General features: G+C 40.7%; 1 protein-coding gene across 5 annotated transcripts; it reads right to left on the minus strand.

The window, feature by feature from the left end:
* Nucleotides 1-12,515: 12,515 nt before the first annotated feature.
* Nucleotides 12,516-42,248, minus strand: KCNJ16 (potassium inwardly rectifying channel subfamily J member 16). 5 transcript variants are annotated; one of them, XM_015880087.2, is made up of 8 exons: nt 42,123-42,248; nt 41,972-42,041; nt 38,255-38,339; nt 36,846-36,892; nt 30,961-31,057; nt 27,874-28,071; nt 20,794-20,944; nt 12,516-15,515 (listed from the first exon to the last, which is right to left on the minus strand). In XM_015880087.2, the coding sequence occupies exon 8, from the start codon at nt 15,437-15,439 to the stop codon at nt 14,150-14,152; it is 1,290 nt and encodes a 429-aa protein (XP_015735573.1). In that variant the 5' UTR covers nt 15,440-15,515; nt 20,794-20,944; nt 27,874-28,071; nt 30,961-31,057; nt 36,846-36,892; nt 38,255-38,339; nt 41,972-42,041; nt 42,123-42,248; the 3' UTR covers nt 12,516-14,149. The 5 variants fall into 5 exon arrangements, with proteins under 5 accessions (XP_015735573.1, XP_015735572.1, XP_015735575.1 ...); XM_015880086.2 differs by lacking the exons at nt 20,794-20,944; nt 27,874-28,071; XM_015880089.2 differs by lacking the exons at nt 20,794-20,944; nt 27,874-28,071; nt 30,961-31,057.
* Nucleotides 42,249-72,089: the final 29,841 nt, after the last annotated feature.

The raw sequence follows: 72,089 nt of genomic DNA on the forward strand, positions 1-72,089 counted from the left end.
TCTGGTCTTCTCTTGGGCTCCTGTCCGATGTCTTGCATAGTAAGGAACAATAGAGAGGAAAAGCAGTTTGGTTTCCTTTGGTAGTTGTGTTCTATCTTTATGAAATGCTGAAATGTGTGGTATCTAATCACAGAGACCCAGCCCTCACACACACTGGGAGCAAGTCAAGCACACCCCACTCCATCACTGCTCCTTAAACTGAAATCTGACGTCCCTCTCAAAAGCAAAGCTCTGATCCCTGATTTAAGACCTCCTAGAGCAAGCAGAGTGTTGGTGTAGGCTGCATCTCTTTGTTCCATACGTCACCTGTAGAAGGCCATCCTGTCTGGCCATGGGTGAAATGTACAGAAACCAAAATGGCATTTAATAGCTTGTCCTCCCTATGGTGGACGTGGCCTAAGGCATCTGACAAAGAAAACAGGGATGAAATGTTTGGCCGGGAGCCTTGCAGGAACAAAAACAGCCTTGTAAGCATGCTCTAGAGTTTGCCAAACTCCGGCTCTGATGGACAGTGCAGGGGTGTGAGTTTCCGAGGCAGGTGTCCACTGCACAGTGCTAACAGCTGAGCTGCAACACGGAGCCCTGCGTGGTGGGCTGGAAAAGTCGGAGTGAAGGTGACTGCTGAATGCAGAGCACATGAGGCTGTAGGAGTTGGTGTGGGCACTGTGAGCTGCACCCTGCACTACAACAGCAGCATCTGCGGGGACAGAGGGGTCCTCCTTTCCTTCCTGTGTCCCCAACAGGCTCCAAAGATGATTCCATGTTTCTACAGCAATGCTCGCAGTCACTATTAGGTTGATTTAAGCTTTTTAAGTGTGCAACTCTGACATGAGCAAGTCTTGAAATACTCCAGTGAAAATGCTGTACCCAAATGCTTTCTTGTTGTCATTTACAGTATGTGTTGAGTTCCCCATATTCTGAATGAGGAAGCATTGGTGCAGCAACAAACACAGTGGCCAAATGCAGCTGCCTTTAGCAGCCCGCAGCGTGGTGTGTGCAGGATTCATGGCTTTATGTGGTGTGGGAGTGAAGGAAAGGCAAGTGATTGTGTACATTGAGCAACCCGACGTGTTGGGCAGTCATTGTTCCTGAGTTGTTCTTGGGTGATTCTGTCTGTGTTTAATTGGAAGAAAAGCTCTCTAACTCGGGCAAGTTCCTTGTGATTGAGGGATAATAATTGCAAGAGGGAAAGACAGCAATTATTTTATTCATTCAGTAAGACCAAAGTCACCCATCTGCAGGATTTGAAGTCCATAGGGACAAATGCTACAAAGATTCATGGCAAAAAATCCCTTGTGTTTCGAAATGCAGCTAAAATAGCAACGATCCGACCCACCTTGATGCAGTATGTGCTTATCTAAATGGAGTGGGAAGAAAAGTGCTGTGATACACTGCAGTTCAGAAGCGCCCTGCTGAAAATACATGCATTGTGCTGGATGGTGGGTTGGACACATCTCTGCACAATGCCCACAAGATGTTACCCATCAAAGCCTGACCTTGCAGACTCTTACTCAACCCTTACTCACCAAACTGACTGATAAAGACCGCTAATTTATGGGACCCAAGAGCCCAGATCCGCTGAGATGAGTAAGACTTATTCACAGCAGCACAGCCCTGCAGACCAACCCATCCAGCATTTCACACTGAGGAAGGCATGAATGCACACATCAGGGCTGTTTTATAGCTTCCTTAAACTCCGATCTGCTCTGTCCACAAAGCTCTCCTTTGGATGAAATATCGATTTGAATCTATTAAACAGATTACAGGAACTGTAACAAAGCCACCTCTCACCCGCCTGAACTTCAGCAGCAGCACTTCCAAAGCCCTCAGATGGGGAAGTCGAAGTTACAAGAAAAGTTTCTAAAAAACCCTTTCCTGTTGCAATGAGCCAGGACAAAGAGGGTGAGAAACAGCTGAAAACTTAACCCTCAAGAGTGAGTGAGGCTTTGTCTGCCTTCCCTCCATGTTTTCTCATTTGAGGCAGTCTGGCTGCAGGATATTTCACTGCCTCCTTTCTGCTGTACTCAAGTGCTACGTGAGACGGCCTGAGGAGCTTTCAGGGCAAGATCTTCTATCTGCAGAATGAAAAACACTATCAGGGGATAAGAAAGGCACTGGGAAAGTAAAATATTTATGTTTCATATGGGTGTAGGAGGTGTAAGGATAGGAGCATCCCAGGGCAGGATGCTTCTTCTGATCCATCTTGCAGCTCAGCCACAGCAGTGGAAGGGGAAGCTTTTCTCCTCGCATTTTCTGAGCATCTCCTCAGTCTTGCAGAGATCTGCAGATGCCCCGTGGAAGCAAATTAGAGTTGTATTGCAGGCACAGTTCCTGCCAATTGAGACCCAGAGGCTCTAACCCCTGTCTTGCTGCATGTTATTAAATTGGTTTTTCTTCTTGGCGGTGAAAAGGCCTAATTATCAGATTGCATTAGTCTTCATCTCTTAAAGTGGCCAAATCTGCTTTGGTTCTCAAGGATTTTATTGCCAGCTGAAAATAGCTTGATTGTATTGTACTTGCAAAGAAAACACAGTCTGGTCAAATCAAAGCCGTCAGTTTCCACTGGATGAGAAGAAATGCTGTAAATAAAGCGTTGGGCTTTTTGTTGGTCTCACCATTTCCATGCATGTAAACTGGCACACGTTAGCCTTTCTTCTCTAACCATGAAGTCAACTGGAAAAAATTCATCAGGAAAAGGTGGTTTTCCCATTCACAGTAAACCTCTGGGGTTTAGACATAAACTGGATCTTTATAGGTCTAATGCTGTGATCTCCAGGGAAAGATGAAGGCACTTTTGCAGTAGAAGGAATCAGTAAATCCAATGTAAATTCCAAATAGAAATAGTTACATATTTGATAAGACTTGAGAGAGCGAATAAATACATTTTGTACTTTGCAAGCAAAGAGGATATACAGATGTGCAGCCAGTGACATAGTTATAATGGATGATACTGTGTTTGTTCATACAAGGAGTGAAATATGACGTAGGAAGTTGAGTTGTTTTATATCTCTGAGAAGAGTAGAATTCACACAGTGTTCACATTTTTCCTCTTTCTTTCCCAGACACTGAGCATCCAAAATCTTTGCTTAAGATTTCAGTCTGCCTTCTTCAGCTTGATTCTAAAATCAAACCTCCAGCTAGTGACTGTAGTTTGAAATATTGTGTATAGGCTTTCAGTCATTGCTACTGCAGATGGGGGATGTGGGAAGCAAGGTGAAGAAATGTTGAAATAATGAATTACAAAGAGTAATCCATAGCTAAAGGTAACTGTATACAGCCAGAAATCCAAATGCAACCCATGAAGTTCTGCCAAGGAAAACTTAACTTCCAGCACCATATTCCATGTGGTTCAATTCTCACTGAATTAAGATGCCTAATTTAAAGAACCTTTAACTTCCAGCTAAAGTTTTAGACCCCAAAAGATTCTGTTAAACATAACAAGAGAATGGAGAAGGGAGCTCTTCCAAACTCTTACCTCTACAGTGTCAAAATCCTATAATCAAATAGGAAATGTCAGTCTGTTATTTAATGTATGCCTTGCACAATCTTCATTTTCTGGAAGTTTTACTTTAGCAAGACAGGTGTATAAGCTTTTAGTTACCAGTTTTCATAATTTAGGATTATGGATTCTCTTTGGGTAATGCAGTGAGCTCGAGGGACAACTAGAGTTATTTGTGATGTGGCGATGCTCTTTAATTCAAATCACTCAGCCCTCAATCACCTGTGGCAATTTGTCCTCCAAGGCAACATATGTCCTCAAAGAGCAACATATGTTCAGTGTAATGAGAAGGGTGTTAGTGTAAGTGACAAAACTGCCCAATCATTTGCATATTAATAAGGATAAAAATTTCCTATGAACCTCAAAGTTGCAAAATGCTTTGCTATGGTTCTCGTTATTTGGATGTCTCAAGGGAAAGGGAGTTAATGGTTAATAAAGCAGCCAAAGTGGTGAGAACATGCCCACGGAGCTGCCACAGGGAACGTGACAATTCCTGGAAGGAAAAGGGTTAAGAGCCAGCAACTTACACATACAAAACGATGTGACCATACTTTCATTCTCTGACTTACAGCTTCAGTTGTTTAATGTTACCAGTGTGCCAAAATCAGGATAGGCTCAGGCTCAGCTGAACGGAATAGGACAGGAATATCTTTGCATTTCTCTGGGTCGCATGTTTGTAGTTATGCAAATACTGTGAATAAGCAGCAGGGCTGTTATGGGAGCAGGTCTTCACTGGGTTTACAACTCTCACCTCCCATAGGCTCTCAGTAGCCAATACACCTGATTGCTCAAAAGCCCACATAGTGTTCAGTCAAATTTCCAACCTAACTTCGGGGCTGTGCCCCAGAAAGGAAGGAGCAATGTCACCAGCCCTTATTTCCCCTAATTCCGCCAGTGCTACAAGGGATGAAGCTGAGATCTGCTTTGGCCTTGTTACATTGTGTGCCACCATAGGTAGAAATGTGATAATAAAGAATAAAAGTGAGATGTGGTAGAAAAGAGCTAGAAATCTTTAACATACAGCATTCCTTCACCTGTCCTACCAACCCATTTATATTCACCTGTGTGATTCACTTTCCAGGTGATGCTTTCCTGAGGGGAAGTTGATGTGAATACATGGGTACACAATGCTTCCTACTTCCAGGAGCAGTAGGATATACTCAGAAGTGACTGAAGTTCTCTGCCTTGCAATGTGCATGTTGTATTTTATGCTGCTGGTCGTTCATTATCTACCACTGTGCTTTACTGCCTATCAGTGTGTTCACTCAAGTGAAAACTGCATTGATAAACTCAGAAGCATATGGTTTGTGTTAACAGTGCTCTGTGCATAAGTGACTGCTCTCCTTACTCTCTCAGATTTTCTGCTTTAGTGTAGTAGCTGAGATGCAAATGTCCTCAGTGTTTTCTGTCTGTACCAGAAGCTTTAAACTCGCCTGCAATGTGTGGCCACAATGTAAATGACAATATCAGAGTTTATTTTCTCTCCCGGAGAGCAAATAAACTTTGCTGAAAACAGAGGATTAGATCATTGGCCATTGTGGAAGGAAAAATGGCAGCATACAGTAGCAAACAAACTCGAATTTCCTGAGGAGCCGACGCTGTGCCAATTTACATCCAATGTGAAACTCCATCTTGATGACCCGTTTTGGTGCTGCTTGGACCGGGGTGCTGCAGCCTCCAAGCAAATCCAGCACAGAACCCAGAGGGATTTGGAAGCGATGCCACCCTGAGCTGGCACATCTCCCTGCCCCGTGCTAAGCCAGGAGCACTGTGAGGATCAGGCACAACATGGCAGCCCAACCCTGCTCGTAACTCCCGCATGGCTGGGAAGGAGGTTGAGAAACGTCATTAGCTGGCACCTTCCTAAACTTCCCTCATAACTAAAATTGAACAGATGAGTAAAACCCTACCAAGCTCAAACGGTTGGCTAAGCTTCCTGATATTGTTTCTTGACTGATTATTTGGACCGGTCCTTCAAGGCCCACCCACTAAAACACCTCTGTCATTTGAGAAACCTGTCATCAGAGAGGAAATAATCTTCAGCAAGAAAATATCACCGTTTTCTTTCTTTTTCTTTCCTATAATCTTGTGCTGCTCATTTGCTTCTCTGATGTCATTTTGTGCCTCCAGGCTGATTTCTGCCTCTCGTCTTTGCAGATGCAGAGGGGAAGAAGGATTCCTCACCCACCCCTGGGTATCCTGCATTAAAACTGCACGTCTTGAGCCTTTGGGCCCTGATTAAATCACATAGAGAAAGGGAAAGGGCGGCCACAGAAAGAGGCTTTTCCCTGTTTGGATGTTGTGCCCGTGGAGGCATGAGCCATGCATTTCTTTGTAATCTCTCTAATACTTCAAAAGTTGGCTTTGATCCTCTAATATTATTTGAGCTAATGCCCAAACCCTATTAAGCAACCTTGTGACAGAGACTGGAGGGAAAAGGATTGCGCCGTTTCTCATCAAGTATTAAAAAATCAGTATGGAAGTTCATGAAATGTCAGAGTTGCTGCAGCCCACGGTTACATCATGGCCTGTGCAGGTCCTGAGATCATGGTTGTTTCCAGCAGCTGTGCTCGCTGTGTCCATGCAGTGGGTGCTGCAGGAGTGGGGTGCTTTGGCAGGGCAGGGCTGCTTGCAGGGCCCTCCCTGCCTGCAGGCTGACACAGCTCAGTGCCTTCTGCACTTTGTTGTTGGCATGAAGTGATCTGCAGAAATATGCTGTCAGGCCGTGGCTCACAAGGAAGGTGATCTGATTATGGGAAGGTCACGTTGCTGAGTCCTGAGACCAGAAACCCACCTTCACTTAGAGCAGTGCATAGATACGTGTTTTGCTTTAATCTCAGCTCAGCTTCGGAGCCGAATGCTTACCAAGGCCACTGGTGATGGCTCAGGCAGAGGAGATGTTCTGCATACAGGTTTTGACCTCACTGTGGCCTTCCAGTATTTGATAGGAGTGTATAAACAGGAGGGAGAATGACTGTAGTGATAGGACAAGGGGGAATGGTTTTAAACTGAGACAGGGGAGGTTTAGGTTGGATATTAGGAGGAAGTTTTTCACCCAGAGGGTGGTGATGCACTGGAACAGGTTGCCCAAGGAGGCTGTGGATGCCCCATCCCTGCAGCCATTCAAGGCCAGGCTGGATGTGGCTCTGGGCAGCCTGTTCTGGTGGGTGGCGACTCTGCACACAGCAGGGGGTTGGAACTGGATGAGCATTGTGGTCCTTTTGAACCCAGGCCGTGCTATGACAGTGACAATGGGAAAGAGTGAGGGAGACAGCAAGAGAGAGCTGAAGAGAATGAGCAGAGCCTTGCTGTGTTGCTTGCTGTGCTTCTGCAAGGTGCTTGTGCTTCCTGACAGTAAAGGTGACACAAAAGCCATCGTATAATAGAGCAATAGAATGGGGCTTAGTGGGCCAGTTTTGTTCAGTCCTTCCTAACGGGCTGACTCCAGTGCTTAGGATGGAGTGCCAGCAGTGCCCATCATTTCTGGGCGCTCTGCTAAAAAATCTCCTGCACATTTTCAGAAGTTGGAAACCACCAACCAGCTCAACTTTCCTTAATCACCATTCCCAGTTCTGGTCACCAGGTAAAGCCAGGATGGAAGCACAATAAATGCAAACCCTTTGACTTGAAAGCAAAAGTGAGCGCTGCAGAGAGCTGTTTGCTTTTCATTATTCACACTCTTCAGGCTCTGGCAAATTGCTTTTCCTCTGACCATACTTCACTCTAATTTTTTCAAGCTGAACTGCTTTGGATAGAATAAATATCTGCTCTGAATCCTCATTAGAAATTTCAATTGACTTTGAATCTTTTTGGAAGGACCAGAGAGAAATAGAAGACTTTCAAGCATCTTTGTGCCTTTGGTGTTTGGAAGTGGCTTCTCTCACAGGAGAGAAAAGAGAAGAAGCAGATCTGTTTGAGTAATTTAATCTGTATAAGGTAATTTACTACAAGGCAACACTTCACTGCTCAGTGCTTTTTATTTTCCAGCACACAGCTATCCCTGACCTTGCTCTTTTCTAACCCCATTGTGTGTCAGCCCTGTAAGAAGAAGCCTCCCCAAGGAGAAAATCTACAAGTCAAAATCATGACTTCCCATGTTCAAAAAGGATCCAGAAGACTCAGTCAGCAACACGTATCTCCTCCCTTCATATGATTAGGCTGTTCTAGCATTTTCATCATCTCTGGTAAAATTAAGCACCATAGTAATTACCCTGCGCCAAGCATCAGCTGATGAAAGTGCCCATATTTCAGAGGGATAAAACTTGAGATGGAATGGGCAGGCACTGCTCCACTTATTAAGGCTGATGTAAGGAAAGTGATGGGAGTTATTTCATCCACATGTGTAGACATATGCACTCGTATGTGACAGATTTTCCCTGCTCGAGCTTTGCATTCAGCTTCCTGCAGGTTACCAATACCAGTACAAGGAAGAGGAACAGGGTCCAGTGAGCCATGGGTTGTGTGCCCTCCAAGCAGAGGGAGTGCAGGGAGTGACACTGTGCTGTGCCCTCTTACATGCCACAAATGACAAGGGAAAGGTGGACTTTTTGCCGATGGAAAAATGAGATCACTGAGGAGAAAAGGGTTTCATCAGTACACACAGCATGTAATGAAACATCTGCAATAAAATACCAGAGGACTCCTGCCAGGCTTACATCCCACCACAGATCCCTCTTGGAAGCTGTCCTATTGAATTTGGTGGGGTCACCTTTACTCAACATGAGTAAGGCCACTGACCCGGGTGGACAAGGAAGCCTCCCCTTTATTACACTCACTAGGGGCTGTACTGATTTCCACTCGAAGACCTGAAATGAGCCCTGCCCATTTATGCTCAAGTTACTTTTCACACCCATCTCGGGACACGCTTATCTCAATGAAACATTTATCAGTCGAGATTTGAATACTTACAACACACCCAAAAAGGCAACCACACCCAGGCAGCGTTCAGCAGACACACAGGGCATGCATTTCAAGCCACAACACACAGCAGTGGCACTGGGGAGGCTCTGGGACCCATCTCCTCTCTATGCTGCTTTGCACAATGGTCACATAGAGGCTGCCAGCTCATTTTGGCACCTGAGTTAAGCACGAATCGTACCGAATGAACATCGGAGCAAAAATAGTTCCTGCCCTGTCAGGCAAGTCTGAGAGACACCCTGTGATCAAAGATGGGGAAGCACGAAGAGCAGACACAATGCCCAGTAGTCGCAGCAGAGCAGCTGCCTGACACTTGTGGAGCTTCCTCCACGCACTGCTGCGAAGGAGAGAGCCTGAAGAAAGGATGTGAAGGAGGATGATGATATAGATGGTTCAGCAGATGTTTCATTGGAGCTACTCCCATGCGTGAGAGAACGCACGAAGCTGTTCAATGGAAAATGTGCGTTCAGAAGTGGACATGGCACTGAATATGAGATAATTATTAAGGCATTTCTATTTTGGAGCCCTTCTGTGTGTAGTTTTACATAATAAATGTTAGCGTTGCCTTTCTACACGCACACACGATCCTCGGCCCAAACAAACAAGCAGCTTTTTGCTTCTTGTCACTGATACCTCTCGAAGTTAAGTATCTTTGGCCACAAATAGATCATTGCCCTATTTGAAAAGTTCCTAGTGGAGTGTAGCCAGTTTTGACTGGCTATATATACCTAAGCTGGCAAAACGAGCAACCTCTCCGCTTTTGCTTCTATATATAAAGAGGAATGATATAGAATAAATCAGCTGGACGGAGCAGATGGCATATCAATTTTTAAACCACAATTCTTTGCTTTCTGAGTCTGTTTTAGTGCCTGAGTGGGGCAGTTACGGGAAGCCCCAAACTCAGGTTGGGATGGGATGGTCAGGCAGTACTTGGAACATTAAGGTTGCCAACAGGTTTCCATGTGTCATTTAGGAATGGCTGAGGAATCAATTGGTGTGAACAGCACGCCGTGCCTCCTGAATTATTCATCCTTTATGAATCCTTTATTTATTTTTATTATTTATTGGGGGTGGGGGGGAATGGAAGAAGGGGCGGTGCTGCAGTTCAGCAGGCGGCCACCAGGTGGCGCTCAAGTGCCCCGGCGCGGCCGCTGTCTGCGGGATCGGTGCGGGGTGGGCGCTGCTGCGGGGGGTCGAGGCAAGGGGGCTTCCGACAGTCCCCGTTTAACTCCGCATTGTGAAGCGTGAAAGGCTGATTGACGGCAAAAAAACCTCCAAAACCTCCTGGCTTTTTTAGGGAGTTTGGAATGAACGGAGCCGTCGCAGGTCTTTCCTGATGTTGGTCTAATTCCCCCCCCCCTCAACCATTCAGAGTGGAAAGATTTAAATTCCAGAAGTGCTGTGACTTTAGGGCCCGTGAAAAGCATTGATCCACGCTTTGCAGCCCAGACTAAAGCTATAAATGCTCATTGTTTCATTCGTGTTTCATTTCTGTCTTGCTTCCTGCTGTCTGAGTGGAAGTGAATTTACTGCCAGCTGCCCCCCTGGGCCCACCACAGAGACTCCAATTCTCTGTTTGCAGGTTCCCAGCTGGAAACCAGTGAAGATTTAAGAGCTAAAAAGGGCTTACAACCAAACGTTGCTTCCCACACAAGCACTTCTGATAGGCTGAGTTGTACCTCTTATCTCCTGAACTGAGTGTAACCGTACCAACGTAATGCTTATGCTAGACAGGCAGCTGAAGTCAGACCTCCTATGCTGTGTTTTAGAAACAAGGAATAAATGAAGGGATGTGTATTATGTCCCACATCTGAAAACCAGCTTCACATGAAATATGCGCTAAATGATGCATAATGATACATGATAACGGGGAAGGAAATGCCAGCTGCCTTAATGAATGGGTGGTAGGCAAATCTGGAAAAATAAATTATATAATAATCTCGTATTATATTCCCTTTGTCATAAACTAATTCTGACCCAGAACAATACTGCTGCTCTCCAAGAGAAAATAGCTGTAATCACAATACAGGAGTCCAGTGCGCATTGGTCTGTATTTTCTCTTTGTTGTTCACATTTTGCTTCATCTGGTAAATGCTGTGGACAAGGCAAGAACAGAGTGAGCTTCTTCCAGCTAAGGCAGGAGGAACAGCCAACTGCTGCCTCTGGGTGGCTGGGGAGAAGTAGAGCTTCAACCCAACGCTTTGGCTTTCTCTTGAAGACCCATAGAGCACAACTGTGGGAGAGCAGGAGGGTGTTCTTGCTTCACTTCAGCTCCTGACCCGTAATGCAGCCAGGCACTTACTTTAGGACTTTGCTGGGTTGTTTTGCCCGTTTCAGTGGGAGTGAGTTGAGGATTAGGGCTGTTTTTCTGCTGTGACAATGTGTGTATTGCTTTGGCTGGATTTCTGAGAGGGTTGCTTGATGATGGGGATGAATAAGAGTAAGACAGAGTAACCTTAGAGTATATCCTTGTCTGGAATAAGCAGATGAATGTGGAAAATTCTCCCTTCTACTCACCCAAACTGACAGTACAGACTGTGTCTGTCCTAGATCCTCCCCCTAGGCAAGGAGATCTGGCCCTTCCTGAACGTACTTAAAGGATTCTCCGCACTTTGAGCTCCTATATCTCGTTCCCATTTTACCCACCTGGCACTTTCAAACATCCTTCATCAGGTCATGATGCTGCTTTGCAAGCTCTGCATGCAAATACCATGCACAGTTTTAAGTGTGGATGTCTGTGTGACGAGCTTTGGAAATTCACATGGAACAGAATTTATGGGTGGCTCCTTCCATCAAATAAGCTGAAGAAGCTGCAGTAAAATGTGTTTGTATCTTTGTGGCTTTGCTTGTGATTTGGCATCTTTTAAAGTCAAAAGCCAGCTCTGCACCTTATAACCTTTTCTATGACTTCCGAGGATGTAAGATGTGGGAGCTTAGAACAGTGACCTGACGGAGGGAAAGTAACATGTTGCTCTCACAAGGTGTGTGTGGCAGAGTCACGTTCTTTATTTCTGCTTCTTTATTCATAAAAAAAAATGCAGTGTGTGCGTTACTATACATTATAATACATCATTTTTTATACTCTGATAAATGAAATTAAAATATCAAGCAGAGAAACCCAGAAAAAGCCAGACGGGTTGAGAGCAGTGGTTCAAAGAGTATCCTGTCTCCAGCACTGGCTGGTATCAGATGCTGCAGATAAAAGTAGAAGAAACTGTATAGTAGCCTGTTACGAATTAAAATGCCCAGGAGAAAAGTTTCTTCCTGACCCTCATCAGTTAGTGGTTGACTTATATGCCAAAGCATACATTACTATACATACTCACGTATTTCTATCTATCTATACCAAGAAACATGTGACCAAATGCCAAATCAGACTCCTGGTACTTTCACTTACAGGAAAGTCATTCCGAGGAAAGAATTTTCTTCACCGCAAGAGGCTCACACAGTACATTGCTGGGAGAGGGAAAGCTGCAGTTCACAGCTTGGCGAGGGAAACTGCCTTTACAAACAGCACCTGAAATGTGTCCCGTTTGAAGATAACGGGGCAATTGTGATTATATATCTCAAACCTCTGAGTAGCTTTACTTGCATCCACCTGCAGCCCCAACCTGTCCTGCCTTCTTTGCGGCAGTGCTCCCTAACTCTGCCTTCAATCTGTTTGACTTTAGTTTAAGCCCACATCTTCCTGTCCTGACCACCAGATTCAGAGTATCCCTCTCTTTTGATGCTTCTGCATATGAAATGGGCCAATTAATGAGATTAGGAGTAGCCACCTCCACTCAGGTTGGTTAATATGCTTGGTTTTACCTGAAAGGGATCACATAGCATCCAGAACTTGTACAAGTGTGAGCAGAAAGAAATGCAAGAGACATTAAAATAATGCAGTAAGTTACAGAGGGGAGGAGGGGGGAGGAGAGAGGAGAGAGGAGAGGAGAGGAGAGGAGAGTGAAGGAGAGGAGAGGAGAGGAGAGGAGGAGAGGAGAGAGAGGAGAGAGAGGGGGAGAGGAGAGGAGAGGAGAGGAGAGGAGAGGAGAGGAGAGGAGAGGGAAAGGGAAGAAAGTAAAAGACAAGGAAAAAAAAAAACCAATCAGTCTGCTGGTTTTCTTTTCATTAAATGTGATTAGCTCATAAAAACTTTGAATTAGTCAGCACGTTGGGAATGACTCATCAGACCTAATTTTAGCAGCTTAAAGTTAGCCAGCATTTCCAAAACAGTCGTCTCATCTCCTTCAAAAGCAAACAGGGATGGATGAGCACTTCCAGGATAACACCATCCTATTGCCTTCAGCTCCCCTGCCACTCAGGTGGGGATGGGATGGACTCCTGTGTGAAGACAGAACAAAGCTACAGCAACTACAGAGAGCCTTGGTCAGTAGGCAGTAATTCACCTCTTGGTGGCTGAGGTCAGGTGAGACAAATTCCATTTTAGGCAACCATAAACTCAGACACAATTCAGAGACAATACCTTTTACATCAGCAGGATAATGAAACATAACACAAATTAGATGTGATCCTCATCAGGGGGGAAAAAAAAGCATGATGAGATATTGCATGTTGGATAACAGAGGTGTGCAGGGGGTGTGACTTCCATGTCACGGACAGCTTCAAAACACTGACATTTTCTTGCTTTTTCATTTGCAAATGGAGCTGACAGATGAGTGTGTTGAATTTCTCTGCAAAGGATCATTTTTACGGCCATTTCAGATGAATAAACATATTTCATTTTGACAAAATCATGCCGTTTGGTCTCTAGATTGAACACTTTCTTTTTAAAGCAGTGTAACACAATAAAAGCAAAAGCAAGACTGGCATTCTGAACTGAAAAGATGATATTTTGACTTTAAAAATTGCAAAGCTCCCTCTAAAAGCAGGCTGATCTGTCCTGAGGCTTAACACGATTGTGCTGATTGTTATCTCAGACTCAAGGTTCTATTTTGATTGCTGAAGAGTGCAAAGGAGCCCATTTGACCAGCACTCATTGCTGACATAGACAAGACTGCATGCAGCACCATAGCATGCAGCTGACATAGCACATAGATTGAATTGTGAGGCTGTGGCATTACTGGGAGCAGCTCATGATAAAGAAATGCTCTGCAGGATCTTGTTGGGTATCTCACAGAACTGAGGGTATAAGCAGGTTCTCAAAGCTACCCAGTAACACTGGACTCCATTACCACCAGTTTGCTTCCTCTTACATGGAACAGCCCTGCACGTTCCTCAGTGCAACCCCAGGAAAGGGGCTTCACTTGAACCACCAGAGAGGGGCAATTGACACACAAGAGCAATTATTTTCTGTGATGGTAGGCGAATTTCAGAGCCTTGCAGAGGGACAGGGAACTGAGCTCCCAAGTAAATTAGGCAGCTTTGAAATATCTGACCTAGAGGGCACACTTCATTGTTCTTGTTCTCTGCCTAGATCATTATCTCTCTCTGGGTGTCTTCAACATTAGTCCCTGCAGGGTAATAAAGTTTAGAATAAGTTTGCTCAAGCACAGTAGCTGTCTAGTCAACCCAAATATAAGCTGCTTTCTTGTGCCAGCACTAATCTGTTACTGATATACCCACACTAACCATTATGAAGCTCCTTTTAGCAGCTCAGTATTGTAATGTAGGCATGCTGACAGTATGAGGCTTGTAATGTAAATACTTGTGCACATGAGTTCATTGTTTATACTCTAAAAGCTATGCTAGGAGAAGTTGTTGGAACTGATTTTAGTTGCAGTGGAAAAGCTAGATTTGTGACTCCAGTGATAGTCTGCTTAAGGTCACAGCTGCTTTCTGATAAGAAGCTTCTCCTGAAGGCTGGCTGACAGTTGCCACTGGGTCATCTGGATCTTCACAACTAGTGATGAGGGCAACTGCACTAAACGATTTCTGGTTTTCACTAAATGATTTGATTTCTGTCCCTGATTTCTCTGCTTCTTTTTCCAGTGTCTTCTCCGTTCGATTCCATTCTTGCTCCTTCCGATCCAACTGCATAGCACTGCAGTGAGGAGCATAAACCTCTGTAGTTTCTTCAAACTGCAAGCAATCCACTTTATAGTACTTTTTCTTTACATGTAAGACATCATTAAACCTGTAGCCCCAGAGAATTTCTCTGGGCACGTATGAGCTTCTTGACTGATGTGAAGTTCCTGTTGAATCCCCCGTATAGACAAATGTGACCAAGATCTCAAAGTTGTCCTTGGCCAAAGCTTTCCGGTCCAGATCATACAAAGGACTCTCACTATTAATTTCATGCACTACTGTCACTGGTGTAACAAGTATGATCTGGTCATTCAGCAGCTTCAAGTCCTTATATTCCATTGTCATCCTTCCTTCCTTGTCTTCCTTGTAGCGCAGGAGCTGAGCTCTTACTGAGCCCTCAACCATATGGTTTGGTCGGAAATCGCCAATGCGCCACATCAGGCAAAATTTATCATCCCTAAGGCCTACCACAGCATAGTAGCTGAAACGAATGGTTTGAGCTCTTTTTCGAGCTGTGGCCATTTTAGCCAAGGCTGCTCCGATGATGAAAGTGTCGATAATGCAGCTTAGTACTGACTGCAGGATAACCATCAGGATTGCCACAGAGCACTCCTCTGTAACACAGCGATAACCATAACCAATGGTTGTCTGGGTTTCAAGGGAGAATAGGAATGCCCCTGTGAAGCTATGGACATTTGCAACACAGGGGGTTGTTTCTTCGTCATTCACTAAATCTCCATGTTGCATTGCTATCAGCCAGAAGACCAGGCCAAAGAACAGCCATGACAGAACATAAGACAGGGAAAAGATGACAAACATGTGACGCCACTTGATGTCCACAAGGGTGGTAAATATGTCCACCACGTAGCTCTCCCATTCCCCAAAGATGTGTTTGAAGTACACATTGCAGCTGCCGTCCTTGTGGAGAAACCGCTTCTGCTGTCTTTTCATCCCCATTTCTGGGCTTTTTTTACAAGAGCTTTTGTAACTGATCTTATTTCCCTGTATATTTACAGGCCTATAGCATCCACTCTGTTCAGTCATCTTTCTCATATCTGCCTTGTGGCATCAGCTTACGCAACGCACTTGTGGTCCCAGGGGCTATTTGTGTCCTCTGTTCATTGGAAATCTATGAAATAAAAGAAAAAGTTTATTTTTGTTTTTAATTACATATGCCAGAACTCTGTAAAACAAAAACTAAATACACTCTCTGGCCATCATGAGCAATTTTCTCAAGAGTACAGACTCTGATTATGCCATACAGCTCAAAAACTCAGGAATTCAGATAGAAAATCAACCAGCTAGAAATGTCCACATCACTCTTTAGGTTTGTTATCCAGATGAAAGCAGAATTGTGGTGAAGTAGCATTCAAATCAGGATGGGCTTTCACGGACACTCACAAGGATGGCATGAGCTCTCTGACAGTTAGCCAAGCGTTTGGGGTAGGCAGTTGTTCCTTTTTGTTCTGTGTTTGTTTTCCCACTCTAGAAGAAATGCCTAGGTAAACATTCTCATTCAGCCGTAAGAACACACTGTCATGGACTGACAAGTTCAGTTTTAACCAGAAAATGTTTCAACCACACGATCATTCGTCAATATTGATATTTCAAGATTTCTCAGAAACAAAATATGGGTAAAGTGATTTCATTTTACTGAGCTAAAGAGGTACATTTGCAGCTCAAATAAAAAAGAAACCTCTCTGAGGTCCTGCAAACCCTTGCAAATAATTCCTTAAAACAACAATAACAACTAAAATCCAGTTGCCAAGAAGTGTTTAGATTTTTATTAACAATTTGGAACAAACATGCGCTAATAAAATGTGTGGATGACACAACTTTAGGAAGCAATGTGAATTAGGAGATTCCTCTGTCAGATCTGAGAGAAAATTGATGTCTTGGCAGATTGCAACTGTATGAATTGCAGCAGTATGAAGTGCTAGGCTGTGCATCCAGTGACTAATAACTGTGTTAGAAACTGAGACCTCATAGTTGAAATCCATTAAGAAGCAAGGACTTAGCTGAAGTGGTCAGATACAGGATGCTTATGAATTACTTGTAGGATGGAGCATTGAAAAAGGTAAATGCCTTTTCCTACAGATCTCCGAATCATTGTACTCTATCCCAACCCCTAACACATATAACACTGAAAAATCCAAAGCATATACAGCTTCAGCCATTCAATGGTTTTGCCAAATGTCATGCTTTCAAACAGTATTTTTGAAGAAAAAAGCCATTTTTTTGAGGAAAAACTCTCATCTTCCAAAATTGTAAGCTTTCAATGGAAAAATGGCAAAGACTTTTCCCATTTTTAAGCTGGTTTCATGTGAGTAGAGTTCAGATGTAGGCAATACAACGAAGCCAGAGTATTCATGGAAAATGAATTTACAAAAAATGTTTCCCAGTCGTGGTCTTTTTTTTTCTTCTCAGCTCTTCATTCACTTTGCAAGAGTAGAAATGACTGCACACAGTTTAAGGCAGAAGAGAGTCAGGCCCATAGAGTGTAATATATATTGGATGGACTAGATTAACAGACTGAGAATGCTTCTCCCATCCAAGGAACAATGACAAGCATGCATAGACGCTATTCCAAAAACACTTAAAAGCCAAACATAGTTTCCATTTCTTTTTTCTTTTCTTTTCTTTTTTTTTCTTTTCTGTAAAGAAATGAATGTGACATATGGTGTCGTAGCCTCAGAATGTGGCCTGCATTAAAAAACACAACATTAATGTTTCCAAAAATACTTCTTGGAATACAGTCTTTGGAAACATTCATATGCCTTGCTTTACTCATAGCTTTAAACAAACACTTTAGCTTAGTCCATTGACGACTCCTGACCTAACATTTCATAAGTCACAATTAACAACAAACAAATGCTAGAAACTGTGGTGCAGTTTGTTTAAGAACCTCATGATGTGAGGTGTGAAAATGAAGCACATTGTAATCAGGAGTCAATATGACATTATACACAACACATACTGAGGGTTACGCTGTTTTTCTTATTGACCGCTTCAGACGAGCGTGCCTTTAAATTACTCACAAACATCTTGCAACTCTAAACAGAGTTCTGAGTTCATGAAAAAAAAAAGACTACTGAGTTGATTCCACTTGCTGCTGTTGCCTTCAGCAAATAATCAGATTTCAAAAATGGTGTTTTGCTGGCAACATCTTTAAGTGTTGCTGGTGCTGGCAACAGTGATAGACTGTCAGACATGCAACTGAGTGGAAAAGTCCACCCTAATTTTACAGTAGTCCATGACGCACTGGAGAGAACTTTGTGATTCTTTGTGCATTTAGACCTTTCATCCGACTTAGGGTCTCTCTTTAAGTACAGGTGGTGGTTTTATATATATATATATATATATATATATGTGTGTGTGTGTGTGTGTGTGTGTGTGTGTGTGTGTGTACATATATATGTGTGTGTATACATATATATGTGTGTGTATATATATATGTGTGTGTGTGTGTGTGTATATATATATATATATATATATATATATATATATATGCTTGTCCACTGGTGGGGTTCTGACTGGTATAAATGAAGCCATTCAGCGAGATGCTGGACTGGATTTTGTAAAACAATTGTATGAGTATGCTTATAATATAATATATAATAAATATATAACATAATGTATAAAATAATATATAACATATAACACATATGTGTACCATAACATATATATAGCATTTAGCATGTAATATGTGGTATGTAATATATGATACAGAGTTGGTCTATAAGGAGGAACATGATGCAGATCCTTTTCAACCAGAACCAAATAAGCTAGCCCTAGAGCTAGATGGATTAGAATAGAATCAGTTCAGAGGAAAAGTAACACATGCATTGCTCTCAGTTAATCTTTCTCCATCGTGTTGAAAATTGGCTTGCTCAGAGCCATTTGGCATTACACAGTGGAGACGTGCCCCAAATGACCTAAAATCCCAAATGTGCTTGAAAGTCTTAGGAAATAACCTCCTCAGTCACTCAAAAACATCTACAATTGTTGCCCAGTATTTTGGGTGTGCTTAAAGGTGAGCCAAATCCAAACTTTTCCAGGCTACCTCTTCAAGTCTCCTGAGTGCAATAATAATCATGCATCATAATTAATAACTCTTTTATATTGTCTGATGTTGCTGAGAACGTTTAAAGTCTAAAAAAACATCCTTCAGTGTTCCTGAATTATGTAAGCTTGTATTACAATCTGCACTTCATTCATGGGGACACTTTTAAAAGTGATTTTCCTATTTCAAATGAAAGGCACTGAGGCCAGATGTTCATTGCTTTCTCTATGGAGACACTCCTCCTTTAGCAGAACAGTCTGAAGACTGTTATTACTACCAAAGTTTAAAGAAGAGAAGACCACAGACTTATAACCAGACTTGTGCACCTCAGTCTTGGAGCCATTTCAAATATCTTATTTTTCAAAACAGACCAAATATTTTACACATCTCGAGATACCCGTAGGAACTGCATTAAAAGTCCTACTACCTGGTAAAGATTAACAAAGGGGATGGGGGAGGATTTAAAAACATTCCCTGCTCACTAAGGCTCATGGATCAGTTGCTGCAAATGATTCTCAGATGTTGCCAGGAAGTGTATTCACCTTCCTCTAACAATCACAAACCCTCACCCTTTTTTTGTATGTGTTTTATTTTTTCCCCCTTTGCTTCTGGGCATGTTTGTACACATCATAAGCCTCCTCTTGCATACTATCCTGTCCTTCAGAGCAAGAAGTGCATGGAAATTTACAGTACTTTTGCTAACCATATGTATAAGTGTATTTAACCCCTACATGCTGGCTTGTTAGAGGTTAAAATTGAGCAGCAAAATTAGGCAGGATATAAGGAAGAGAGTAATTGAGAAATCTCAAAGATTTCATTGGGGTGAATGCCAGAGAGGGTTCAGAAGTTCTTCCTTATGAATCAGAGTTCAGAAAATAAGCAAGTACTCTTAATTATCTGAGCCAAGGCTAGGGTCTTTGTGTTGTATACTGCAGCATGCTCAGAGAAAGAAATGACTGCTGCAGAGAGTTGTGCTCATGGGGTCTGCACACAGATCCCCCAAACTGGTATCTCTGAAATTTTCAGTTGATTAGATATGGGAGAAAGGTAAGTACATACACTGGTTTAAAAGGCTATAAAGTAGTTCAGTGGCAGAACTAGGAACAAACTTAGCACCTAATTACATCCAGTTAAGAGTTACAACAAAGCAAACACTAGTAGAATCAAGCCTTTGTATTATATTTATCATCTTAATCTAGTTCCTCTTGAATAGAGCAATTGTACAAGAAGAACTTGAACTCTTGATTGTCATCAGCTCACTCAGAAGCTCTAAGCATCGCATTAAGGCTTAAAGACATTCAGTAATTGTAACCTACAATTTCGTTGTGATATTTTGAGTTTAGACTTTAGCATTTCATGGGAATAATTCCTGTATTGCACCTTAACCTAATACCTAACGAGTTGTTGTTACACCCATTTTATGACTGTATTTTCCCATTATGTAAACAAGTAGAAGCAAATTTTTGTTCAGTGACAACTTCAGTCAACAGTCTGTTTGTAAAGCATTAAGCAAAACAATGTGAAGATCTTGGTTCCAGAACAATTGTGTTCTGAATATGAAATGAAATAAAAAATAAGACAATTCGAAGCCTCTGAATGAAGCTGGGTCCTCTCTGCTCAACTCCACACACATGGCAGTGGATGTCTCCAGCATTGGCCTCAGTTTCCCACTTCATTTTGGAAAAGGTCTGAAAGGTTTCCAATTTTAGTCAATGTTGTGTAACTCTGGAAGTCTTTGAGCTCATAGACCAGAAATGTGACAAGTAGAAGCCTTTTGTGCTGCCTTGGAACAGATTCAAATACTTGTTCCCTAACAAAAAAACAAAAATCCATCAGCAACAACAAAAAAACCCATCTCATAATCTAAATAAAACTATTGTAGAACAGTTGAGACTCTTCTTTTCCTCCTTCCTCCCTTCTTCCCATCCATCCATCCACCCGTCTGTCCATCATAAAAGTCACATGCAATGTGGAGAGTAAGAATATTTATATTCTTTTATATTTAGTTATACCCATCTCATCTTAGATCCCCACAGATGATTAATGGGTATCTCTACAAGGGGAGTAGAAATGCAAACTCCCCTAAACTGTACCTGACATATTCCCAAAGCCAGAGCTCTGGGGAGCAGAGCTGAGGGAGAGGAGTCTTCACCCCCTGAATCCAAACCAGAGCACTGTCAGATCCTACATGCTCTTGTGTTGACTTAAATGAGAGGAGCACATCCAAACCATGAGCTTCGATTGCAAATCTCTTCAATTCACAATAATTTACATGCAGACATTGGAACAAAGCTTTAAAACAGCTCAGATTTCCCTAAAATTAAAGTTTCCTTGTACTACTCACTTCAGATTAGATGACTGGATGCAGCAGAGGTTGGCAGGGCTGCAGTTCAACCAGCAGTGTGACTGTTAGATTGGAAATACACAGTTCTGAGAGCATCGTCTTACAAGGAACACCATTCCTGTCTATCATTTTGTGAATATAGGTCTTTCAACTGCAAAGATTCCAAATACAGAAATAAGAGCACACTTTCAATGGGTTAAGCTTGTAGCTGGAGAAAAGGATAATTCTTGGACTTTATATTCAAAACCTCAGTGCAGAAAGAAGACCTGGAATATCAGTATATAAGTGTTTATTAAACATTTTATAAGATGGATATAAATAGCACGAAGCAGCAGACGTTTGCACGCATCTTAAAGTAATGCAACTGTGCTGTAATCTACACTGAAACAATTCCCCGTAAGAGATATATTGGCATTTAATTCATCTAAGTGAAACCAGATCTTCAAAATAAAGAAGAAAAAGGAAAAGAAATTTGCCCATTAAGTTTGAGATGACAGACTCTGACAGTTACTTCTTGATGAAGAGTGGATACCAGTTTCAGAGCCACAGGACAGGTTTATTATAATGAACAAGGCCCCTGATTACAACTCAGAGCGACTCCCAAAATCTGTAGAAAGCTGAAAATGTCTATTTTAATCTATTCACACTGTATGCACTGCTTGGTCGTAGCCAAGAGCAAGCAGTGGAAACACTGAAATACCAAGAGAAATGGAAAGTGCTGGCAACTTGAAACTCTTTTATTTCAGGCCTCACTGCCATTCTTTGTCTCAGACAGTTTGGCAGGGGTGAAACCTGAAACTGCTCACTCCCAGGACTCTCTTCCCCTTTTCAGCCCTGAGCTCCCAGACACTCCTATACCAGGTTGACTGGGCACAGCATGCTCTCAACAGAGCAAAACCCACACCAGCATCTCCTGGTGCAGCTGTGGGTGGTAGAAACACATGTGACATGCAGTGCCCAGGCAGAGTTCAGCCAGGGAGCAGCCAGCTCCTTGCATCAGTGCTGGGGCTGCCTTCATATGCTATGTCCCCCAAGCATTGCAAGGAGACACAGCAAACAGGAGGCCAACCCTTAAAGGAGGCAAACCCTTAACTTAATCTAAGTTAGCTGTGAGGCAATTGAATATAAGCAATCGGACTAATTACAGTTTCCCTCTCACTGACATACTCATGTCAGAATCAACACTCAGTGAAGGTGAATTTTAATAGCTTGGCAATAGTGGGATTTCTCCACACATTGAGCCTTATGGGTTGTATTCAGCCCACACAAGCACAGAAAAAAAAAAAAATCTTTGAGGAACTTTTCCACCATATCTTGCTGGCAGAGAACAACAGAACAGTTTGTTGCAGCTCTTAATAGACATGATGTAATAATGTATTCAACAATAGGTAAGTGGCAGGGCATGAACAATGACAGAATGAGATCAGAGCATGCCAGCCACTTTCGGTTAACAGGGCCAACACCCTCAGCTCTGTTATTTGCCACAGTTCAGTGTTGCTATACACGATGGGTTATATACGCTATGAGTCTGGGGGAGGAAAGAGACAATATTCTACAGGGGTTCTTCCACTTGCAAGGGCTGTTTCCTTTACTGCTCCCTGAGACAGAAAGCATGCTTCTTTTCTTCTGTTTCCTGGAATACACTGTAAATCAAATATCCAGGGGAGGGCTGGGACATATGAACACAGTCACTGTCTTTCCAGTTGAACTCTTTCTTCAAATACGTCTCTAGAATAAGAAAGGGCAGTACATGCCATGTGCAGTTAGGTACAGTTAGATCCCGTGTATTTCAGTGTTTCCTGCTCCTACAGTTCTCTGCACGCATATCAAAAACAACTGAGAGAAGAAAGGGTTATACATCTTTAACCAAAGGCTTACTTGAAGATCAGAGAACTCCTTGTGTAGCTTGTGCAAATTTTAATCCTGCCAGTTCAAGAAATCTGTTTATCAATCATCACTAGGGTCAAGAACAGCTATTTTTCTCTCTGAGCAGCTTTGTATGACTCATATGTGGACATAGAAACAACAGAAGACCACCTTTGATATGCCTTGGTGTGGTTTTCTCTCAGGTTTGGTACAGGTATCATATAGCTAAGGTTAGACTAAGATTGGAGCTGCCAAAGCCCACAGTCCTACGTGGCATCCCAAGATTCAGGTACTTCATCCAAACCAAGACCTGCTTCCACATTTTTCAGACTATGTTTGTTACCACTTTTCAAAAGCTTGTGAAATGTATTAAATGGTTTCAGAGATCAGAGGCTTGATCCGAAGTCTACTGAAGTCAGCAAAGTGATTCTCTTTAGTGTCTCATTTTGGATGAGGGCTAACTGTTGGGTTTCTTAGTATCACCACAGGCAGTATCCGTTGTTCTTCAGAATTGGCTTGGTTTGCTGTAGTTAGAGCAATACATTCTAAGGAACAAGGGCTTTCCTCTAATCTTCATTTCATTTGGTTCACAGAATTTGGCAGAATATAGACTTTCCATATCCCTACTTAACTCCACTGAGAGCTACATGAAATTTGGGAACAGGAAGATTCTTTCAGAGATGACTTTCAACACCTTGTAGAGCAGATGGCTGAACCTTTGTGTCTGCTTCCTCATGAGCCTTGGTCTCAGCAAGGATGCGTGTGATCTGGAAAGGCAGGGTACTACAAATTTCAATAGTAGCTTATATTTTGTTTCAGAACTTACACTCAGCATGGTGTTGGCTGCACTTGTTTTCAACTGTTTTTCTCTCCCAGAATTCAGTAGCCCAAGTTACAGTTGAAGTTTTTCAAGGATAATTAATGTGGAAGTGGAAAATCATGTGTGTCTGTGCATGTGTGGACCATACATTCAAGAGCCTCATTTTGACCTCAGCGTGTGACTTTTAAAACTTCCTTTTAGATCTCATAAGCTATCCCAGAGCTTATTCCTGACCACCTGAATAAGGCCCTGAACACAGCAAGCAGTATTTAAGAAATACCAAGAAAGGCAGAATCTTTGTTTAATTTTTGTCTCTTCTCCCCTATCTTTTAAAACATATTTAGCTAAGTTACTCATTCCTTTAAAGATGGGAACATTCATCTTGAATCAGAGCTGTGATTTATTTATGCCAGTGCCTACTCTTTAATAGCGGTCCACATCAAATATTTAATGGGGTAAACTCTATTGATCATTTATGACTCAGTACACAAAGCTTCTCCTCTCCACCCCATTCAAAACCTTGTTTAATCGACTTTAATGCCTAATTCTGAAATTTAATGCCTAATTCTTAAGATCCTTTTCAGTTTTACCACCAATTGATTGTAACAAAATTTCAAGCTGTTTCCAAAGGTGGTGATGCTTATGTAAAAAAAAAGAACACATATACGTATAAAAGCTGCCTTTAACTATAAGAATGAGTTTAGGGTTTATTTCATTGGATTTTTGTCTTTCAGTGATTTGCATAGAGGCTGAATATGTCTCCCTCAGTGCCCAGGGTCTGTGTCTCTGTGGCTGATCTTCATATGGGACATTTTCACCCTGCAGTGCTACTGACTGAATGAGCTACCTGTGAAAGGTTCATTTCATTTCAAGATGTTTGCAATGAACCTGTTCAGTCAGCCATGGTATGTTTTTTCCTGTTTACTTCTCAAAGGCAAACACTGTGAACAAGTGAGAAGATCTTATCAAGACGATGTTAACAAAAATACATCAAATAAAAATATGTTACATTACAAATGTCACAGCAAAAAAAAAGAGAGAGACCTAAACTGCAGTTTAATTGGTTTTATTGCCAAAGGATTATTTTGGGAAGCATCTTTCTGTGTTTTATCTCATTGGTGCTATGCTATGCACCTATGAAAAGCATCTCTCTCGGGTATTACGTATTAACTTTGTAGGGCTATAATCAGAATGCTGTTGAACCATCCTAAACAGAATTCCAACTCTTTGGTTTGAAATGTGCTCGTCGTCCCCCCCCCCCCCCCCCCCCCCCTCCAGTGTTCTTCAAATTAGTTGGGAGTTAGAAGAGTAATTAATCAATAAAATCGAATGCAGAATTTGGCTTTTATTTTCCCTGCATCTCTTTCTTTTTCCAACTGTTTTCACTACTTGAGAGCATCACTTACTCCTGCCACAAAGCCAGTGTCACTCAAAAGATCCACAAATCCGTAGGTTATTAAACCTCAGAACACTACCGAGGCCTGACAAGCTCCAAATCATGTGAACTTGGACTGGTGGCATTCTTCCTTAGGAACATTTTGTGTAGTGCTAAGCTGTATTCACTTCATACTCAAAAGATCTTCAGGGAATTAAGTCTGTGAAAAACATGAAGTGGTGTTTCCCACAGAAAAAGCAAGTCACACCACTTGGGTGTCTAAGTCTGGGAGCAACTGCAATTCTTATTATGCTCAGGAGGGAAAGTACAGATTAAGGAGACTAAAAAGTAACCTGAAAGGTCCTGGAAAGAAGCCAGAAGAACTGTAACAAAGGCCAAGCAATCTGAAAATAATAATGTCACAAAACATCCTTTAGAAAGAAACAAGGATGAATCTCCAGTCCATACGAATACTAGATAGATGAAGTTATCTCCCAGCTAACTGCCAGCACAAACATCATTTACAAAGCTTGACAGCTGCACAGCAATTAGGAGAGGAGTTTGTGTTTAAAGGCATAAGCAGCAAGTGGGTTCCAACAACATTATGACGCGTATTGGTAATTATGACATTATGACATTGATTTGGTCTCCGAGTGTTTTTCAAATCAGAACTTGAGATCTCTTTGTTCTCCTATGTAAAACCCAGCTTTGAGGTCATTCTTCTCCTTACACACCCTTGGCTGTTTATGAACAACCTTACAAAACTCAAAGCCCATTTCCCATTGAGGAAGACAAGAAACAGGTTGTGTCATTGTCTGGCTCAATTGTTCTCTGTAACTACATAACAATGCCAAAGAGAGCAATACTTACTAGCTTTAAGTTTGATTGTTGTAAAAGCCTCATATCAACAATGGAAGGATATGCACGGTAAGGAGGTTTGAGTGAGAAGAATCTGGTTTTCATATTAAAGAAAAATGAATGAGACTGACATCTATCTATTTGAAAGGGAAATTGGTTGAAGGTTCAGTGAGGTGCTCATCTATAAGGAATGCTAAGGGCCATTTCTGCTGTTTGTCATTAAAACAGATAACTCTAGATGTCTATGTGTGACAGGAATCCCATACTGACATCCCAAAGGATGCCAAGAAAAGCTGTGTATGCTTTTGGCTTCAGGGTAGAGGGGCAGACTTTCGAACCCTGCTCTGATATTTCCTTAAATCTGCAGCAATGTATTCTCCTCTTCTGGTTTTATGCACTGTTGCTCCTAGCAGTGGCTGCATTTTATCAGTTTAGAAAGCACTTGAGAGTCTTTCAGAATAAAAAGATTGTTTGGGGGGAAGCTGGAAAAATGTCAGTAGGAAGGATGAAATATTGTCCCATGCCCTTGCTTTACTGAACAGAGAATCTTTTCTTCTAGTGTTGGTTTAGGACTTAATCCCTGAAGGTCCTGTCTGTCAGCAAATAAAATCAGGTTTAAGAGGATGAAAAGCCATCCTAGAGATCACCAGAAACTATTTTGTTAGCAAGATATTGAGGAAGTGCTTAAGTTCTCCAATAGGCTGGGACCAGAGTACTCAGAGCCCTGCAGAAATGAGCCTTCGGTTCTTAGACCCATTGTGTCCAGAACAGCCATTCATTAAGGCTTTGTGCAGAGAGGCTGAATTTCAGTCACTTGGAAGATATTCTTTATAACCCCCTGAGACACAGACTTTTTGGTTGATTTGGAAAACAAAATGATTAATAGCATTTTACAAGTTTTTCCACTAAGCAGTTTTCACTTAAAGGCTGTCGCAAGCTAAAGAAATTGTAGGGATAGTGTCAATCTGATGACATAGTGGCAGTAAATCCTATTGTACTGGATTACGTTTTTAGCCATTAAAATGCTTTGACCTATTGTCATCCAAGTAGAACCACATTCCACTGGCTGTTCAAAAGGTTCTGATTTCACTCTTGATTGTTACCAGGGCAACTGCACCTCAATCCAAAACGGCTGCACCAATCATTTAACTTGATTTGAATAGACTCTTGGTAGATAAAACAAAGAACTAATTATTTATTCCCATTGAAAAAGTCAAAATCAAGTCTTTCTGNATAACAGAAACTCGGAGGATTCATGTCAGCAATATTTGTTGGAGATTTCTGTGTGTTTGTTTGTTTTCCATGAAGCACTAATTGCCTCATTTATTTGGAGAATAGCTAAGTGTGATAAAATGCCATGAAAAGATTCATATTCTTAGCCTATCCAAAGCAAGAGTGCACTAGAAATCTCATCACAGACCACTCCTGGAAAGAGTTCTCACTCAGTTTTGAAAAACTAAAAGAATTTTCATTAATAGTCAAACAGATGGTTGATGCTTGTGAATGGAAATAGGGATGTTTGAATTTTCCCACTGAGATTTCTGGTGGAAAGCAGGCTGTGTTTTATGGCATCTTCTTTTAGAAATATTAAGTTTGTATATCAATTCATTCGAGCTATCTTTGAGTGGGAAACTGCCTGTTAGAAAACGTGTGCACTCTTCCTGAGCTGCTAAGGATCAGTGCTTCTTGGAGACAAAACCCTGACCATCTGGCCATGTCAGAACTCAGGCCTGTACCATTAGATTGGTTCTGATCAGAGCCAGGATACAGTCTTGAAGCGAAACAAGATGATGCTGGTGCTGCAACACAAAAATCTATGCTCTTAAACTGAAGTGCACAGCTCATTCTGATGCCGTTCTGAAAACAGTTTGAGAGAGAACATTCTGAAATGAACTGGAGATGCTTTGTGTTCAAAGTTGCCTCACAAGTGGAGATGCCTTTAGTTTCTTATATATGGAAAATCTCCAGCTAGTTTTACTCTTTTACCCTAACGAGTCTTCGTTTCACATTCTGCAGTCAAACCCTGCCTTGCTTTTCTTTTGGAGCACAGGAAAACTTGTCTGAAAAATCATTCAATGAAACTACTTCTGCTCAATTTGTTTCACAGACTGTTGATTTTTATCAAATGTCAATTTTTAGGCCTCCTCAGCCTAACACTTACCTGCCATGCTCTACCATGTTGACAGCAAAGAGAAACCAAAAATGCAATGCTTCCTCAGCTGAATCCTTCCACAGGAAATTAAGGACTGAAACTCTCTTTGCTATTCCAATTCTCCAATCCAACATGCCACCACAAATCACATTTGAGTAGCTGAAGCATATTCTCCCGTCTGCACTCTGAAAACAGGACTTTTAGCTGCTTTAGAAACAAGAACCATTGTTACTATCATGACTGTGAACTAGAGAAAATGAACAGTTCCCTGTGAAAAGCAGCTCAATGGCTTTTTGGGTTACAGCATTCCTTCCTGCTAGACAGGATGGACAAGTAGTTAAAGAATTGGATCAAGTTCCTGTCCCAATTTAAAAAGCAAACAGAAATCTGAGGTTGTTTTCTGTTTTTTTGGCTTATTTTTATTTATCATCTGGTGTTTTAATTGCACAGCAATGGAAATGGATATTCTGTTCCCAATACAGTTTCATGCTCAGAGCAAGAACGTTGGGGAGGAAAGGTAACTAATAAAACAAAGAAGGACAAGGCATCAGCCGACCTAGAGAATAATCTTCTTACCAAAAGTACAAAATGAGGTGAATCAGCAGTGTCCTGTTGAAAGGCAGAAACTTTCTCAGTGTGAAGTGGTTTCCAACTGATCTTTCCAAGGTCTATTCAGAATCCCTAATGCCAAAAGGGTGTCTTATTGATTTCAGCCCCCTTGCCTAGTAACATTTCATTTGCAAAAGGTTGCATCCTGGGAAACAGCTTCCCAAACAAATGACTGATACATCAGTTCCAGATCTTCCTTCCTCCAGAAGGAAAATCTATAGAAATCTTGGTAGGAATTTAACTTGCATTTGTGATATTTCTTTCCTTCTCATGCAGTGCTGAGTCATTATATCTGCACTGATGAAATATATCTAACCTATGGATTTCTTGAATATTGCCTGAATTTAGCAAGTGTGCTGCTGGTTTACTCTGACTGATCAACTGATATTTGCTAAGAAGTGCTAAGCAATTTAACATAATGTACCATAAACCCTGCTTTTGGCAGTACATATCTCTAGGGAGCATGTATGACTTAGTGGAAACAACCTTCTTGTATCAGTCTGTTCACACCCTTCCCTAAGTAATAGGGAAACAAGTGTATCAGGATGTTTGCCGACTCCCATTTCAAAAATGCCCATCAGTATCATAGAATGTGTCACGTAAATGACTCAAGCCTTCTTTGCATTACTTTAAATCACCTAAGCAAAAGGAAACAAAAGAGAAAGCAAAAGGAAGATGCAAAAGTGCTGTGAGACCAATTAGTATAGTCTGCAGATAAAGAAAAATAAATAATTTTCCCCTTCTTTCAGTGAATAATTTCTGTTACTGTAATAAGATGTTGGAAATGTGCATTCTCTCTTCTTCATCTCTTAAAGTCACTTGAAAAAGTATTCACCTCTGCATTCTGGTTCTGGCAAGAAAGCTTAGAATAATAGTACAGAAAACAAAATCTGTAAAAGAATTTGTTTCGTGCTCAATTAAAAGCTTGCAGTCATTCTGTATGACCACAAGTGTGTCAGGAGTAATATGAAACACCAGCTTGAATGCTCCCAGGAGCTCAGGCAGCCAGAAAGGGAAAGAGATGCAATGCAAGGACTTTAGAAGCATTTCTACTGTAGTGGCCATAAGGACAAACCACCCCCAGACCATCCCTAAGATGGGTCACCTCTCCTTTCCAGGCTCAGAGCACTGTGGTTGCTGCTTGTCACAGGAGGAGAGCTTCCTTCCTAAACTATGGCACAAGCACAAGTATTCGAGGAAGTTTACCAATAAGAGGAAGCTAGTGTAATCAAATCCCTGGCAAGGGCATTGCAAGCCATGCAGTGAGTAGCATAACAATTGTATTGTCTTTGCCATCTTTCAACCATGTTCTGTCCGTTGGGTAAGTGTTACTAGACAGGTTATCTTCCACAGGCACTCCATGAGAGTGGGAATGAAAACAGTGAGGAAAGGAAACCCTATCAACTAGCTTGCCTTCTACATGACCTTCCTAGAGCCTCAACCTGCTTACAAAAACATTACAGTTTTCACTGCAGTTTGAAATGTTTGTTCAGGATTTAGAAATATAGAAACAGGGTTATCTCTCATGGGGATAAAATAATTATTCTTTTCTTACTTTTCCTTGTAGATTCTTATAACAAACCAGCTTCTCTCATCAGACTCATTACAGATATCGTTCTGTGCACAAACTAATTCAGGATCCTGTGCACAGCCACTCAGCCCTAAGAAAACTGTGTGCATTCCTGTATTTCATGCCTTCATACTAGGCCCCTCTTCCCACAATAGCTCTAACAAACTGGTTGCCCAGACCAGACTCATAAGGCAAGCTTTGGACCAGAACGATTCTTCTGACTCACACTCATTTTAGCCAACATTTCTCATAGTCTGTAACCTTCAATTTCCTCTGGTATTAGTTGAAAGTGCCTCTGCTGGTCTGCCCTCCTAACTAAAGAATTCACGCGGTCGGTTCTTCTGCACCTTTGCTTTGTTCCTCCTCCGGTAATGACAAGTTGGAAAAACCCATCAAAAATGGACAGCCAGGAACAGAGGAATGTAGGAATTGCCAAAGTGGATCAGACCCACAGTCTGTCTGGTTCTGTATCCTGTCTCCACCACGGTCTAATACCAGATGCTCCAGGAGAAGGTGTAAGAGCCCTGCAACAGGCAGCTTTGGAAGAACTTCACTCCTCAAACAAGTTCTCATCCTGATCTTCAGTAATTAAAGGCTGGACTCAGCCCTGAAATTACATGGCTTAATATCCTTCCCAAGCATGTCTCTGTACAAGCACTGTTGGTCTGCCTATATTTAATATTCAAATGAACACAAAGTCTCCTGAATTTCTGTGTTGTAGAGGACACTGTTTCCAAACAACAGCTAACAAGCTGCCAGGATACAATGCAAAACACACTTCCCGTGCAACAAGATAAACTGTTTATTCACATACAGGTTGTTTAGTAAGTTTAAAACTCGATGAGGTAACAATTTCTATTTACATGTACACACACAGAGAGACAAGCATAATTCAGGAAATCAGAAATGGGTTTTACCTTAATATCTGCTGAGATCTGAAAGAATCTCTGCTTCACTCCCTCCTTTTTTCTCTCTCTCCCTCTCTTGCATGGCTGGACTGACAGGTTGGCAGAGCTGAGAACGACAGGTTGGGTTTGTTTTTTTAGGCACAACTCCTCCCCCTCTCAAAGAGAGAGAAAAAAAAAATGCAAGACAGCTTGGGAAAAGTTCACAGAAAATCCCATCCTTTCAGCACATTAGATCTGACGAGAAATATACTGCATTTGGGAGTCCTGCAGTTTTCCTATTTAGTTTTTTCTCTCTCGAAAAGGCTCAAAGGCTACTTTGCAATAACTATGAAGCAAGCAGAGGATTTACACCAGGAACTAATTTGACCCCAGATCTTTCCCGTGTCTCTGATAAATGATGCAACAGATAATTACAGCCACTTTCAGACAGCCTCGACAACAACTTCTGTAAAAGGGGAAAGGGCTTTTGCAAATAGCACAAATGTCTTTGGGCCTCAGACTTTATCTTTGCATCTCATTGTCACTGTGTATAAATAAGAGCCACCAGCAGACATCTGACATCCTCGTTTTTCTCCCGGAGTCTTCTGCTCCTTCTAACCTGCCTGCACTTGCAGCAGAAAACTGGTTATTTTTAACTCCTGCTTCACTCTGTCCTCTGACTTTGTTGCTGTTCTGTCGCTGTCTCCTGAAACACTGGTTCCCTGCAGGGTATCTCAGAGAGATCTGGGAGAGTCCTTTAGCAGGCCTCACTGGCCGCAGAAGTAAGGACAATGTAAAAAAGGTCATTTACAGCACAGAGCAGTGCTATCAGCAGCTGTGTGCTTCCACTGGCCTTTACCAGTGTTTTGGCCCACCTAGATGTTATATGTTCCTGGAAACATCAGGTGTTTTTTTTTAAGGTCGCCGGTTAGAGTGTTACATCCAAGATGCAGATAGTGTTCTTTCCTTGACCCTATTAGGGCACTACCAAAGAAGCTCAGCCTGCTTCTATTGCTCTGTGCCTGTGAGCCTGTGGATGTGCATGTGGAGACCCATGGACAGAGACATTTGTTATTAAGTGACAAGAAAAAAGGAATCAAGAAGTTTATGGCTGGTGTTGAAACATCCTCCACATTTCTGCTTTCCTGTAGTCGATCAAAAGGATTGAGAGACAAGTCTCTTCTGTGCTATAATGTTTTTCTTAAGATGGCAGTTTTGGAACAAATCTGTAATTTCCACAGCCTGGTCTCTGCAGAGTAGCTGTCACTTCCTTACCCTGCTGTTTCAAGCAGACATACAGTAGACTAATGACAGTCATCTGCATAAATTTGCATCATAGACTCCTTGAATAGAATCCATATCTCCTCTGGGTCAGATTTGCAGCTGGTTTATAACAATGAAGTCTCGTAGACTTCATTTACCTGCGTCACTACGCCAGCATTCAGTGTGCTGATAAGCAACATCTCTGCAAAGCCATAAGCCTTCCAAAACTTTTGGGGAATAGAAACAGCCAGTTTAATTTAACATTACAGTGAACTAGATTATAGGTGAATTCAAAGAGTACACACAAAGTCAGTATGACATCATAGCAAAAATGTCTCACAAGCTAAACTTCTCCACTAGTGATTTCCTATGCCAGGGAAGGTCTATGCTTATCATTCCAGAACCATCTTCTGTTCCTCTACTCAGTTTCTTGCGGAATGGATTTTTGTTCTATATCTTCTATCAGGCAACTGCTCTAAATCGTGTTCAGGTCCCTACTTAAGATTCTCAGGGAGATAACATAAATGCTAAGGAGTCTTTCCTGACAGTAGAGCAGACTAACTGAATCCAAACAGAACTGGTCAGAGCCAGCCCCAAAGTTCAGCAATAATGAATCATAGCTGAATGCACCAGTGCCTGCTGAGTGCCTCTGTGAAGTGGGAAACTGTTCCTAAGGTTATATATGTTTTTGCTTTAATTTCTAATAGATAGGATGGAGATAAGAATGTTATCAGCATTAGTTGCTTACCATGCTCAGCACTGCAGTATCAAAGGTAGATTTACTAGCAGAGCTATCAAGTTGTAGCTTGCTTTGGCACTCCTACATGACAGCCTTCTCAGTCCTCCCTTCTCAACATTATGAGGCTGGAGATCTGCATCCTTTGCAACTTGCAGAACGCTTAAGGAAACAGCGTAGATCCAAAGCAGTTTATTTTGACTGCCTCAACAACTCAGTGCCAGGACTTCAAACATGCTCATTAGAGTGTTCCTGCTTTATCCCTGGCATATCGATCCCACATGGTCAGGCCAGCTTGTGGGCTTCTGGAAGAACAGAGAACGTGCCAATCTTCAGCTATAGCTTCCTGCTCAGCCCTGTGATGCAAGCCGGGAGTGCAATGCATTCGTATGAAACATCTTACAGTCTCCCTTCCCCTTCTTCATTAGGCTGTGTCTATCCAGGGAGCTAAGGGTACATACAGTCCAAGAGTGGGCCCACCACTCTTAGCAAACAATATTGCTACAAGAGTTTAAAAACAGTCAATAAATGCACTCCAATTAAGTACTAAGTGAGGTCAGATTTCTTGTTTTTCCTGTTTAACTACCAAGTTGGAAGGCAGTCTAATAAAGAGCTCTCAGAGCTCAGTTTATTACAGCATCAGAAAGGCTACAAAATTGCATAAACTTTGGATCATCATACTCAATTAGTTACACTCCCTTTAAAAAAAAGAAAAAAGAAAAAAGCATGTCACATAATGTAAGAATCTAATCCAAAATTTCTTGATGCCCATTACAAAATTATCATGACTTTCTATTGACAGTGAATCAATGCAACTAATATAATGCTACTGTTGATATCAGAGTACTGTTTCCTGCTGATCTTCACTTTGGTTCTGTATGTCCTGCTGCTCTGTGGTGCTTAGGGATCATCTGCCTCAACAGATACAAATAGTCCTTTGTTTTTGCAAGTATCTCCATCAGGTACGGCAGAACAGATATCGACTGCACTGGAGTCAAGGAGCAAAAGGGAGAAAAACCATTTCAGCTCTCTGCTTTTGGCCTTGGGGAGCGTGGATCACACAAGAAGCAGTGCAAGGCTCACAGATCTGTGTCCATTCCCTCAAACTGCACGCTGCCTATTTTAGACAGGGTAACTCTACATTGTTCTAAATTTCCACTCATTCAAAGATCAAATTCTCTTTTTATAACCTGTAAACTGCAGGTGCTTAAAGTTTGATGGGAGGGTGTGAAATTCTGTGCAGAAAAGAATAGCAAATAGAACAAGATACTCTCTCTTTCGTGCCTACGGACTAGTGGTCCTATGAAAATCAGCGCAAATGTTCCTATCAATTTAGAGGGCATAGATGAAGCCCTGTGGAAGTCACACAGCCTCTGGTAGCATTACATGACAGGACATTCAGGCTACTGGGAACTAGAGAAGTGGTTTAGTCCTTTCTCGTGCTATTGCACAGGAAGAATATTTTAGTCTGGGGACTGAATAATTCACCAAGAAATCAGCTGGTCAGTGTGGAAATAATTTTAAATGAACTGAGCCCTTAGGTATTAAATTAACTGGATCTCTGGGGAAGGATGTGGATTATTGCAGCTGAATGAAGCCCTTATTTATCAGATGGAAAAGGTTAATGTCATTTCCTTTCCTTTCCTCCATGGTTTTTCTTACCACATCACCATTTATGGATAGCATGAGGTGCAGACAGTGTAAGAACATGTGCCTGATTGTTTAAATGACCAGAGTTGTTACTTTAATTGGGGGAGGGGGATAAGAAATTAAGAGTTCTTCTGGTTTCCTGGGAGGAATTACAGGGCTGGGAAACATAAAACACTGAAGAAAGGAAATGGGCTTGTGCAGCACCTGGTCTTTGATTTGACATTCAAGAGTACCTAACTGAATGAGGGAATTTTTACATTCTCATCTATTGTGAATACATAATAACAACCAGCATCAAACTAATCTAATATCCTTATTTCATACTTTATAAAGAAAGGGTGCATTAAGAAAGGTCATTTTTTCTCTCCTTAATTAAGTTTAAATACAGTTAAATTAAGTTCTACTAATAAAGAGTCTATGGTTTTTCTAATTTGCCTCTGGAGTCTCCATAGCTGTTGACCTAAAGATAAATATCAGAACAGCTCAGCTATCTATTACATGCTTTACTAATGATATCAACAAGGTAATTCTAATACTAGCTATGGAGACAATTTCCATAGCAATAAGACTGAGTGCACTGAAAGCTTAAATTAAGTGAAGAAAACTCTTTTGGTATAAAAGACTCAAGAGACACAAGTTTATTTCCCTGTCTCAAGCACAGTATGCCCTTCTGCAAGCCACTTCAGGATAACTCATATCTCTTAATATAGTAACAAAAATGGATCTACAATGCACCATCTGGGGTCAAAGAGAAGGATGTTCCTAAGATAACCTCTTAGGAATTCAGAGATACCAGGGATACCTGTAGAAGTTTTACTATCCACTGAATGAAATCCAGACTGAGGGCAGAACATCTGTTTTTCTTTTGTTGCTGGTTGAATCATAGATAAACTTCCTGCCACAGTTTCTCATATGTGAGATGGAGTCAGTGGCATTACCCTACCTTGCAGAGGTGCCTTAAGGACAAAAAATTAATATTTGTCAGCACTGCAATGGGGATAGCTAATTCCGTCTCTGAATAAAATGAGGAGAAAGATGTCCATTGACTTATATAAGATTTAGAGTAAACCCTTATTCATTTTACATTAGCCACTGAACAGCCATTTGAGGATAACAGCGAATAACTATTAATACTTGTGCAGTTAAGATCAGCATCTAAGTTATAATGGAGTAAATTAATGTAAGTCTCTAAGGCAACAACAGTGTGACTACTGAGTTGGTTTCATGAGGTGAGCAATTGCAACATATGAAAAGAAGAATATATAGGAGCTGAATGCATGTGGTCTGATTTTTTTTCCTGACCACAAAGGAACAACTTTACTGGACAACCAAGCAGCAAGATACTACAGCAAATTATCTTTTGCATAAAGCCAACCTTGACTTTTCTGTAATAGCTTTGTAAATATAATCTCACTTATCAATTAAATGCTACTCTCCTGAGCTGGAACATTATACATGTTCATTGAGATGGAATCCCTGTCAATTCAGTTTGTTAACTCAGTATTCATGTGCATTAGTCTTGGGAAAGAGAATGTGATTGCTTGAATAAATTCAGCCACTACCTTCTGTATCTCTGTATCAGTTGACATGCATCAGTCTGACTGTAATAAGGGGTCTAGAAATATGTTGCCATGGAAATCCTAAATATTCATTTATTGGCAAGGGAATTCAAATGGGATACCTGATAAACAGAAATACCCCAGTTCTTGTCAACTGCATAGATAAAACCCAAGGTCTTAAGATGTTACTGAGGATCCAAAGTATCTTAGGAAGCAAAAATCTTGTTTCTCACCAATGTGTGTACTTTCAGATTCCAGATTCCATAGTGAGTCAGAAGATCTCCCCCAGAGGTTCCTATTGCATAAACACAGTCTCTGCAGTGGGGCTTATTTTTGAGCTGTCTGGATCCAGCTAGTTCCAGAGGCCAGAGGGTAATTGTTAATGATTTCTGACCACTTAGGCATTGCTACTCAGTGGTAGCCCTTGCACTCCGGATGACCTATGCTTTCCGTTTCTGTACACCACACGCATAGGGCCAGCCAGTGTCTGACCCCTTGTTTTATGGTTATTGTTCTGTGTGACTGAACAGTCTTAATAATTCAGCATGGTTCTATAGCTCTGCTGTTTCTCAAGCATGGTTGCAAACTTTACAACCCAAAATACAACCTATAAATAGATTTCCCTCTCAGGCAGAATCCAGCAGCTGTTTAACAACGTACAACATCCCCCTGCAGCAGTTTAGCACAAGAAGTAATATGTGTCATACCTAATTAAGCTGGAGGCAATTCAGGCTGGAAACCAATTCGTCGCTCTCTGTTGGTAAAGCAGCACAATAGACCATTACTAAGGGCATTAAATACTACCGTAATATTTAAAATGTCAGTAATTCTTACTCAGTAGGAGAAAATAAGTTCCACAGAGCATAGTAAATCAAGTTTTATGGCAGAAGCTCTGCTTTTAGCACTTTTCTTCTAGAAGCCCTGTCTCACCGCCTGTCTTTTCAACCCACTTGCAGAACTAGGAGGGTCCCGGGGCGGGTGGGCGCTATCCCTTCAGCACCACGCGCCCGGCGGCCCGCAGCTCTGAAATCCCGATAGGCAGCAAGCACGAAGCCTTGAGATGGTTGACCAAGAAACTACCGACAAGGACATTCATCCAGCTGCTCCTGCTACTTGATAGTGTGAGCTGCCAGCGGGGAAACTCACCCTGCCCTAATCGTTATCTTAAAGCTTCAACCTGATGTGGCTTCTAGAGTTTGGGGTCTGCCATACGTTGCCCACTCATGCTGACTTGGATTATCTAGTTCTTCTACGGCAGAGAGAAAAGCAGAGAAGAAAATGCCTTTCTGTCGTTTTAGTTTTCACATGATTTTGTGCTGGAAAATAAATTAACCTAAGAGGATTTTCTGAATTTGAGCTAGGAACAAAAGACAAGGTGAAAGTGTCTACATTTTGGAAATGGGCCAAGCTAGCAAATACTTTTCCTGAATGTAGTTTTACAAAGATCTTTCAGCACTAAAAAAATACAGAGAAAAGATTTTTCCCCCCCTTCTTTTGAAAGAATTATCTGAAAACTATTTTAATGAATGTATTCATTAAGTTTTCTTCTAAAAAACAAATAAATAAATATTTTCATCTATAGAATTATGCCAAAAGAAAACTAAGCTACCATGAAATCTCTGGACTTGATCTATTAATTTAGATAAAACAATTAATTGGATTAATGAAACTTAAAACATGATTCATCAATGACAAATGTCTGCCTTTCTCATGAACATCCATAATTTCATTTTTGGTTAACTCTGTTGCAGACTTTACTACTGCAAAATAATCAAATACCAGATAAATAAACTTACTGAATCCTCAATTTATTGCTTAAAGTTGGTTTTGGGGGAGGAGAAACCGAGCTGTCTTTACACTGAACAGATAATGGGGCATCTAGTTGCCTACTATGACTTCAAAAATATTGGGTATACTTATTTTCAGGTGAGAAATTTTCCATCAAAGAGGGAGAATTTTACATTCCTGATAAAATCAGGGTCTCCACAGTGTCCCAGTTTTCTGTATTATGTATTTAAAACATATTTATAGCTGACCAGAATAAACACTGAACATAAATGCTTCTGTTTCTATTGGGAGAAGAAACTTCTAAATGATACTGGAAAAGTTGACTTACTTGAAGAACTGGATTTCTCTTCCTCCAATAGTTTGTCATTTATAATTGGCAACATCCATGCATTTGTGTAGAACAAAGTAGAGAGCTGTGCAGAGCAGAATATTAATAATAAAAATGTGCATCAAGAAAGGCTGTGAAACACAAGTAGGAAAATAATTTTCTTAGTGTCATCATTTTGATCCCTATTACTAAGCCAGCTTATCTCAAAAGTCAAATCACATAATGTACACATGCAAGTTAAACATTTTGTATAAAACCACCCAGTGAGCCAGCCTTTTGCATTCTGTAAATTGGAGAGGATTACAAATGTGTATAAAATAATCTTGTCTGCACTTTGCTGTTTTGTATGTTATTTGTGCTTTAAATTGAAGAATAACATCGTGCTTTGTTGGCTTAGTGGTGGAAAATGATTTGGGCTATCAAATGAAGTATTGTAAAACTCCAAGTTGTGTTTACTAAGCGCACCTTATGTCTGAACCAGAAATACTATCTTCTTGACCTCATGCTATCAATCTCAACTGTCTGCTTGGTTGTGAAAGTAAACAGATAATGTTCAGACTACAGAAATTACTTGTTCTCCCACATCACCTATGCAGTTTTCCTGCTCCCACAGTTTTCTTCTGTATTTCGTGTCTTGGTTCAAATGAGGAGTACTGCTGCGTGACTTCTTGCGTGAAAAACTCTAAGATACTGTGCAGCTCTGGCAGCACAGCAAGAGCTGAATTGCCAGCAGAGGGGGAGAGTTAGAGAGACGTTGTGATTTGATCCAACATCCACTCAAGTCAGTGGAAGTATTCTCAATTACTGAGTCAATAAAAAGTAGGGAAAACCTTCCACTAGATACATTTTTGTAATATCTTCTCTAATTCACATTTTCTAGATCCTATCATGCTCTATAACATCACTTTACCTTGCTACTAGTAGTAAAGCGTTAATCACTTTTTCTGTGCAGTAAAAAAAAGAAAGCTCTGGAAAATGCAAGGCCACATATGGTCTCAGAAATAATAATTAAGATGAAGAAAATCCTCATTGACCAGAACGAAAAGGCACTGAGCAGCTTTGAGCAGAGAATGCCGTATGCCAACCCCTCATGCCTCTACTAAATCTGCATTTGGTCGTGCACTGTAAGTCTTTAAGCATATTGTAGAAATGGGGCAAATCCTCTTTTGGAATTTACTGACTTAAAAATGAAGAGTAACATAATTCCACTTATTTTAACATCATTAGTTTCTGAAAAAGGAACCCTGCTCACATCATGGAATAACATTACTATTATTTCTGTGATTCCACTTCATTTTAACACTTGATACTGTACTTTATTGCTAGCCAATTAATTCTTTTGCTGTGGAGTTACACAGGAGGTGAGAAGCATGTTAACAGCTGGAACAGAACAAACAAACAAAAAGAGTTATGGTTCTGTCCCTTTTCTAAAGAAATTGTAATCCATTTATTGTCAGAATAATGCTACTGATGCTAGATGGGGCAGTCGTGCTGGAGAAGCATGATTTTCTGCTTTCTGTTGATATGTATCTGAAACAAGATAAGGTTTCCTATCCTATCCTTTAATATCACCAGAATGTTTTTAGAACTGGCTGTGAGCATTACACTAAAAAGAAAAACAAACAAACAGCTAAGCAGTGAATAACAACAGCAGAAGCCCTGTTGGGCTGGGATTCTTGGTGCTGGTTCTTTCACAGCAGCAGGCAAAGTGAGCTTGTCCTCTTTTAATACAGGCAATATAGAATTTAGCCAGTTCTCATTTCACACTTTTTCTTCTCTAACAGTCTTCAAGTAAGATTTTAATTCACTTTTTTTGTTTTGTTTTATATAACCTCTTCATTTCTGGATCAACTCTGTTGGCCTAAGGAGTTTATCAGGATAAAGCAATGAAGAGCTTCCCCAGTTCCTTTTTGGTACATATCCACTCTCACCAAACAGGCAGAATTTCCTTACAGATCTATGACAATTACAGTTCTCAGTGGCCCATTGGCTCCTTGGCTCCATGTCAAGCCCTTCATCTTCAAAGCACTCCATCCCCTTTTGATGCCAGCGTCTTTATTTGCATTTTGTAGCACTCAGAATAAGCTAGGCAAATACGTTTAAAGTCCAACACATGCTTTGTAGAATTGCCAGATTTAAAAATACATATATATTGAGGAAATAGAGAAAACCATGAGCCCTTAACAAAGACTCAACTGCTGATGGAGAAGGAGGCATATTTTGTCCTCTGCTGACCTAGGTCACCTTTGAACAAACACAGTGTTCTTTATCAACTTGCCAATTTGGCCATTCTTTTAAAGAACAGGTTTGTATTTTGTTGTGCATTCTTTGCTTGTTTATCTCTTGATCTTTGAGTAAACTGTGATATCTGAATTCAGCTGCTGTAGAAGTAGGTTCAGAGCTTCACAACTGACATCCCATTCATTTTATAACCAAGATGCCAGTCTCCTGAGATGAATGCAAATAATTTACCTTCTCTGTCATATGATTCCGATTTTCATAGTCATTTGCGTCTGTATTCTAACATCCTTCCAATTAATACTAATTTATTCCACCAATACTTGCATTCATTTCAGTATACTTCAGTGGGAGTAAATCAATCATAGCTAGATTCTGTCATTCTGTCTGTGATTATCACCCCTGCGTATCCCTGGTGTTTGGTGCCAATGATCTTTAGGGTTATACAAACAGCTGGATCTGATTGAAACAGGGAATAACAGAATTTTATTCCTAGTCTAGTAGGCTTATAAGAATCAAAGATGTGTGAACTACTCCCAAACAGCTATTAATACGTTCTTTTGAGGAAGTACAGTGTGTCTTCATATTGCTTACCGATCACACACTTTCATATTTCACAATGTGACCACAAACCTTTTCTCACACATTCCTAAGTATTTACAAGCCAAATACTTTCATAGCCATACCATGCTGTAATTGTTAGTTTAAAGTAAAGCAAAATGCAAACGGTGTATTTGCAGTGTCTGTAGAAATCTCCTTTACAGTGGCAGTCAGTTGTTTGGGAAATGCTCAGCTTCATAAGACAGCACATACACACTAAGAACAAAGAGGAGTTTCTACCTGGATCTTCCTAAAGAATATATTGGGGCTCAGATATTGTTTGCTCAGATGGAGCTCACACCTGACATGCAAGAATTATTCATGGACTAAAATTATATTTCAGACAGTTGGAGACAAGAAAAAAATAATGGTCCTTTTGATTAAATTTGTTAAATATACTTGTATTTAAATATTGTTTCTAAAAATATATTTATCAAAGTATGTATACACACATATATCTAATACAACACAAGCAAAAGTATTTTCTGAATGTCTTTAAATTGTACCTCTTCACTCTAATTTCCTTTGAGGCATTACTTTACCTAAAGCTCAGTTATACCATAAGAGTTGAGCAAGTTAAATGTTCTCTCTCCAAACCAATTTTGAGCCACCATGTAGCATACACAGGTATTTAACATTATTTTAAAGCATGTATTCACACTGTTGACATAATAAACAGAAAAACTGTCAGACAAGTTATTTACGTCAAAATAGGATGAAATCAGCTGGATCTATATCCAGTTATTTACTTTAAAATAGGCAGAAGAAAGCAGCGCTTGCTATTAGCAGGTTGTTCTGCACTAAAAGAAAAGGCAAGCAGAAATATGCAATCATTCTCTCCTATGCATGGGTATGGAAACAATATAAAAGGTACGTTACCTTTGCTCATGCCACCATGAGGAAGCTATGTCAAGGGTCCTTTGTTTCTTGTGAGCAAGCAGCTATGCAACTGTAAAGAAAAACAAGGGTTGGGTTAATAATAAAGAAAGGTACAAGCCATAGACTCTAAAGACTCAAGTTAAACATTTACCTCAGCTTGTTCCTGTGAGCAAACTCAGAGGGTCTACTTTGATAACAGCTGGCATCTTGAGAAACAGGTGACAGCCAATCTGCTGCTTGCCCCACTACTTCCCTGTCTGCAGTTCAGACACGCACAGCGGACATCTTCAGTCACCTGTGCACATCTAGGTTAGGATTTCAAAAATGAGAAGCAGGAAATTCTACCATGTAAGAAAAGCTCTTCACCATTCAAATGGTACTTCAAATGTTTACACACAGGATTTGATTTGGAATTACCCACTGAAATACCATTTCGGAATAAACAGGTTCAAGTTAATACATTTCTATTTTGCTGACAGATTATTTCTTCAGAAAGTCTTTTGTTTCTATATTAACATGAAAGTGCAGTTTCCTCTTCTGTCCGAGTCACACAATACGCAGCATTCCACCTCAGGTCCCGCTAAGCAAATACCTGGGAACAGGTGTGTTGGTCCGTAGCTTTTGACCTTCCTTGGAAGCCTCAGTGTATATTAAGGGAGGATGGCAACTTTTTGTAGCCAAGTTACATTGTCATGTGCCAAGGTAACATATTAAGTGACAGGAGCTTCAAAATATTCAGCATAGTTTCAGGTATCTTTCCCTGCCTTTCAGTCTCCATTGTACTTATATCCAGAGCCCTGAGGATCTACAGAAGCACAAATGCAGCCCAGGATCTCAAAGTACTTTAAGTACTCTTTGTAATTTTAAAGGAGCTGGCTCAGACAATAGCTTTTCAAAGGCTGAGGCCAGCTTGAAGTTCCTTAACAGACTTTGGAGAGCTCCATGAGCACTGAACAAAACCAACAACCATGTATAACTTTCTTATGTCCAATATTTTCCTCTGAAATCTCAGACACGACACAAGGATCTGCACCTCTCCTCTTTAAAGCAGACACAAACATTTGCTTGCGTGATGACAAAGAAACTTAAGGAACTTGTGATCACTCTCACACTATCTTGTGTTTGCTTACAAGAAGGCAAGCTCAGTTCTTTTAATGTCAGTTCTGTTCTCCAGAATTGTTCTCCAGTAGCTGAGGTACTAAGCTATGACTCAGGAGAGATAATTCCTAGCTCAACTGCTAAGCAGCTATACAACCTAGGGCAAAGTGCCCTTTGTCTGTCTGCTCTATTTAGACTATGGGCTCTTTGAGGTAAAACCAGCTTTTGACTGGATATTTGTACAGCACATAATACAATGGAAATCCAGTCTCAGTTTGATAGTTCTGTAATACAAATTAATAACAATAACTAGACTTGACTGCTTGACAAAAGGCAAATAGTTCGGAAAAAGCTGTCTTAAATCTTTCTATCCCACTTCCCCAGACCAAAAAAAAATCTACAAATGTTATTTCTTTTGGCAGCTGAAACCTAATCCTACCTTGGTTAGCATAACAGAGAGAACAGGAAGTGCTGCGAAGGAATTTTTCATTCCCTGGGACGTCTTTGATCCCCCTCCCCTCCCTTTTCCTATCAGGTAATTTTCAAATCTTGATGTTTCCAGTTAGTCTATGTATCTTCTTGTTTTGTCTACTTCAGTCAAGTGTTATTTAACATCCATTTCATGGATGAAAAACTGGTCTGCGTTTAGACTCTGCTGTTGTGTAAGCCGGAACCTGAGAACTTCAGAATCCCAGAAGGGAATACAGCTAAAATTCACAGCCTGTGCTGCTGGAAAGCCTATGACTACTTTGCTTTAACAAAGACAAGGTGCACTCATACATTACTTAAATGCCAAACAAATCATTCAGTCATTTTCTGTTGTAGCCTCCACTTCTTGTCACTTAGCTCTGGTGTCTCAGTTCAACTTTCCAACACATGGAGAACAGTTTTTTCCCACTATACATGTCGATTTACGCTCATCTAAAATGTGCAAGGCTCAAAATAAATTAATGTCTGCTTAATATTTGGGGTTCTGAAGGAATGACTCCTATTTCAGTCCCACATGGAATACATCTCATGTGGGAAAGCTTTGGACAATGAAATAAGTAATAATTAAAATATGCAGGACCCTCAAAGGGCTTAATTGTCACACACTGCTGAGTGTAGCCTCACGCTCGTAGCAAATACAAGTCTGTAGCACTACAAAGCAGGAGATGACAACACACACAAGATAAAAATGATAACAAGATCAACTTGGAGTACATAATATGACATACCCTTTGCTTGTGGATGACTGTTTCTGTCACACAAGCTGGAGCTTCAGTAGCATGTGCAAAGCACGCTACTTGGAACTGTGGCAGCTGCATATGTAGTCTTTCCGTTTCATCTCTTCCTGCGTTGAATCAATCACTGTTTGCCTGGTTGGGTGTTTGTTCAATGCTGTATTTCTTTATACATATTCATTATTCATTATACATATATATATTATTCTTTTTCCCTAGGTTGTATTATACAGAACAGTTACTACTAAATATTGCGCATGGTTCACTTTTTCTGATAGAATGACTCACTGTAATTCTGCTTAGTAGTAATGAAGAAACATGACTTGTTCTGGCAAATAACGCATGATAATAAACAGTGGTTTTGTCACTGATTCCTTTATTTGCAAAGCTGTCTATAATTGGAAGCCACTGGAAGATACTGACTTGCTTAAATGATTATTACCGTTGACTGCAGAACTGTTAAACTTGAAAGATGCTTACAGAACTGAAGTTAGACTCAAGTCTTTATTTTTTCTTCTGTCCTTTTTCTTCTTTGTACAGAGATGACAGCATTGCTTCTTCCTTCTCTTCTCTGAGAAAATGATCAATATAGATACAAAAAATGACTGGAAGGCAGAGTAAATGTATAATTTCCCTCCTCTTTGTGACTTAAACTTGTGAAAATCCAGAACCCTTTTAATAAATTCCATTTTATAATAACCTGCACATGGAGGTAGATTCTAGGCCATTATTGACTTCACTGGTCCTGAAACCAGGGCATTGCTCAGAGCTCCATTTACAAAATGTATATACCACTGTTCTGCAGTCTTGCTTCCAGCTATTTACAACTCCCCAGTGCCTAAGAGCAAACAGCTGGGGAATGAGTTAGGGACTCAATGGCACTCTTAGGATTCAATGGCACTGTGCTTTTCTTTTCCATTTTTTCCCCCATTTAAAACTGGAATCTTTTCAGCATTGTCAGAATAGAACAGGCAAACAGAGTGTGCACAGAATGAGACAGTACAAAAGCAGTCGATACCACCAGCCTGATGGCGTTTGTTTGTCACTGCTTGCAAGTACAGATGCTGTGGAGATGCGTGGCCTAAATAGGAGCTTGTGCCTGAAGGATCAATGTGCACTGGCTATGCACCAGCCTTTAAGTGTGTGTAATGGGCCGTGACTGGCTGTGACCCACCTTTTTCTCAAGGCCTTCTGGGATGGTGTTTGCTAAGGGGACTTATACAGGTAGGAACTACGCTTGACTTTGTGAGGATGACTCTACCTCATCAACCCATGCAAGAGCCAAGGACATATTAGGTTTATTCTTATTTGTCTAGAAGGGTGGAAGTAGGAACTACAGACTACAACTTCCATTGATGTAATAGGAGAAGGATGGACTTAATTTATTGCAAGCGGAGGAAACTAAATGGAGATTATCTCTCTTTTCATATTAAAGAGATCATTTGCAGCCATCTCAAAAACATTTTCCCCCATTGTCAAACATAGACTTCTCCTTGTGTCTTCTGTACTGAGTTATTTCTTGCTTCATACACAGTGGTATGACAGCACATGGCCTACACATGTCCCTGAGGTCTCCTCTGCACCCCTTGGGTCTTCATGCAGTCCCTTGGCACACCCTCTTGCCCAGCCTGGCCCCTTGAGGACAACTGCAAGCTTTGGGCTTGTGGAGGCTCTGAGGGAGCACAGAGAGAAGAGGGAGGGGAACAGCCCACAGAAACAACAAAGGCAAAGTGTGTGTGAGGGAGGCAAAGCAGCCCTCAGCCTCAGACAAGGCTGCTGGTAGGAAGAGCAGCTGGGAGCCATCTCTAGCAACAGGGCTGCACAGTTGCCTCCAGCCCAAGTTCAGGGTTCTGCAGAGTTCAGGCAGGGATCGAAAGTGAGAGACTGAATTATACAGGTTTCAGCTTTCCTGTGACAGGACCTACTTTTAAGAAAAACATAAAAATGAAGGATGGTGAAGGGTTTGTGTTGCCAGGTGGCCAAGCAAGAGCCAGAAGTCTGCAGCAAGGCACAGGGCACCACTGTTAGTCTATTGAGTCACCTCCAAAACTGCTTTGCTTCCATGACCTGAGATGGGGAACTGTGGCATCTGAAGCACAGCAAATTCTAGCCCAGATTCTGATAGATTTTCTTTAAAGTCAATGGGAGGGCTTAGTATAAACAGCACGCTGATGATGACGGAGTATTTCCAGGGGGATGAGCCCACATTGGAATTACTGACAACGCTGAAAATGGTCAGCTTCCCATTATTGCAACACAGAACATGGTGGTTTGACCGCTTCCTTTCACCCTTTTTGCCTCCTTTCCCGCAATATTTAAGGGAGCACAACTGACATAGAGGAAGGAATTTGAGAAGGTCATTGGAAAAAAAAAAAAAAGAGAGAAGAAGAATTTGGCATGGCTGTACAGATAATAAGACTTAATGATTTTATTTTCAATTTCATTTCTGTGCATTCTTATGGAAACAGTCTATTTTAGGGTGATAGTTCTTCACTTAAAAAATAAAAAGGAGGAACAATTAGTGGAATGAAACTGAAGCGACAAACTGTGCTGCATTGTCAAATTCTTTTGTGCAACTATTCTCATAGACTTAATGAGTTGTAGGCATGTTTTTTCTTGCCTGTGTGTCTTCCTGGCTTTCAGAGTGCTAGTATAGAAATTATTTTGAAAAGCAATGCAATAAAATTTTATTAGACAGAACAGGCTGGTTCTGTCCTGGTATGGACCAATTGCTGTGTAGGACGGAGGAAGCCACATGCCAAGCACAATAAGGAGTGAAGCACTGGAATGTGACATTGGTATTTTTCTCCAATTGATTCTTCACCTTGCAGGAAAGATTTTACTCTACGGGAAACACTTTCCTCTTATTCATTGACAGCTGGGAAATAATGGAGTCGTTCATCAAACAGTTGTCGTAAAAGACCAAAATAACTCTGAACCCCTACAACAGCCCCTCTGTAACCATAGGAAAGACCTCTGCTAATCCTGTCCTCTCCCCTGCCAAGCCAGGATTGCTTTTTGTGCTGCAATTTCTGGTTCTTTGGCTAATCTCATTTCAAATATTCCAGGAGATGTGGCCTCGATCACTTCTCCTTGCAGGTTGTTGCAGCTTAAGAGATAGCAGCGACAGAAAGTTTTCCCTGCTATCTAGGGCGTATATTTCCTTGACCTCATCCCTTTAATTATAGCTGTTTCATATACCCCACTAAACCATCCCTTTCCAACGCTGATGTTATGGTTGGTAAAACGAGATGTACAAATGAGCAGTATTATTTTACTTTTATGAATCAGTCTCTCCAGCTCAAAATCACTGTTGGTCACCTCTGAATGTTGTCCAATCTGTTGATATCATTTTGGTATGGAATTACTCAGAACTAAATACTCTCATGTCTTTACATAAAGTTGTTGAGATTCTCTTTTTCTTTCATGTGTATCCTTTTAACTTCTTTTTCCAATTGTTTGGCACATATGTTGGGTAGAAAATACTATATTTAGAAAATTCCTTTTCTACCTTGTGTAATGCTAGACATAGAATGTCTGGGGTCAGTTCCAGGTTTCACATGGCTGTGGCCAAGTCTTTTGTTCACCCACATAAAAAATGAAAGTTTTATTTACCTGCTAGGAAGAAGTAACATTGAATAGCTACATTCACTTTTATAAGTACTCATAAATGCTGTTTACATCATACATCTTGACTATCAGATTTTTAGCTGAGACTGTAATACAATCCTGTAAATTGGCTGCTATCTAAGATACTTTGTTGCTGTTCTGTGTTTAAACAAGGATACAACCCAGCCTTTGCTCTGAAGGCAAGTGGTTGAAGAACAGCCCAGCAGTGAGGCAGTTCTGCCTGATCTGCACAGTCTGGCTTTCTGCTGCAGTCCCTTCTCTGTAGTGCAATCTGAGCTCTGTGCAGAGAGACCAGGCACCACTCTCAGACCAGAAAGGTACAGTAGGTGAGAACACACGGAGTCAGATCCTTCAAGGATACCACGTACAAGTATTTCCACAGGCCTATCTTCATGTCATCAGTGTTTCACGTAAGGTGTATGTTAGGACTCTAAAGATCTTTAAGTGGGATAAACAAAATACGAAACCTACACTGAGGAATGAGTGTGCAAGCATTTCTTGTGGAGATTTGAAGAAGCTGTTTTCTAAGTTTAACATGAATTCAGTCACTGTTCTTCTAATAGAAGTAATTAAAAAGATCTCAAAGGAGAACATTCACATCCAAAAGCATCTCACTTACAATAACCACCATTTTCATTGATGCCACAGTTGAGAAACTAGGAAAAGTCCTCACTCAAATGTTTTCTTTGAATGTGATGTATTTGATATGACAATCATAATGAAACAGTGTTTTTTTCCCCGTTAAAACAAAACACTCCCCCAAAAGTTGTAAGAATTATAGGCAAAAAGCGAAATGGGGTGTGGAAGAGAGGTTTCGTGTGAACAGGAGGAGATTCTTCAACTGCATTGTGGGAATAAACATGACCTGAGTTACCTCATCGAGACTGAAATAGCTTCTGTATGTCTGAATGCACATTTCTGAGAGGTATGAAAAAGCTGAAGACTCTCTTGCCCAGGGATGTCATTTTTGATTAAAGAGAGGGTTAGGCCAAAACCACAGATCCCAAAACATCTTAAACTTTTCCAAAATGTAACTCCTAATCTGAATTTAACATCTGCGTCTGTAATGAGCTGAACTAAAACTTGACCTCCAACACCAATGAACTTTGGAAAGGTTCCGTTTCCCATTTGAAGCTGCTTTTTCTCCCTCTAGATGAGCTATTCCAGGGAATCAGGAATTTGGTGCATTGATAAATCCTCAAGTAATACTTTTATGAATTCTATGTAGAAGATATTTGATGCCAAAATATTATGTGTGGGTATGTCCAGGTGATATCTATTTAGTGGATAGACGTGTGCGAGACCTCATACACCTCACAGTATTAACAAGAGTGGAAACTATTTGAAGAATTGCAGGTGAGACATTTCATTGTGCCCAGGGGTATTTATGACCTGGTTCTAGTAATGACAACAGTGTTTTCACAAGGTCACTAACAGCATTCAAATCTATCCACAGAAAGGCAGCTAACAAATAGTTGGAATAAAGGAAAGATCAGAAGGGACAACATTATTGTATCATTCCCACCATGGAGAAAGTATTTTGACTATCTAAATCCAATTGAGGATTATATGGGTGCTGCTGCCCCTGTAGACACAGAATCTTTCTCTTGATATGAGATGTTAAGCAATCATGGTGGGAAGGTTCTCCAGATTTAGATCTGTCATATGGACATGAGAGATGATGTTTGAGATGTCTCTCAGAGCATCTGAAGCTTTCATTCAGGATAGATGCAGGAAGAATCATGGGTCTGCTAAGTGTACCTGTAGATATGCACAGAAAACGTTGCTATGCAAACAAGGAAAATGTTTGTTTTAGAAACCAAAATTAAGTGAATAAATAAAAGACGCATTATGAAACAAGCCAATATGTTCCTGTGTTAGCAAGGCGTGTAATAAGTACAGAGATTTAGGTTTACCATATGTCACAGATAGCACAGAATAGGAAAACAATGCACAGTGCAGCCTCTTTGAATCGTGAAATAACAATTCTTTGTTCCCAGTGATGAAATGTGTAAATATCCCAAGGTGGGCAAAATGGCTAACTCATTATCCACAAATCAGGTAGTCAGCTACATCATTTGCTGCTCCATAGTTAAACTGCTGTCAAACTTGAGGAGAGACACTGCATCCCAGTGAAGCAGGGAAAGGGGAGTGGAGGTTTTTTTCTTCAGGTAACTCCAGATGCAGCTGGTACTGGTGAGTGCCCAGTGCTGGTGTCATACCTGTGCTAAAGATACACAGTGAGTAATCCACAGCTCAGAAATTCACTACAGTTTCCATGCCATAATTGCACAATCAGACACACCAACCAGGCTGTGCATTTCTAAGGGATTATTGCACTCCATTGAAATCTGAAGTCACTCGGCCTTTGGCCTCTTAGAATCACCCAGAGCTTTCAGTAATCTCCAGGGCTCTGCTCCCTGTTGTGTCTTTCTCAGACAAATGGAAAACACATTTTCACTTCAAACTAATCCCCACTAAACATCAATGAAATCATGCAAACCCTGAGCTGATTCTAATAAAAAGTGAACGTATTCAGAAGCAAATTAGTCTTGTAACTCAAGCACTTTAATATCATTCTGTGAAAACCACTGCTGGATAGCTGTGATTAGCTGCTTTCTAAGGGCTTTCCTGGGCCTAAATATCAGCTAGCGCATTTTACTCCAATACAGGGATGATCCAAGCACTCGGCAAGCAGTTGAAGTTTTAACCTATGTTGGAACGTGCTTTCCAGCCCCAGGAAATTACACGGCACTATGTTTTACAGTGAAAGAGAGAGCCAATTTTGCATAAATCAATTAATTCAAAGAAAGTGAACTCTGTTGCTCCCCAACACACTGTGTGCTTTATGTGAAGCACCTTCAAAGCAAAGCGTGTTGTGATTTACTTAAGATAGTGAGCTAAGTATTGTTAATTTCAGCTTGATTAACTTGCTAGTGAAGCCTCATCAAGCTATTCCTACAGGATCACGTATGAAGTCCTTTCAGCTTTTTTCCTGGGCCACCTTCGATATTACACTGATATTGCCTCAACAGATAATATGTAATGGTCTGTCAAGTCTGCTATCCAGCCACCAGCAACACTCGCTGGTTCAAAAAGGTGAAGCATTTCTGTGGTACACCTTGCCAATACGTTATTGTTCTTCAGGGAAATAAATTTCTTCCTGACCCCTGCAGTGATCAGTTCATGCAGTGAACATTTTCAGATTAGTGTCTCCAGCTGTGGAGCTTGCTTGCATTTGGAGTATGGTGTAAAACTCATCTCTCCAGCCAAGCATTGTTTTGAACATCACTTGTGAGGGCTGAGTTTTGGTTTTGATTGTGGGTTATTTTTTCCCCTTCTGTTGTTGTGTTGTTGGTTTGTTGGGGTGGTTTTCTTTGTGAGTTAAGAGCTTTGCATGGAAAACTGCTTTGTGAGCAATGTGTTATGCTCACATTTGAGCTAATGTGTTGTTTATTTTTAATTCTGCACTCAGTACTCTGGTCTCAGTGCACTGGTTGCATCCAGCAGTCGTTTAAGATGTGCAAATGTCTTAGCAGCCTGTCCCAAAGCCTGCTAAGGCTTTCTGTTTTCTTCAGTTGACATTGATTGGGCCACAAGTAAATAACCAGGAAATCTTAATTATTTTAACCTTTGTCCCACCTTTCTGCTTTCATGCACCAAATATTTTACTTGTTTATTTGTTGCCTCACATCTATGTGAGAGATACACATTCTTCTCATTTTAATCACCATGCTTTTAATTTTTCTCTCTTTTTCTTTTACAGATTTTTGATTTATTATTCCTAACCACTTTAAATGGCTTAGAACCAGATTTGTTGTGTAAGTGGAAATGTTGCCAGTGTTCATCCTAGTCCCCACATCCTTACAGAAAACCCACGAAGAGTGGAGAAGATAGATAGATCTCTTGAGGGGCAGTGCTATTTTTCCATTGGCTTGTGATGTAACACTTCCATTCAACCCCCGCTCAGGAGATGGACAATACATCCCCTTCTTATCCCAGGCTCCTTTCTTAGGTTACAGCAGGACAAGGCTGTGATTTAGCAGGGTCTGTTTTCTCCTTTCTGGGACGATAAGAGGCTTTAACCATCTCCTTTGACCCATGGATGTTCTGGAATTTTTTCTCATGCGTTCTTTGGTGTTGCACAATCAAGGCTTCATGTGCCCATGGGTAACCACAACCACTTACCAATCTGTCTGTGCTAGCTGCAGTTCCTTTGCTCAGGCCCTGCTGTATCACTGGGCAGTGATAATCAGAGTTTTGCTTTCTGTGCAGTGAGGGATTTCTGGTGCTTAGAGAGTAGCAGTAAAGGGAAGGGACAAAAATAAAAATACAGAGTTCAGCTTGACTTGCCTGGTCTTCTCATCCAGCAGTGCTGGCAATCGCCTTGCTTTTTGCTGAGGAAATGCAGTGCATTTTGTGTCTTCTATACAGTGTACATTGCCACTGATTCAAACACCGGGTTGCTTTGCCTCATGTTTAGCGGTAAATTGCTGCCAAATATTTTACACTGTCTTCATTCATCCTATGAATAGGAAAATGGCTCACAATCTGTCATGGTACCTTCAGACTACGAGTAGTTTTCCCTGCGGCAAAGAAGAATACTTTTATTCTTGCAATAGGCAATCTCCTGTAAAAAAAAAAAGTTTCCATCTCCAGAAGGTCTGTGAGGGTCAAAGTCTGTGCTTTGCAATGGATAAATTCAGCTCATACTCAGCATTATACCCTGCAGCTACACTGAGGCCACTTACTTGGTATTTAATGGCTTTTATTATGGACGTAGTTGGCTTGAGCAGGAACAGCTAGCAAATAATAGTTAAAATTCAAACAGCCATTAAAGTCTGGTCCTGACAAGATGCAAGTACTCTGTTACCAATGGACTTTCCCCCACAAGGGCACATTTGTTAAAGGAAAATGTTTGAAATATTTGTCCAGTTGACAGTGGAACAAAAGAGGGAGCAAATTCTAAAGTTCTTACGAAGCTGTAATGACAGTGTCCAGTCTACACACATCAGCAAAAGTGATCAAGAGAGACAAGTTTGTCTTTATGAATATTTTCCATAAGTTGTCTTTATTTAAACACATTTGCGCTCCCATTAACTTCGTGGAGAACACTCGGAAGAAAAGTTGTCTAAACATTCAGACATAACGCTCGACCAGACAGTTAGGAAAATAAAGCTTCTAGTTTCTGTTGAAGCCTTGAGGAGTTCAGCAGTGCTCTGTTAGAACTGTGATATTTCAGATTGCCTATGTCAGGAAATCTCTCTCAGACTTGGGCCTAAAAGTCCTCTGAGATAACACATAGAGCATCATATATTGTGGTAAACACTATGCTGAGCATTTGGGACAAGAACTTTGAGGCTTTGCACGGTCTTCTAGGAGGTTTAAGCACCAGCAGTCTATGGGTAAAGACGATCTGGATTCAGTGCTTCATTTAGGAGCATTGATGTTTTGAGCAAGCAGATATTTTGCTTTAAAACAGTGTTGATTCTTGGTTTGGCCCTGATTTGCTCCATATTCTTCTAAGTGTATGAAATTCAGTTATACACACTAACCGGAGTGGACTGGGCTGACGCATGAACTCTTCCTATTGATGAGCAGAAGGGTTTCATTCATAAGAATTCCTCACCTGAAATGCTAATACAAAGACATATCCCAGAGGTGATAATATTAACAAATCTCCATACAACTGCCCCAGCCTTTCAGAAGATCCTTCCAGCTGTCAGAAAGCTTCATTGTGTTAAGTGCATAAAGCGCTGGAGGCAGTTGGGTTGAAGCACGTGTTGTGTACTACAGCATCACACTTTGTTCAGATCAGATGCAAGTGGAAATAACATAAGCAACTTCTTTTCAAATTGCAGTTACAAAAGAGACAGGAAAAAAAATAATGAAAACTAACTAAAAATAATTATGCTTTATTTTGTTTCTAATTAGATGCAGGTGCTAGAAACCGCTCCAGAGCTACTCTTTACATGGTATTTGCAAGCTCTCTCCACCAAATGTGTTCTTGGAGAGGCAAGTAGAAGCTGTTAAACCTACTGAATCTCCCATGCCTCTGTAGTAAAAGTACTCTCAATGCGTGTGATTTGTTGACAGTATTTCTGTACAGATTTTGTTTTGCTCTATGCTTGTTAATTCAAAGACACTGTGCATACGCTTAACTATTTAACAAGATGTTTGTAAAGAAAGACCTACTCCCATGGTCCAAGGTCACTTTATTCTCTTTTATTTAGTACTGTGCTTGCACATATTGCATTCACATAAGTAATGCATGATAATAAAAACATCTGTTGAGGCTTTATGCGTTTTGTTTAATGTCAGCTGAAGGAATACAGATAGAATTCAATCAGGAAAGACCACACTCATGCTTTGTGTTTCTCCTCCCAGGATTACTTTTAACTTCCCCATGATGAAATGTATGTTACGAGGGGGGAGAAACCTTCATTCTCACCTATAAAAGTTGCAGCTGTTTTCCTGTTTTTATAGAAAGCAGCAGGCAGATTTACTATAAAGGAGTAAATACTCTACAGCAAAGTACTGTTCACCTTGAGGGATGATGTCAGAACCATAAATAACACTGCGGGAATACAGATATGTCCTTAAAGGCCCATTAAGAATGATGTGAAAAGGAAGTGAAAAATAGGCAAGAAAGTGTGCTGTGCACAGCATGTACATGGTGAACATCACTTTATATTTGATTTACTCTCAAATGCAGGAATGGATGGAAACCTCAGTGGTGGAAAGAAAGATAAGAATCCTGATAAAGTTGCATATCCAAAAGCTTTAAGGGACAGCTAAGAAACAGAATAACTGGCATTGAATGCTTGTAGTAGTGGGGAGGGATGGAAGAAGTAGGATACCAGTCTTACATGTGCTCTGTGTGGCCATGTGTATAAGAGTTTTTCTTTAAACTTACTTAGAAGCACAAGCACAACACTTAAAGTTGATTGCTGAAATTAGTAACAGAAGCTGGTTAAAGAACTAACTGTGCACCCCCTTTTTAGAGCCGATTTTGTGTTTGACTTTCCATGTCATCAAACATAGAGAAATGTGCAGAGTGTCACAGAGATTAATACAGTTCAGAAGGAAAAAATGAAAAAAAAAAAAAAGAAAAAAAAAGAAAAAAAAAAAGAAAGAAAAAAATTAATAGTTTTTCAATTAAAAATGTAACTACAGCAGTACCACTAATACTTTCCTATCTGCAGCCACCTCCTCTGATACATTGGATTGGATTCATCTTTTCCCACTGTTCATAACCGCATCTTCCTCTTTTCTCCTTTTTTTTCTATCTGATACATTCTGAATATATAGCAAAAGTTCTTGCTATGACCACTTGTGGTTTGACACTATGTGTTACTAATTTTCCAGCCCACTTCCATTACTCAGTCCTTTGAGACTGCTTGGTTTTCCCCTTTTGGTATTTCCTTCCTCCGGAATCCACACTTCATCCCAATTTTTTAACATGCCTGAGATTGCTGATGAAAGTTCTAAACTCAGGTTAATTCAGTGACTGATCCTGAGGAAACTCATCATGCATTCCAGTCTCACACGTGTGTTACTCTTTGACCAAAACACCCCTTCCTTATATCTATGACACTGGCCTTGATCTTCTTCAGTTTAATGAAGTTTAATGAATGTCTCTGTTTGTGACAGCTCAGATAGATGTCATCCACTATCAGAAGATCAGTAAACAGGTTAACAGTTAACAAAACCAATCAACCATGGGAAAACAGTCACTGATTCTTATCTCCTCCTGTTGGATAATTCCAAGCTGGTTCCTGCCAGTAAAACATGCCAACAAAGCATATTGCATACTGCATGTGCACGTTTCAAGGAAGAAATAAAAGAGTTCATATCAATTGCTACAGATTCTCTAACGAAGAATTAGGAGGTGTTTGTGAAATGAAACCTCTTTTCATCCCTCTACCCCACCACCCAGCATGGTGAAGCTCTACTCTCTGTGCCTACAATATCTGCATCTCTGGCAAGGTCAGGTGCTTAGGGAAATACAAAAGGAAAACCAGCAGGGAAGGGAGGGGGGCTCTGCTCCTAAAATCTAACAGTGTAGTCAGAGGAGGTAAGTTCTCTGAACATGGCTTCCAAATGGCCTCATCCGTTCATTCTTGTGGTTTCAGCTTGAAAACGGTTGCCATTGCACTCAGAGCTGAACAGCTGTGTACCAAATGCTCCAAATGCCTCAAATTAGCAACCCAAGAGCACCCATCAGAAAAGAACCATTCTGCTGGCACTCAAGAACGTCAGGCTTTTATGACATCTCATTCTTTGCTCTGTCCTCATTCAACCTCATATTGTTTCCCAGGCAGGGCATATCTTCTGAATTAGAGCTAGATTCATTATTAGGAAAATATGGAGACTGTAGTAATTGTACTAGCTTGTGTAACCTTTGCTTAAGTTGGATGGGTCTCACTTCTTTAGCACTAAGACACAGTTTTCTCTAAGGCAATGGAAAGAGAAGAACAGACAAAACAGGAATCTTCAGTGCTGATTTGACACTTTCTGTTATGTAGTTGATGAAAAATTTAAATGAGGAGAATAATAGAAATCTATGTCCAAAAGTTTTCTGCAATATTAGCTCCAGTGATTTTAGTACAGAAGTTTCTCAAGACAGCAGAGTTTCTGGATCATAACAAATGCGTTAGGAATTGGATCTTTCCTTCCTTCTTGTGTCCCCATGGCAGTATTTCTGAGCCAAAATGATATGATACTCAGGTAATGAATTTCATGCTCTGCTTTGCTTTCTAAAAGCTTTCTTTTCCCATTTCTGGGAAAATGGGAAATGGATTTTGCTGCCATAAAATACTTGGAACACTTATTTAAATGTTATCACTTTGGGTGAGTAGGAACAAACATTTACCCATTCAACACTTCCATCCTCTCTGTGTTTACAGGCAAAGGTTTCACATCGATTCACCATAGACAAATGCTCTGTATTAGAAAGCTCTATAATTCAAATTGATTTTAGTTTGTGAGCTAATTGCAAAATCTTTGTTTGAATAAAGCAGCTCCTCTGGAACACAAAGCCAATGTGACCAGATGATCTGACGATGTGCAAAACACTGACAAGTGATTTTTGGCCATGATTTGTGTACTTAGCCAGTAACTTATGCCTTAGCAGCACATGAACAGAAGTACAGGCAACCTAGATTAAGATATGATTATTTTCTAACTTTTCTTGCACGATTTATAAATGTTTGTACAAACAAGTATATCTTAAAAAGATATATCCTAAAATTCTTAATTGCAACAAATATTTCTGGTTTTTCACTCATCTAATCAGTGCTTTAATAATCCAGTAGTTAGGCTGGTGATGCAGCAATCTGATGCACTTCAAACTCGAGCTGGTTGCAGCTGAATCTAAAAACTTGTTAGAGAAATGAAGCGTTTGTAGAACTGAGGGGTTTTTTTAGTGAAGAGTACAGACAGTGTTTCATCCTTTCATCAGAGAGCTTTGTAAGTAAGGTGCTTTGTCTTCACATGTCTCTAACTTCAGAAATGATTTAAAAAAAAAACATAAAGGGGAAAACAATTACCTCAGCTACATCCATGAGCCAAGCTTCATTCCAGCTTTCTTGGAGTGCTGGTAAAGGACAAGTCAGCAAAGTAAAGGAGGACAAATGCTGCTATCCTTGGGGGAAAAATACATATAAAATCTCTGCTGTTGGTTGCTAAAGGATGTTATCAGTGCTACAGGGAGGTGCATTGGTTTATTTGAGTTCTCATGAGGAATTTCTGGTAGAAATAAATTTACTCATGTGTCAAATACCGGTAGGTAAACTGGTATTCCTGGAAATCAACTGATTAGTGTGCATATTTACTTCTATTCTTAGTTCTTTCCTCAAGGTGAGGAAGGTAGATAAGTATAATTTATTTTTGACCTCGGACATAAGCAGCTTGGCTGCCCTGCAAGCTCCTTGTGCTCTGTAGCATTCATGCATCTCAGGTGGCACTTGTCCCAGGGTCTGCTGCTGGCTGCTGGCTGCAGGACCGAGCTGTCTCAGCATGGCTAAGCTGGCCCTGCCCGCTGTGCTCACCCCAGGACATGCAGTAAGGTGACTCTCTGTGAAACACCATCATAAAGGGCAATTGGGGATTATCCTTTGTCCCTGGCATGGTTTAACATCCTATGCCACCTTCCTGTTCCTGTTGAAAATATGTGCTGCTGTTTTCCTCTCTTTGCCTAAATCATTCTTTTTGTGCTTCATTCTCAAACGATGGGTCTCCGCTTATCCAGATCAGTGTTGACTAAGCAGGATTATAAAACCAGATTTATCCAGGCCATAATACTGTAGTTCCAAGGAGCACTTTCCAGTGGCTGTGAGGTGCTTAATCTTTTAGATTAACTAGAAAGATCTATGGCTTTGAACTGCTGTTTTACGTCATGTCCTGAAAGCCGCTTTATGAACTGGTTGGGAAACGCTGAAACAGTCAGTGATTAAAAAGTTGTTTCTGATCATGGATCCTACACAAAAGATAGAAGATGAAAGCATCAGTTCTTTGTGGTTTACTTGGACTTTATGTTGCTGCGTACGATGCCAGCAGCAGTGCTTTCAATGATCAAGTATTTCCTGAAAACTTGTAAAGAGAAAAAGAAAGCACCGGAGCATGCCCTAGTCATTCAGGGGAATGCTCTCCTCTTGGCACTGCACACCCTTTGGAGTGGCCTAGCACTCATGCTTTGCTGTGATAAAAGTTGCTCTTTAAAGCCAAGTATTGGGCAGAAAAAAAAAGTATAGAAATCAGGCATGCATCGTCAGTAAGAACTTCATTACAGTCCAGATCTGGAGTGCAGAACATCTTTGCTGCCCCTGCTAACCTGGAGGATCCCCATCCTCCCTCCCACCAGCTTTTTCCTCACCTATTGTGCTGTGATCACTCAGTCTATGCCACAAAGGAACTGGATGCAATCCATGCCAAAAGAGTAGCCAGTCTCCAGTGGGAAAGGGGTGACAAGGCATCTCCTGCCAGATGCCTGCATGGGACTGCAATTGTCATGAATTGCTCACAAGTGCACAGAACTGTTTATTGCCTATGTAGCAATTGAGATTACCAGGACAGCAATGAAATCTCTGCGCAGGTAGGAATACTCTGCAAGTGCTTTTCCTGGTGATAATTTTCTAAAAAAGGAAACAACTGAGAGAAAAACAGCTCAATAAATGTGTTTATAGAACATTCAGTGACCATGAATCAGGCTATAAATACACCAGGCTATAGGTTTCAGGGTTTCTTTACTGGATTGGTGCATAGCTGCTAGCAGACCTTGGTAACAGTAGCTTCGTGATGATTGTGATAAACTCTTTTTATTCCTTATCTCTGCCTTTGCTCCTTCCTTCCAGTTACACTAAGCTTTACCCGTAAGGTTTATTCCTCACCTCATGGAAAAATTTTGACCGAGAAAAAGATCACTTCTGTTGAAAAGCCAAAAATGTTCAGCCAAAACCAACGTTTTCATTGTTTGGCTGAAAATGAGAGGTTTGCCATTTTAAGCTTCAAGTTTTTTTGGTTTGAGACCAAAATATTTTTGCTTTTTGCCCAAAAGTTCTCCAATAAAAGACACTTACTTGTTTTTACATCAGCAAGAGAAAAGTAAAAAACTTGGTTGCTCACCAGAAGGAGCTTTAGACAAGACCAGTTCTACAGAAAACAACCTTTTTCTTTAAGTAGATATTAAACATTAAACAAAACATGTTTCAATTTGCCTTCGTGTTACATGGCAGAATTTAAGGCCCATGCTTGCCAACATATTCATTATTGGAACAGAAATAGTGCCATGTGACCTCAGTGTTTGATTAGAACCAAGAAAATCCTTGCTCAGACTTCACCCTCTGCGTAGCAAATCACATCCAATTTGCAGTTCAGAATTCCTCACAATGGCATTGGAGATGAAGCAGCTGTGGTTACTGAAGCACCTGAGCTTTTATGTCACCCACTGTGATCTGACTCTGAAAGCATAAGGCTGCGGTTGCAAATAGAGATTTAGATTGAGTTCTGGAGTCGGATGCTGCTCATTGCCATTCCTGAAGTGACTCTATAGCCACAACAAAGAATTAAATCAATTAAATCTGTTTTATTTCTGACATCATATCAAGAATTTATGTAAAAAGTGAGGAGAAGTAGCCATTTGCAACTCACAACACCACCATATGGTAGTGGACCCATGTGAAATTGTACTAGACCCTGGGCAGGCTTTCCCAAAACCTTGAATGCTCTTTCAGAAAAGAATTTTTTCCTAATATCCAACCTAAAAGAGCATGACCTCAGTTCTAGCTTAGAATCCCCAGCACCTTAACAGGAATAGGGTAGACCAGAGCAAGAGCCTAAATGTGGCCTTTTGGATGCAAAGGCCTAGCCCAGTCATTGCTTCATTTGGGGGTGGATATTGTTTTTTTGCTTCTCGTGATTATCATCTTGAACTTTAGACACATTTCATGGAAACTTCTATCAGGAAATTATAAAATGGAAAATTGGCATATTCTTATGATTCTCATCGTGCAGTTTCCAACTAGATAGACATCCTGTGCAACAGGAGACCAAGAAAATGACAAAGCACTGATTTTCTTAAGAAGAGAGACCTATCTTTGCTACCCTCTATAGAAATGTGTCCAGAATTGTGGTTGTTGGGTTGTAATTTGTGCATGTTTCCGCAGTATCAAACACCATGCTATTATACTTGGCTAACACTGGAGGTGAACAGTTCATCAGAGAAGGGAATTGATGCACAACAGCAATAGAACCAATCTAGTGATATATCGGTAAACTTAAGTCACTCTCAGGTAAAACTGCAAGAAGTACCAACACCACCACTGACTGTAAAGCATTTAGGCTAATCTTTGTTTCTAGATCCTAAGCAGAGCCTGATATTAAACATGCTGATGTTCACTTGGAATTCAGGTTAAGTGTTTGGGTTTGCGTTTTGAAGGTCTCTCGTGCATTAATACTTTAAAGCCTGTTACATCATTTCAGTTTGAAGGAATATCAGTAGCATACAGAACAGTGAAGTAATAATAAATGATTGTTCACAGGTTTGAACAGTTATTTCAGTGCATCACTTTCCAGTGAGTTTTAGGCACTGTGGCATAGCAGATCTTTAAGACAGGACATTTGTTCTTGAGGAAAAACAAATGGTTTTACACTGGTAGACTTGGGATATTTTGTTCTTTCTCGTGTCATGTATTTCTCAATGAAGTAATTTTATCCTTGTATTCACATATTAGGAAAAAAAGGGGGGAAAAAAAAATCTGTGGGTTCTCATTTGTAGCAAGTTATGGTTTCCTACATGAGTTTTCCATGGAATTTGTTTAGGAAAAAATGTGGAGTGCACCAAAATGAGATAATGATGGGGTTTTGTGTTTATCAAAGCCCTTTTTCCCTCACCATCAAACTGCTAACATCCCGCTGTCTGGTAAATGAGAGGGTGTTGCACAAGCCAAAATGTGAAGCACAGCTGAACCCTTGTGAAGGTTCTCCTGCTAAAGCCAGTGCAGAAAACTGGGAAGCTAAGGGGATCTCTGTTTGGTTCTAGCACTACCTTCAAATGGGGAAGCTGTGTTCACGATAATGCAATAACGAAAGCAGAATGACTGATCAAATGTCATATAGAACCCACACCAAATGCTACAGTGAGCTCCATTTCTACTACCTAAGTATCCTGTGGTGTGGATACTTCTAAGCCTTAGTGGCTTAGTGGCACTATATTGCACAAATAAGTGACCCATAAATATTGGCTGCACTGAAGTGTGGTACTTCTTTCACTTTAACCAAGAATCTTTCCATGGCTATTTGCAGAACACTCTTTCAATAACTTTTGATCACCTTAAATCATCTCAAATGTCGCGCCTTAAATATTGCCAGTGTTAAGAGTTTATTTTGTCCTGAGGAATTCCTTGAAAACTGTGTATATGTCAGCATAATTTAATCATGGGTGTAATTGAAAAGGGAACCAAATCTCTCTCACCTGTATTGGATTATTTCCATTCTCCTCTGTTTTGCTTTTCTGTCACTTTTCAAATCCTAGATTCTCACAGAGTCATGGTCTTCACACCCTTTCTCCTTTAAATCAGTGGATTTCAGGGTCTGGAAGGAAGAGCTTTTTTTCCCCCCTTTTTCAGGGAAAAATAAAAATAAAAATGAGTGTTTTATGCTTTTCCCTCCTTACTGTGGGTAAAATCCTTAAGTGCTATAAATCAACATAGCTCTCCTGAGGTAGAAGGGCTCTACTTACTCTTGGAAGAGTGGAGAAAATATCCTGTTGAATTTAATCTTTTTTCACCAATTATAGTAACTTATAAGCATTTCCAATTCTCTTTTCTTTCATGGATAAAAACTGGTTTTATGTGTGTAACTCCTAGGGTGATAATAGCAGGGAGTAGTTTTACTGCACACATATAACTTTTCCTTAGGCCAAGAAAAGCAGCCACAGTGTTTCATCTACTCCCAGCAAAAATTAAACAGGATTAAAAAGAAAATATCTCATTGATGGGAACAGAAATTGCAGGGAGATGAGAAGCTGGAGTATGCAAATGAACAACATGAAGTATAGAGAAAGAACACTAACCAGTCTGGCCTATATTTTAAATGTTTCTGAGCTTTCTCAAATGAAAGTTTCAATTAAATCATCAGATTTTGAGCCTTCCCCCCACCTCCCCTGCAGCTACATGGGACTAAAATCAAAGGGTGAAGAATAGAAGCTTGAATGCTTAATCTTTGCGTTACTGTCACTGACTTCTCAATGCTCAATGTTCTGAGCTTCAGAGCTGTTGGGTCAACAACCTCAAAGTCATTCATTGGAGCATCCTTTTCAGGAGTGCTCCTAAACTTCACTCTAATATCGTGCATGTGAGGATCTTTGGCATTCGTAGAGGTACTGTCCTGAAAATGTGTCTTAATCTAGAAGAGAGAGAACAGAGGGAAGGTTTGGATGAAAGAAAGACCAGAAAAATTCCCCTTTGGAATAGCATGCACAGATATCTGAAGTGTTTTATTGGATTCAAGTTGTGAAAGAAGTTGGAGCTGCTTTCCAGCAGGATCTGTGTTTGTGTTCTTGGGTGTGCACAGATCAGTGTCCACTGTGTGAGGGTACTGGGAGAGTATAGGGGAATATACAGCAAAGGGAAAAATGACACAAAAAGCAGATGGAAATAATGTAAAATAAATGTATTGTTGAGGTGAATGTATGCAAACCTCTCCATAATCCCTTTAAAGATCCTAAGGAAGCAGAAAATCTCAGCATAAGCACCTGCAGTATTAAATTCTTCAGTGTCGTATCTGCTGGAATTTAATGTGAAACTCGAGGCAGTCAGATGTCAATCAAAGAGTCTATTCAATAGTTGAAAATATGCTGCTGTTCCGATCCTTTCTGATGGGTGTGCTGTCCGTGGAAGGCATTCCCACATCCTGACAGAGGATGGGTGGGGAGGATTCAGCTCTAATTGTGCCATCTGTAATAGTGAATGAGAAAATGGGATTGACCAGCAAGGTGCATAGATTTGTTGGCTCCTATGAAAGCCCTGGGGTTTGTTGCTTTTAATCAAGGGCATCAGCACATTGTTGTGGCTTACAGCGTTGCCGTTCCTATGATCACTTCTTCTCCTATACGTGCTGTAGAGGTCTGTTGAAAAAGTGAGCTAAGCTATGTGGATGTGTAAAAGTCTATGTACGTTTACATGAGGAATGCATCATATATACGTATAGACAGGTGGGGTTTTTTTAGATTTTCTGTTCAAAAGAATGTAAACTAGATGGTTTACATAAGCCTGCTTCTTCCTAAAAGGCTGAGCTATTTTAACAGCACATTCCACCAAAATGAATAATATTTGGCTTTTGGAGGCAGATTTTTCTGTGGTTACAACCTCTTTTGCACATCATAAAAGCACAACACCATTCTCTTGCTTTTCTTTCATTTAAAAAAACAAAAAACAAGACAATACAAAACAACTAACCTTTGAAAATACCGTATTTGTTGTATGCTTGTTTGGGTTTCAGCTGTAGTGATTTGTGTGCCTATCTTCCAAGTAAATATACTCATTTAGGAACATAACCATGCCTGTTTCACCAGTGTAGTGGAACCTTGGGGTGAGTGTGGGTCATTGCAGCAGAGGACCTGGCTTCCCTACAGCTGCCTTTGCAGAGGTGCCCTGCTGAGTCTGGGCTGGAACTTGAGTCCCAGGTTTAAAGTGGGAAACCCCAACACGTGCAAGTGGTCTGTGAATGTCACAGTGAGCTGAAATGGGAGTGGAGCACTCCTGTCTTCACCTGAAAGTGCCATAGTTATGTTCTGTTTCCAGAATGGGTAAGACCAGGCTCCTAAACCCCAAATCCTCTCTCATTCTGCAGTGTGGATCACATGAGCAGTCTGTGACTCTCTTTCACTTCCAGTCATAGAATGGCTGGTCATTAGCACCTTCAATTAGTTGACCAGACTTTGTTCTCAGCCGTATCAGCATGAATCACAAGTTGATCCCGCAAAATTAAAAAGCAGACAACCAAACAGTGCTGACAGAATCTGGCCCAGCACAAAGAGATTTGTCCCTTGAGTTAACAATGAGTATTTCCAGCTAGTGCAGATCTCTCCAGGTCTATTTACAAACCAAGAGGTTTTGTCTTCCCTCTTTACACAAGTAAATGATTGGATCCAAATCAAGCAGGACTTCTGGACAGAAGGGGAAAATATTTGAAAAGGAAGTTGGTTGCACTGTATAATTCCAACTGTTCAAAGTTTGTTTTGCCACAGCAATGGTAGAAAGCCTTTAAAATAAAGATTTTAATTACAAGTAATTGCAGCTTTCCCTGGAAGAAAGCAAGGAAGAGGCAAACACAATGCCTAAGAATGTGAACATTTTCTAAAGGCTATGAATGCTCCAAGGAAAATAGTCTTTCAGTATAAAATTACTCAGTGTAAAATAGTGAGCAATAGAAGCACTATTTGCACTACTTTCAGTGCTGCTGTTGGCTGCAGGAATCAGCGATCCAACGTCATTTCTTTCCCTGGGAAGGGCACAGGAGAAGAGAAGCACCAGAAGCCCTTCTGCCCTCCTTCATCAAGAGCTCAGTGCATACAGCTCTGCTTTCCTCCCAGCACATAGGGTATGCTCATATAATTCATTTGCAGGTTAAATGAGCAGGCTAATGTGGCAAATTAGGTACTGATAACTTCCAGAAGACTTTCTGGGACTGCTGTATTATTCCACTCATCAGAAAAATCGACAAACACTTGCAGCAAATAAGTACCCTTTCTGGCAAAATCTATAGCTCTGAATGAATTCACTTTCAGAACTGATAATTAAAGATGTTTTATTAGTCTGTTGGACTTCTTTCCAAGTCTTGCCAGAGCCATCATGTTGAAAGGCTGTAGACCTAGTTACAACAAGAGACGTTGTATCTAATTGTTTCCTCTTGGCATTATCATGAAGGATAAAGGCAAGTGGAGCAGCACTTTCCAGTGCTCCCTGACATCTCTTTCACTCTGCTTCATTCATGCTCTGTGCTCTTCAGGATGGGCTGAGCAGATGGCAGTGAGGCAGCTTTGTGCTGTAATGTCTGAGCAGAATGAGGAGAAATGCCTTCTCTTGGCTTGTTAGTTTTTGTTTTGCTTCTGTTTTGTTCTTTATGTTTATTAATTAAGGATGGGATTTAATATTTTTTTTTAAAGAAGGCAAGGATCCAAGCCTTGACTGTTTATATAAATACTGGCAGAGCAACTTATATGGAAGAAGGCAAACAAAGGCGGTTAGCACAAGATTTTACTTAGGCAATGTGTCAGTTCAGTTAGTCTTTAAGTTTTAACATGTCAACTGCCGGTGTTTCTGTATAAAAAACAAAATTCAGTTTTCCATTTTTGTGGAAGCAAAATTTCCAGCCACCTGTTTGTTGATTACCAGCACCCCAAACGAGAAGGAAGACAAAGGAAAAACAAAATTGAATGGAATACAACCTAATCCCTTGAAAGAGCTCTTCACAGAGGTCCTTTAATCTGGTGAAAACTTCGGTGCAGAAACTTCAGCCATTTTAGTGCCCATACTTGGCAGCATCTGCCAGATCTCCATGGGCAAATCATTGCTCAGTGTCTCATTCAGCACACAGAGAACATGACCAATATCTTCCAGATTCACTCTGATTTTACTGCATGGAAACCCAGGTGAGAACTGAGCACAGAACATGAATAGCTGCTCCTCTCGCCCTCTTAGTCATTGCATGGGAACCAGTGTTTTGCTGAGCAATTTCAGTGCACTGCCCGAGTGCCATTTCTGACAGTGTGTGGCAAGCGCTTTCAATGCTTGGTTTGCTTCCATTCAGGCTACAAACCAAAGAACCAAACCAGAAACAGAGGAGAAAAAGAAGCAAAAAATCCCTCTGATTTTCAACATAAAGCTAGGATTACCACCAAAGAACAATAAAAATTCTTGTATTACCAACAACAGGAAGAGCAAAGGGGGAAAAAAACCCACAGAAAATCTTTGTTATAATTTTTCCATAACAAATAAGGTCTTCTCTGGTCATGTTTGGACTTTTTTTTTTCCCCCTTAAAATTGTATCTGTTTAGGAAAAAAAGACTTGTTTAGAATAAAAACAAAACTGCGGAGGAAAAAGCATAGTACTTTCTTATTAAAAAGCTTGACATCATAACCCATCTATTAAATAGCAATATTCCTAAAGGAAAGTAATTTACAAATAAAAGGACGGAAATGAAAGGTTGTACGGGTTCCCGAGCCCATTGTTGAAGCAGTAAAGAACAGAAAGCTTCCACTATCTGCAGCCACTGAAGTCATGTATTAGCAGGAACCAGTGCTGGAGGTTCCCACAGGGAGAAGATCCTTGTGCATAAGAATGGTTGTGACTTGCTGGTTTCTTTCATTATTCCCCGGGGGCTTTAGTGTGGGCCACAATTCAGTGTGACTGAGCACAAGTGGAAGGCAGCTCCTGGGATTTTGAAGGGGATGTGAAGTCATGTCCAAGGGCTTTCTTTAATGCTCTCCCTGGGTTTGAGGCTGTTGGGTTTTGTTTTCCCTGGGCTTCTGATCTCCTTCTTCTGGAACAGTTCCCTCCCTCGCTTGCAGTTTGTTGTGTGTGTCTCTGTTTGGGACAGATTGGGGTTGATAATATGTGGTAGTGAGTTATTACCATGTGAGACACCAAAGCCAAATAACTATGGACATCTTCGCTATAAAACAGAGTTAGAGAAATGGCATTTTTTTTCCTTATCTGACTCTGGACTTGATAGCAAAGGCAGCCTGAATACAAAAGATTTTGTATTCAGTGAGATGTATCAGGCAGCTCTCCCTTCCATTGCAGAGGTCCATCTGCTCTGATCCTCTGCCACTGAGCAATCCTGATGGCTGGGTCCCTCATGGGACATCCCGGATGGCAGCAGAAGGGTGATGCCTGAATTTCCCCTTGGAGAAACAAGGGACACTTTTCTCAGAGAAAACAGCAGAATAGGTGAAGAACAAAGCAATAAAGTAGCAAAGTTTTCATCAAGTTTTTATTGAATTGAACCATGATTAGGCGGCTTCTTTTACTGAATTAATAACCTGAATTGATCCAAGTGCTCCTTTAATGTAGTATAAAATGATTGTACTGTGAATTCTTTCCATGGCAAAACATTTTCTTGGGATACATTTGTGTCAAGATAAGAGGATTTCCCAGGATGAATTCTGCAACGCATGTTGGGAATATCTACCAAAACGTGGAATAACTTGACCTCAGGTCTATCCAACCATGCCCTTCCTTCTGCCCATCCCTAGGTATGTGAAATACAACACAAAGCCTTACAAAGAAGGACAGAGATCCATTCTGATTCATTCTTTCCCAAAGACACTTTCTTTTGAGAGCAGTGGAAAGTGCCTTTTCTTTTTTCCATGACCATAATTTAATTCCTTATTTTAACCAAGTTGCTACGTTCTTTCTCCTTGATAACTCACGAGTTCAAATGTAAAAAATGTATTATTACAAGAGACAATTACGGGGTTCAAAGCATTCTGAAGCATTCCACGCTTCCAGCTTCTGGTACTGATATAAGTAGAGGAATATTTGTGGTTTTTTTACTTGCATGAAGTGGAAGAGTTCCAAGAACTGGTGGTAAAAGGCCTAATGAAAGTCTGCCTTCATCAGACACAACAAAGATCCTGCATCCTGGGAGGTTAACTCTTTATATGGACATGATACCCCAGCACCATAACACAACTCCCTTTCACAAACAAGCCCTTGACCATGTAAACTCCATCATTCCATGTCAAAAATAACAATAACAAAATAACAAGAAAAAAATCCTGGGTTTATTTAGCTTCATTTTTTCTTCTTTAAAAAAGAATATCACACTACTTTGGAAGACAAAGGTATGCAGCTCTCTAGTTCATAAACCTCAGTTGGACTTAAGATGTGTCCAGCACTTTTAATGGTATATTTGGATGCAGAAGGGCTATAGAAGTAATATGTATTTTGTTGCACAAACATCTGACTGCTGTAGTGCAGGAGGTTCTTTTCTACTGAACCTTCTGTTTGTCATTTATTTTTCCATTTTATAAATACTGATTGGAAACTTCTTCTTGGAAGGAAGAAGGAAATCTTGTGGATTGTAAACACTGAGAAGAAGATGAATTGTTTAGGATGGTGGAAGGGGTATAAGGACTAAAAGCGTAACGTTAAGTAAAGGAAAGTTTAGGCTACATAACGGGATTAACTTCCAAGTGCTGAAATCTTATTAGACTGTGGAAAATTCTTCCAAAGGATGTGGGAGAAGCTCCATTATTTGAGCAGTTTGCCATTAGATTGGACAGAGGACTAAAACTGTGTTTCTTAAGCCAGTTTGCACTAGCAAAGGGTATGAGCTGACAAGGCCAAGTCCATGTTCCCAATGCCACCTCTTTCGATTTCATTGATCACAAATCTGTCCGTGCACAGAGCAAGAATATCAGTGAGATGTGTATGTCTAAAGATGAATTCACTTACTGAGAAGATGGGTTTTCACTCTGTTACCTGCTGAAGAGAAAGCCCACACAGTACAAGAAAGCAGAACCTGCCAGCAGTCTCAAATCTCAGCTGGAAATACAATCAATTATCAAAAAAACAGAAAGTTGTCAAATAGAGCCTTAGGATGTGTGTGAAAACCAGAGCATACACTTCTGGCATTGGAGTGATTGGAGGCTGAACTGAGCATGTCAAGAAAGCAAAAATAATGATGAGTTAGAAACAGGGAAGGCATGCATTGATGCCACTTGTCCATTAACAGAAGTAATAACACCAGTGTTAATGAAGCACTGCATTCGGAGCACAACTGCAGATATGCAGTGTCACTCTGGCAAGATAATATCAGTGCAACATTCACAGAATAATTTAAGCTTTAAATTTATGTGTGTTTAAGAGGCTAATACAATTAGTGCAGCATAGATAACTCTCCGCCTGAGATCTAAGCTGCTAACTTGTTTTATGTAGCTATGGCAGAGGACATGGGGCATGGCAGACACTGCAGTATTTACTGCTGTAATGATTCACCAGCAAGATCAGCAGTTTTGTGTGTTGGTCCACTTGCTGTTTTTTTTCTCTTCTCTTTATGACTTATTTCATTTGCTTAAAATTTGCTCGTGATTGATCCGAAGAGATCAAAGTTGCTTCACTGTGACTGGTCAGATGGATCACATGGTGGTGTTTCCAGTCCTGAGTGGATGCATGTGTAAGCACATCTGCTGCAAATATTTCCTGGTAGAAACCGAAATGTCAGTTTCTGTAAATACTTCTGTGTGTGATTCTGAAATTGCTCTCCACTGTGTTTTTGGCCAGTAAATCCTGATAACTCAAAAGTTCTTAGAAAGCAAAGACAAAGAGATGTGAACATGGCCAAAGTGACTTTATTGCAAATCTGAATGAGTGTAGAAACAGTGAAAGGACACATTAAAACTGCAGTAGAACAGAACATTCTACTCAAATCTAGAATAGATTTGAAGATAGAGAGCTTGTGAATCTCTGTTAAAGCAGATGGAAACCTCAGGTTTTCTGAAGGTATAAGGTCAATCATGGATCATGTCACTTAAACTCAGAAATATGGATTATATACTTTTGATACATAGGGACAAAACTTGTGTTCTTAATCGCTGCACTTAACAAGAGATTTCTCTCCTTTACTCACCTTCCTTCTAACACACCTCTGTGCTGCCTCTTTTCATTCTGGTTTTCATTTTCTCTTCAATCTCTTATTTGCTTCCTTCCTAACTTTGCTCTACACCTTTCCTTAACTCTATCCCAGATCTTTTTCCTTCTCCCACTGTTATGAATCCTCAAGGGCCACAAGAATTTTCCGTTTTCCTGCCCTAAACTCTTCGTATATCTCTCCCCACCTCATTACAATAAAATAATTCTTCCATTTTGCTGTCACCTCGATTTAGCTCTCTCACCCTCCGCTCTCTCTTTTTCCCCTGGTTTAAAGACCGACCAGCATTTCCTGAATTGGAAAAGCCACAATAATATTTTTTTTCCATCGAAAATACCACAAGTACAGTATTTCCATTGAACATACCACAAGAACAGTGTTTCCATTGAACATACCACGAGGACGGTGCTTCTGAGGTATCTCAACGCTAAGATGAACTCATAATGTTCATCTTGGACTCATTAAAGCAGAACCCCTTTTCTTCTCCATAAGAAAAAAAACCCAAAAACTCATCAGACAGAGGAAGAATTTTTATTCAGAGTTTCAAAAAAGAAAGAAAGAAAAAAAAAATACAATAAAAACAAGACGGAGACGGAGCCAGGACAATTTTGCACTTGCTTTGTGAGTAAAATATAAATAGGTTTTTGCAAGTTAAAAAAAAAAAAAAAGAAAAAAAAAGAAAGAAAATCCATTAAAAAATCTCAGAGTGGTTGAACAGCTGGAAAAGCAACTTTTTTTTTCGATAACATTTAAAGCTGCTTAGCAGCTGGGGAAAAAATCGCCTGTAAAAACACTTAACATTTACAGCCACTCAGTGGCTGGAAAAGCAACTTGTTATAAAATTGATTTAACATTTCAGTGGCTGGAAAAGACATACCCACACATACATATAACTGCAGTGTTTTACTTAGCTATTTATGGGCATTTAGACACAGATAACATTATAAATAGGTAAATTTGGTATTTCTGCGGGTGCCATTGTGGCAGAGGATAACTTCCATTCAAAGCATTCACAACTCTATTGTATTTTCTGGGAGTTTAATACAAGGCCATTTAAATTCCTGTTGTCCTGCAGTCTGACATGCTTGGATGCTCAGCCATCCCACCCAGCCCCCATAACATCTTAAATCATTTTGGTTACAAAGCACTTTATAACATAATAGCTGAGCAAGGAGTCCTGTGTCTGATCAGCCCAAATGAAGGCTGAGGCAGCAGAGCCCACACTGCTCTACAAGTGATTTTGGTAACTAGGAGGGCTGGACAGGGATGTGTCCATGGGCTCATTGGCGCTGCAGGGGCCCTGTGCTGCACCACAACCCCACACACAGTCAGAATAGTTTCTTCTTATTAAAAATGTGATGTCAAAAACACTGTTTAAGTAGCAATTAAGCATATTTGTTTGTCTGTGAGATTAGAGGTACTGAAAATGCAGTTTTAATGGCAGGACCTTCTGTCACCTCCCTCAGCCTTCATTCTCTTCCATTTCTATTCCATTTTGCTGAGCGTATCTCATCAACAAAGCCAGCCAGACCCAGCTGTCATGCTTGGGAGACGCTGTCAGACCACAGAGGATGTCACTTCATGATTATAGAAAGTGCCTGCCACAAAACAATTCACATGCTGCATGTTTTGCTGGTGGGGGACAGCCCAGGCAAACCAAGGCCCCATAAACCCCAGCAGTCCTTCCCCATCCTGGGGCAGCCACAGTCTGGTGGTGGGTCCCTTAGCAGCCAGTTGCTAATTATATTGTAGAATCACAGAATCCTTAAGATTGGAAAAGACCATCAAGATCATCAAGTCCAACCATCAACTCACCACCACAGTGCTCACTTTCTACCTGATCTCCTGGGATGAGGCTGTGTAACCCTTTTCTTCTACCCAGTACAAGAAGAGCAAGTGTTGCCAGGATTGGGTGTCATTTCCCAAAAACAATTGGTCCAAATCTTCCTATACCATCAAGGGTTGAGCCCAAAGTGCTACTTTGCTGGGCTGGCTGGAAGCTTTCAGAGCT

This window comes from Coturnix japonica, chromosome 18, assembly GCF_001577835.2.
Source record: "Coturnix japonica isolate 7356 chromosome 18, Coturnix japonica 2.1, whole genome shotgun sequence".
Taxonomy (NCBI): Eukaryota; Metazoa; Chordata; class Aves; order Galliformes; family Phasianidae; genus Coturnix; species Coturnix japonica.

Coding starts and splice junctions, on each gene's coding strand:
- KCNJ16 (XM_032448303.1), bottom strand. CDS start 15,439: ATGAGAAAGATGACTGAACAGAGTGGATGCTATAGGCCTGTAAATATA.